At 40.9% G+C, this 72,089-nt stretch overlaps 3 protein-coding genes across 7 annotated transcripts in view; 1 reads left to right on the forward strand and 2 right to left on the reverse strand.

Moving 5' to 3' along the window:
* Positions 1 to 8,286: 8,286 nt before the first annotated feature.
* On the reverse strand, positions 8,287 to 20,754 carry cdc42 (cell division cycle 42). Of its 3 annotated transcripts, none has more exons than XM_069170274.1 (6): positions 20,685 to 20,754; positions 15,662 to 15,802; positions 14,956 to 15,028; positions 14,112 to 14,221; positions 13,529 to 13,726; positions 8,287 to 10,292 (listed from the first exon to the last, which is right to left on the reverse strand). In XM_069170274.1, the coding sequence occupies exons 2-6, from the start codon at positions 15,764 to 15,766 to the stop codon at positions 10,203 to 10,205; spliced, it is 576 nt and encodes a 191-aa protein (XP_069026375.1). In that variant the 5' UTR covers positions 15,767 to 15,802; positions 20,685 to 20,754; the 3' UTR covers positions 8,287 to 10,202. The 3 variants fall into 3 exon arrangements, with proteins under 3 accessions (XP_069026375.1, XP_069026473.1, XP_069026553.1); XM_069170372.1 differs by having other exon boundaries at positions 20,571 to 20,732; XM_069170452.1 differs by lacking the exon at positions 8,287 to 10,292 and adding an exon at positions 10,299 to 12,351.
* Positions 20,755 to 21,502: 748 nt separating this feature from the next.
* Positions 21,503 to 26,193, reverse strand: snrpe (small nuclear ribonucleoprotein polypeptide E). Its single transcript, XM_069170586.1, has 5 exons — positions 26,030 to 26,193; positions 25,163 to 25,189; positions 24,926 to 24,988; positions 23,082 to 23,160; positions 21,503 to 21,729 (listed from the first exon to the last, which is right to left on the reverse strand). The coding sequence occupies exons 1-5, from the start codon at positions 26,081 to 26,083 to the stop codon at positions 21,674 to 21,676; spliced, it is 279 nt and encodes a 92-aa protein (XP_069026687.1). The 5' UTR covers positions 26,084 to 26,193; the 3' UTR covers positions 21,503 to 21,673.
* Positions 26,194 to 68,246: 42,053 nt separating this feature from the next.
* The window catches only part of sox13 (SRY-box transcription factor 13), a 48,530-nt gene continuing 44,687 nt past the window's right edge, over positions 68,247 to 72,089 (forward strand). For all 3 annotated transcript variants that reach the window (XM_069170807.1, XM_069170716.1, XM_069170979.1), the window contains exon 1: positions 68,247 to 68,532. The gene's annotated coding sequence lies outside the window, so the exon portion shown is untranslated. The remainder of the gene's footprint in view (positions 68,533 to 72,089) is intronic.

Consider the following 72,089-nt stretch of genomic DNA (forward strand, 5'->3'; position numbering starts at 1 on the left):
TTTTTAAGTCAAATGTTCTGTTTCATATATACAGTCGAATTGTTTTGCATCTATTCATTCCAGTTTTAAATTGAACTCTTAGTTGAAATAAAACATTTGAATGTATGGTAATTGTCAACACTATGCTAAAATTCCACCAACAGTCAACCTAATTTACTTTAAAAACAAAACAAAAAATATAGCCAATATTAATCTCTGCTCTGATACAACCCTGATACAGCGGAGGCATTGGTACAGCAAGAGACACATACGTCAAAAATAGGTACAAAGTGCTTCACCTTCTGACTAAACATTACAGAATAGGTAAAGTCATTATGACATGGCAATAGAGCCAAAGTCATGACGCCATGTCCAGGCCTCAATTCCACTAGTCTCAACTAACTCAATGGAATCTATCATTCTGCTTTTTTTTTTTTTTTTTTCATTTGCCTTCCTGAAAAAAATAAGGCTGTGCCAAAAATCACTCCCTATTTAATTCATAGTTAACTTCATTTTATGTGGGTAAATGTATCCACTATAATTTCACAATGAAAAATGCAGGAATGAAAACAATTCCCCATGGTAGGCACATTTTACAGATGCCAAAATGACAGTTGTGGAACCGAGCTGACTGTGATGACACAAACTAATGATTCCAAATGACTGTCTTGAATCAGAATTTACTGCTCAGTGTCGAGTGTCCATTATCACTACCTCAGTGATGGTGACTGGACAAGGGGGTGATTTCATACACAGCCTAAATATGATCCTGGGATTTACACTTGATACTAAAATATGCATCTTCGGCAGTTGCGCTTCGAAATTGAAGACTTTGTGATTAGAAGGGCCGTGACATTTAACCCGTGATGGTCTAGGTTTCACGAGGCATGTTTTTTTTTTTTTTTTAAATCTAAACATAACGTAAAGTGACATATGGTTGAGTAAAGATTTGTATAAAGGCTAATTTTTTTGTTCCAAATCAATAGAATCAAATCAATGGGAATTTGAATGAGGTTTTCTTACTTCTGGAGCAGAGCCTGGAATTCTTGGATATGCTTCGAGTCTCTGCAGCCACAGTGTTAGCATGAGTGATAAACAGCATTCTGAAGGCTGAAGGATGATGCAAAACAATGTGGGTCTGTGCACACTTTGGACTTTTGGACAGGATTTGTCCGGGCACTCTGCAAATTAAAAGAAATTCTGTCGATTGAGATATTCAGTAGATCAATATTGTTGACAGTAAACTGACTTGTATTAGCACCAGTTACAGCACTGCAGGCGACTGCCCTCCACACACATGAATCCTGAACTTTTACCACGAAATCCTCAAGAAACCACATCTCGGTCATGAATACAATTTGAGTGATGTGTTGTCTAATTAGCATGTGTTATTCTACTTCTTTAATAAATAGTTTATGAGGATACGCGTATTTCTGATGTCGTCTGTCTTTCTCCATTAGTGTGTGTTGTGAGTATGAGGGGTTAACAGTGCAGGTTGGCTGTATTTTAATGCCACTCGCTCAGAGAACCCAGGAGAAGGCTGGCTTTAGCCCAGGGCCAAGCCCTCCCAGGCCTCTCTCAAACTCCCAGATCTCTTCAGCATACTTCCCATATTAAAAGAAAACAAGTTACACAAATGAGACAGATGGTTCTTGTTTGTGATGACAGTTGCAATTCTTTCTCCTTCCAGCCCTCCTCCCCTCGTCTTCCCTCTCGTCTTTCCTCTGGTGTCTCTACTGGGGTTTTATTTGCCCTGAAACGGCCACATTGTGCAACACGAGTAGAGTGGGCATGAGAGGTTGGCCGGTGGGCATCAAGAATGCACACCGAGGCTTCATATCTTCATATTAATTCACTGTATGTTACCTTAACAATGCCTCTTAGTTTGGTTTCCTTTCTACCCATAAGTGCAAATGAAGTCAGTCAAAAGGAGGGTAAACTGGGCCCTCTGCGAAGTGCAACCATGTCTTTTAGGAATTGCATTCTGATGTTGCTGTTTTACATCATCAGAATATGTAAGAAGGAGAGAGGACGTGAACCGTTAACCTCCATATCCCTAACTTCTGTCCACATGAGTGATACAACATGCTTAGCTACATTTGAACATATAAGGGCTGTTTAAAAAAAGTTGCTTCTGTTGTGCGCAAACGAGCACGGAGAGGGGGAAGCAATAACCTTCAGTGAGTAAGTATTCTAAGTTACATTGCTCGATCAATACGGGCACGAGTTGCACACGTTTCTGTGACCATTAGTGCGTGTGCATTTGCGATGTCACCATATAACAGAAGTTAAAATATTTGCATTTATGTATCTTAAACACGAAAAACCAAGAAAAGGAAATATTTTTGAATAACCAGGGACCCAGGAGCATCTGGTTGCGTCACTCCTGCTCTTTCCACATCTATCCAATCAAATTGAACTCATTTTAGACTGTAATGAATTCCAAACACTTACTCAAGGCTTTCTAGAGTTTATCCCAAGATGGATGGAGAGAGGGACGGGTGAAAGTGACAACGCGCGCGCGCGCACACACACACACACACACACACACACACACACACACACACACACACACACACACACACACACACACACACACACGTTCTGCGTACGGTTATAGCCTTGTGTCTGTCATCAGCTGAACTGCAAAGAACTTTCTCTTCACACCTGAACACTGAACCCATACACCCGGAGCTGTCTGTCTGTGTATGCGGGTGAATTAGGTTAGTGTGTGTTACATGCATCTATTAGCCAATAGCAACCTGCCGTGTCAAAATAATCCTTGCAGTGACCAGTGTTAGCCTGGCTTGATGGTCGCCTGGCTGTCAGACAGGCATTGCGCCCACGGCCACACATCCCCCTCAGGTTGTCGTGGGTTACTCGACACACACACACACACACACACACCCTTTTAGAAAAGGGTAAAAAGACACACGAGGCTCAGATCTGCTTCTTTTAATATAAACATCATTGCAACATAAACGGCACAGTGCAACTGCAACCACATTCTAAGAATTGAGAATCCAACGTATGAACCTGCGTTTTTTTTTTTTTTTTTTTTACATTTTAACAACATAGTCTTCATATTACAATGAGAAAATGTGAATTTGCAACACACGTAGAGACAGGGGAATTTGTATTCTAATCATATCAGCTTAAAAGTGTGTCATAGATATGGCTACTAAAAATGCTGAAGTGCAGAACTGCTAGAGATAATTCATCCTCTCAGACACAATAAAGTAAGTGGTTTTGTGTGTTACTTGAGGTCATGTTGTCCTGTTTTTTTTAACAGGTCAGATTGGATTTATGAAAAGATGCTTTTTCACTTCGGTCTAGAAGTGTTGATATTTTGATAGTAGATTTTATTTGCCCAGTCTTTAATAGATCTGAGATTTACTCCAACTTGGTACAATGACACACCAGAAAGGTAATTCACCTTCTATTTTATTGTAGCAATATTTGCAATTGTGAAACAGATTTTCAGCTTTTTTTTAAACATTTTCAATTCTTTATCACAAATGTGAACACACATTTACAGATGCGTTAAAATACTTGATTGAGATGCAATTTCGTAACCCTGAACACACATTTACAGATAATATTGCTACAACAATTACCTCACTTCATGTACTGTAAACAGCCGAAATCTCTGAGATGTAATCCTTAAACCCTGGTATGTAAAATACAAACTATTTTAGCTGGAAGGAAGTGAGAAAAACTGAATGTTCTTCTCAATAAGTTTGACCTGGTAAAAGGTGTAATTTTTCTGTTCCAGTTTTTTTTTTTTTTTTTAACATTTCATCGGTTCTAGAAAATATATAGATAATATAGAGAGAATATATTAGGTCTGTAGATAACTATCAGTTGTGTCAGTTACATAAATACCTTTAATGGGAACATTATCAAACAACAAAACACATCAGGGCTTGCTCACACACACACACACACACACACACACACACACACACACACACCAATGTGCTCTGCACAGTGCAATATATATTAAAAAAAAAAATAAACCCGCAACAAACAAAATAACCGAAAAGGGGATGGGGGATGGCAAGCAAACAGTGCAGCGGGGATACTCTTAAGTTTATCCTTCCTTTTCTAAAAAAAAAATGTTTTAACTACATGAAATGGTGTCCGGCACTGAAGGAAGATGAGACTATCTTCATCCAGTACAAGTGCACACGCCATGCAGGCAGTGTGTCCCGGGCCTTAGACAGGACACCTTGCACGATTTAGAATGTGTCTGGGTTAAATATAAAGATGGAACCTCTCTTCCCTTTTTTCTCTTACCCCAGCATCTCCTCCTATCTGCTGGAGATCAGTTAGACCAGGTGGACCAGGCCAAATCTGCATCCACCACACCATAGCCAGCATCTCCATGAAAACCACATTGTGATTCATGTGTTGGCAGGAGCTTTTGACACTGGAACAGCAAAAACTGTCAAAAGTTCAGTACCGGCACGGCTAAGCAGGCTGTGTCCTGTAGCTTCAGCCAGCACTGGAGATTTATTTCTGTGCACACACACACACACACACACACACACACACACACACACACACACACACACACACACACACAGCAGACACGCCCTCGCACTGCATATAGCTGAGATGTCTAAAACCTGATTTACTGCCGAGCTCCGATCAGCAGCTAAACATCCACAGCATGCTTTTCATCACAAGTCAGTATCTGTGCAGATCATCATAAAATTGTCTCATAAAAGTGGGTGCAGCATCACAGCTCTCCGTCAGCATTGTGTCTTTTTTTTTGTATGTGTTTGACTTTTCTCAAATGTCCCGGTGTCCATAGTCATTACATCCACACCCATGTCTGCTCATCCCAGACTTGACGATGATTGGACGACCACAAAGGACAAAACATTTAGACTCATTTGTCAAGCGTGATGAAGACCAATGGAGGCCAGGTGGTGTCTCTGGATGCAGAGGGCTTATGAGCATCTGTGTGTGTGTGTGTGTGTGTGTGTGTGTGTGTGTGTGTGTGTGTGTGTGTGTGTGTGTGTGTGCGTGCGTGCGTGCGTGCGTGCGTGTGTCTACACCAATATTTCAGCAGAGAGGAATGCCCTTCGTTCAGCCTGTGTGATAATTAATGGCTGTCAGCATCTCTTTAGCGGAAGAAGGTGCTGACAGACAGCCCTCCAGAAACGCAGGGAATGTGTGAACGCCTCACAGGGGTGGATGAGGGTGGAGGTGCAGCGCAACATCCCTCCCAACTGTCTGTTGAAGATGATCCAGGTCACCAAACCTGGGATATAACCCTCATTCCCTGCGATTTGAGGAATTCCTGGACATCTGCGCAAGGTCTGTGAAAGCGATACTGATCTCTCAGCGCCAACATTATAGCAATACACTGTTATAGTGTGCGTGTGTGTGCGTGTGTGTGTGTGTCACAAAACCTGTCAGAAAGACTTTTAAAGGGGCATTCCATCTTTTTAATTCTGTCTTTCCATAAAGCCGGGTGGCTCCCAATAAATTTACATTGGCAAGAAAAAGTATAAACCCTTTGGAATAATTTAGATTTTTATTTTTTTTTTGCATTTTTTTTTGCATTAACTGGTCCTAAAATGTGATCCAATATTCTTATAAGTCACAATATAGACAATACAAATAACACCCAACATTCAGTGCTGTTGGGAAAAGTAGGTAAATCTCTGGAATGAATGACTGGTTGAACCTCACTTGGCAGCATTAATCTAGAAGAGCAGACGAGATCCGCACTATGTTCAGGAGGAGTCTTCAACCATTCTTCCCCCCGGAGAACTCCTTCAGATCAGCAGAGTGTCTGCTGCAAATGGCGCTCTCAGGTCATTCCACAACATCTCCTGGGTTAAGGTTTGGCCTCTGACTCCAAACGGTAGATCAAGTCATTCTGTTGTGGATGCACTTTGATGTCCGGTTCATGGTCCTGCTGCATTACCCAATTTGTACTGCGCTTCAGCTGGACAGACACCCTGACAGCATCCTGGAAGATAACCTCGATATAATCCAATGCTGGTCTCACCAGTCCACATAACGTTTCCCCGGTAGTAGTGAAGAGTGTTAAAATGCTGTTTGGCAAACTTGAGGAGAGAATCGGTTTCCTCCGAATGGTGTCCCACTGTGGACACTTTGCCTGTTCAATGATCTACATGTTACACTCGTGAATTTCTTTGAGCCATTTTGCTTTCACTCGGGGCTTATTTTTTTCCTTATTGAGGACTCAACATTGCAATAGGTCAAAGTGGCTCTAAACTCATCTCCTTTCTTACTTCATTGATTAGATTCCATTCAGTTTTTGTTGATGTCACGTCCCTGGGGTTAATTTGCTTTTTCCAAATAGCACTGAATGTGTGACGTATCCAATAAGAACAAGAACAATTCAGTAATTTGCGTTGTTCGTGCATATAGATCGTGTTGGCTCACAAATGCAATTTAGAGGAAGATCTGATTATATTTTAAGACAAAGTTATATATTAATGCGGCAAGTCCCAAAAGGTTCACTCGCTTTGTCTTAGCATTGTAATCTGATTTTAACTTTTTTTTTTTTTTAAGATCCACCATTTAGCCTGAAAGCACAGATTTCCCAACATGTATTAGTTTCATCAGTAATCCATTCTGTAAAAAAAAAAAAAAATGCTTAAGTCTTTAGACATGGCATGGGATTTAATTAGAAAAGGTTATCTGATACAAATGCTGCGTCTTTCAGTAGTGGCAGATAAGAGACTAATCTTCAAACTCACACTGATAATTCCGTTTTTTACAGTATATGTTTTATAAAAAAGCTTTCCCTCATCATTTATCACAATTGTATTTTTAATTACGGTCCAAACCACTGTAATTTATGTGTTAACAAGACGGACCTCACACACACACACACACACAAAATAACACTCAAATGTACCCTTCATTTTCAAAATCATTCCTGCCTACCTGTAAAATCCCTGTTTCTAAGAGTTCTCAGACCAGGGCCACAAAATCAGTGCTTCACCCATGACTAAATGGGTCAAGTGCCATGAATACTGGATCCGACATTTACTATTATGCAACTAGTGCATTTTAATTGGACCGTCCATATCCTTAAAAGTCCATAACCCACCTTCCTTTCTGTAAAACAGTGTAGTCTCCACGCCACGACATGATCAGAGGGAATTTTCAGACTCCTTCTGCAAAACCACAGATGGATCAGTAATGTGAGCTGCTCTTGATGATATGTCACATTAGTAGGTTTAAAAATATATATATATATTATTATTATCATTTTTACTATTTATTTCCACTGTTTATCTGTCAAGAGTTGTCTGGACCAAGGCCCATCTCTTCCTCCTTGAGGCGTAACTAATTGAGGATAACCTGCTATTGCAAGGCTAAAATAATCCTGCAAACTCTCATCCAGCTATAGTTGTTTAAACTCATTTTAAAGATTAATTTGTTAATCCTGGATGTAGTTATCTTTAGTAAAAAAAAATATATTTTGAAATGTAAAACAACGAGTGGGATTGAAACCATGATCAGCATTCCTCTGTGACTGCTTTTAGATGAGGGAAGCGTGTTGACATACGTCTGCATTGTTCTGGGAGTTATTTTGTTTGATATTATGCTCCACCCTTTAGTTTGTGCATTACAGTTGCAGTTCTCCATTATACGTGCAAAAGACATTTCTGTCAATAATCTCTCAAATCGCAGTAAAAAAAAAAAATATATATATATATATATATATATATTCTGATGAATTATAAGAATGGAAAGATCAACGTATCAAATTCTTGCCGTGCGCGTCTTCACACTTTCTGTATTGTTTGAACCTCTGAGCTGTTAATACGACTCCGAGTCTGCAAACACAATCAAAACTGCAAAAACTCAGAATCCAATTATCAGCTAATACAGCGGAAATTAGGAATGGCGTCCCTCTTTGTAACATTTGCATCTACGGGCTTTCACTGAAGGGCAACAGCAGCCGAGGTGTTATCCGAGTGAACAGCACCTCCTGCTGGCTGAACACGCCACCACCAGATTGTCCAGCTGTGACGTTTGAAGCATAAACTGAACACGAGATTGCTGCACGGGTTCAACCCCACGTATGTTACCCGAAAGAAAAGTGTGCTTATGGCATTAAGGCCACTTTGACTACCAGGTTCGAAAATGTGCTTTGTTTTACCTTTCAATTTCATGAAAGCTGTGACGGGAAATAAAATGTCTTTTGTTAAGAGGAAAAAAAAAATCTCTGATAAGAGGGAGGTTTTTCTACTATTCTGTAGTCATGACAAAAAAAACAAAAAAAATGAATGGCAAGGTGAAAAGTGGTAAAGGCAATTAAGGTATAAGTTTAATATTTTTGAAAAGAATGCATATACAAAGAACAAAGACTTTAGACAAAGCATCTGGTTTTGCACCAAAACAACAACAGGTTATAATAATTATACTGACTTTGGCTGGACATCAATCAAACTCTAAGCCACCAGTAAAGAAAAACAAGAACCAACCAATCACAAGTGACCTTTACCAGTCTCTCTGCCATCAGAGGTTTTTATTTAACTTAACCAATCAGAGGTTTTCTTGGTATAAACTGGCAGATAAGAGTTCAGATGAGTTCCGACCCCTAAATGTAAAAGGAGTGAAAGTAACCTTCTTTTTTTTTTTAATATATATTTATATATATAAAATAAAAATAAAAATCAGCACAAAAAGAAATAATGAAGGAAAAAAAAAAAAAAAAAAAAAAAGATTTTGGTAAAAACACCTGGAGCCTACATTAACATTGTGTGCCAGCTTACATTATAATTATAATTACATCTGTTAAACCTATCATTTAGAACAGAGACCGAGGCTCAGCTACATGCAGCGCCATACAGTTTGGATGGGTACACCTCAGATGTACAGCCTGGATACGACACACTACAAGAAGGGACCAAATTCTGAACCTGGCACAGAAATCTGGCGTAAATCCCTTTTCACCGATCACTTTTCTAAAAAAAAAAACAGAACTCCAGCCAAAAAAAGCCTTTGTTTAACATGGATGTCTCTGCTGTACCCATCCTAAGTGTACGGTGACAGCAGTGTTAAAATGGTATTCTGCTTGACCCTCCTCCTTTGGTCCCTGGCAACGCATGAAGAACACACCGCTTGTTCTGCTAACACTGTTTAAGTTCCCTGCATCTAAAAAGGCCAAATCCTGTGGTCGACGAGCGGACCCGTTACTACTGGACGCCTTTAGTTCTTCAAGTGATAGACCACACTCTAAATGGACTGCGACTCTGCGCTGTGGAAGTCTGCATTACGAGGACTGCATGCTAAATGGCAATATCTGCCAAGTCAACCTCGTCGATGACGAGAGCTTTGTGGAGCTTGAGCTGCGTTGCCCTGAATTACTGAACCCTGTCAGACCCACAGTGTCCTTAGTGGTTAAGAGTGTGTCTATTTGGAACATGGAATAAATATCTCCGACTCGTCATCCGTTTGAGAGAAGAACAAAAAAAAAAAAAAGAAGAAAAAAAAAAAAAAAAAAAAAGGGGGCGGGGGGTTGTTGGCAAACAAAAACAGAACAACACTACTCTGTTAGCATTTCTAGTGGTAGTGTTGACAGTAGAGGGCTGGGCGAAGAGTGTGCCCGTCAACGGAGGCGACGGGGAACAGCAGCATGAGCAGCCACCAAACGGGCAGCTGGACGGGGCTGGGGGCGGGGCTTGTATTCAGCAAACCGTTACATCGGCTGAAGACAAATAAAAAAAAAAAAAAAATGGCTGGGCAGCTTAAACTTAATGAGGCCTCAACACTGGCTTAATCAAAATCGAGCGGTTCCAACGCTCGACAGGCGGATTTCTGCTTGGGTGCAAGCTTGGCATCTGGCTTCCTGTCTGAGGCTGTGCCACCCTGCCCCGGAGCCCGCGGCAGCCTGTCGGCCATGTTAGGTTCGTCTTCCGTCCCGGGGCGTCGAGACTTAAGAGGTGAAGTTTCATATTATTGCAGAGAATTATCTGAAACTTGGGTCGTCTGCTGTCTCTCTAGTCCCCCCCCCCCACCCTCCCCCAGTGGAGGACAACGCTGTCAATCAGCCTTAGCAGAGCAAGGGGAAAAAGGGGCGTGGGGGCGGGGAGGTGGTGGGGGAGGAGGAGAGGGAGGGAGGGGGGGGCGGCGTGGGTGTATGTATTTAAGATGTCTGTGTGTATATGTATGTGTGTGTGTGTGCGTGCGTGCGTGCTTTGCAAAAGGTAGGAGCCCTCTCATAGCAGCACACATTTGCGTTTCTTCTTGGGCTCTGGGGGCTCCAATGCAGCCAATATCGCCTCATCAAACACATTCTTTAGGCCTTTCTGTGAACACAAACATACAAACACAATGAGGGAGCAGCGCAACAAAAACAAAAAAAACACAGGTCAAATAAAAAAAAGAAATCAAAAAAAAAAAAAGGTCGCGGGGAAAACACAGCAGTGGCTTAAAACGAGGGACAAAACTGAAGGAGTAAAATCAGCACCGAGGGTCATTAAGAGGGTCTCGTAAGCAACGGGGGTGTGACAGCTGCTTAGGAGGGAGGGTGGGGTGGGCGGCGGGCGGGCGGGAAGAAAAACAAAACAATAAATTTGTCATTTCCAGCAGCTTAAAATTAGATCTGCAACGAACAACACAAGGGAATAGCGTGTGGTTGTTTCAGTTAGTTGATGCGACGACGTGTCGACAAGACCAATCACGTGCAGACTTTGAGTGCAGCTGATCTGTGAGAGCTGAAATCAAAAAGGCAAGTCAAACAAGCAAGTGGGGGAAAAACAGAGCATAACACACACACACACACACACACACACACACACACACACACACACACACACACACACACACACACACACACCCCTCCGCAAACAGAAACGGAAGCTGAACACTTCCACGCCCCCCCTTTTTTTTTTTTTTTTTTCCTCTCTCTCTCTCTTTACCTCACCGGTTGAACTCTTTACATTAAAACACAGAAAGGACACTTTTTACAACAACAACAACAACAACAACAAAACAACCGTCACTATAAAACCAGAACTGCCGCTCGGCCCACGAGGTGAAGTTCTTCGTGTTTGGCCCCCCCCACCCCCACCCCCACCCCCGAGCAGCGCTGCTTCCACCATGAGGTGGGTCATGTGAAGTAACCAGAGCCGCTGTGACACAATGCTGCGCTGCACAGTGAACCGGCGAGCCCTTTCTCTGTTGCTCAACTCTGCCCTCTAACCGTACTGAACTCTTCTCTGACGAAGCGCCGGGAAAAGAAGGTAGCCAGAGAGAAGCGAGCGGGATCCATTTCCTTTATTAATTTGTTTCACAAGTCATTTCACACAATTGTCGTTTTCTTTTTAATGTCGTCTGGACTGCCGAGATAGCGCGACAGGTGCAATGGCACGTTAATGTCATATGGAGGGAAAGTTTGGTCAAGTGAGTCGGGCAGCATTTCTCAGCGCAAACGTGAAGTGTGGCTGAGCAACGCCGGATTAAACAGATTATAGACAGTGGAACAACAAAGGAAAACTATTTGGTTATGTTGTCCAAATGGCCAAACACTCCCTACATACGACTTCAGTACTTAAAAGCCCCGTCTTTAACCTCAGTCGGACCCCCGAGTTCTGCTCAATTGGAACGTCAACTGCAGAAGTACACAAAAATGCGTTAGCGTTAGAAATGGAAGCTCGGTTTGGCGTTGAGATCAGTGCTCAGCCTGTAAAGCCACCGCCCTCCCCGCGTTAACTACTGCTGCTACAGGACGAGGAGAAGGACTAACTTAAACAATGGACACTTCCTAAACGACCCTCGACATCCTCTGTAAGACATTGCGCCGCTGTTGTCGGGACAGCTAAACCTAAAGAAGCTAAACTGAGAATGATACGGTGGCGAAGTGCAAAATGTCTGGTCCGAACCAATCCGGAGGCAAGACAGGAAGTATGTTCACGCAACAACCGAAACCGGGTTAGAGAAGGCGACGGTGCCTTCGGTTACAAGTGAAGATAGGCCTCCAGGTAGTTAGTCAGGCCATCGAAAAAGATCAGTTGAAATGCACTGTCAACGCGGAAGAGAGCAGCAGTTATAAATGTCAGATGATAGATCGGTTCGATGGCCGAGAATGAGACTGAGGAGATTTCAAAAGCAGCAAATGTAGAGAGTTAGAAAGAGGGAACGAGAAGACAAGGAGAGGGATGGGCAAAGGAATGAGGGGGGTGGGGGGGAGGGAGAAAAAAGCAGAGAATGATGACTATTAGAGGAGGAGGAGGAAGAGGAGGAAGAGGAGGAGATGAGACCAGTGGCGCGGCGGGTTTAAAATATACAGCATTTCCTCTTTCTTTGCGTCTCGGGCGGCTCTAGGGCGGCTAGGATAGCTTCGTCAAATACGTTCTTCAGCCCTCGCTACGAGTGTGGGGGGGGGGGGGGGGGAAGAGAACAACATCGTAATTAGGACAGAGCAGAGACGGAGACGGGTCGATGGGGAAGGAGGACAAGAGGAACGTGGCAGAACGAGAAGGAAAATGTCCGCCGTCAAATGCGAGAGAGGAGGCGCGAGCGCCGGAGGACGACAGCGTGGAAGGGGATGCGTGGCACAAAGGGGTGAAAGGTCAGAGTGCAGCGAGACCGACTTTTACTGCCGGTGAGGAGGCGGCAGCGTCGCAGCGGGCTGAACAGTGAAGCGGGGATCGAGTGCTCAGAGGCCCGACAGGAAAAAGGAAATGGCAGTAGCGGCTGCGCGACCGCCGTGCCAGGGAGGGAGGGAGGGAGGGAGGGGCGGGGTGGCGGGGGGGGGGGGGGGGGGAGGGGAGGGGGCTGCAGCTCAGCCCCATCAACACTATCGTTCTCTGTCCGAGTGAAGGTGGAGCTCATCTGCTCTGCTCTGAGTCACGTTCGCCGTGCCTGCACCTCCTCGGCTTTCTGACACAATGGGAGTGACACGAGGACTCAGGGCTCAATTGAACAGATCAACGGGACGGACTCCTTTCATGTCGGGACTCGAAGCGTCGAGATTCGACGTTTCGTTTGGACGTTAATCCGAAGCCGTCCGCTTTGGCACCGCCGCGGAGGCGCGCCGCGAAAGAGCGTTCGCTTAAAACTCGGCGGCGCGAGCGAGCGTAGCTCTCGAGCGGACTGCGTTGACCGTCCGAAAACAAAATACGTCGCGGGCTTGCAGGTCAATGCCAGGCCCGCGGCAAAATGGGAACGCGGCTCTGCGCGGCGGAGGCCGCTCGCAGTGACCGGGGGGATGCCGCGCGGAAAAACATCCGATCATTTACGATCGGCAAACGCCACCGAGCTCGCAAGTCAGCGCAATCACCGGGACCAAAGCGGCATGCGGCATGCGGGATCTCCCTCCCCCCCCCCAAAAAAAACCCCCCCCAAAAAAACCAAACAAAAACAAAATCATCCATAACATGCACAGGCCAAGAGTGGGTGTGGACATGTTCCTCTTTCCTCCGCTTTCTTATTTCTTGCCATCGACTTAATACGCGTGCGCCGAAAGCGCGCGGACGTGCGCGTGTGAACCTGCGGCGTATTTACACACGTGCGCATACGCGCGTGTGCATGTATACATTACCTGTGTAAGGGCTGAGCACTCCACATATTTCACAGCCTTCAGGTCTCTCGCCAGCTTCTCGGCCGTCTCCGGAGTGATGGGCTTTTGTTTGTTCTTTGCCAGCTTCTCTATAGTGGAAGGATCATCCCGCAAGTCGATCTGAGTCCCGACGAGGAGGAAGGGTGTCTTTGGACAGTGGTGGGTGATCTCTGGAACCCACTGGAGATTTAAAAAAAACAACAAAAAAAACAAACAAAAAAACAACAATCAAAAAACACAACAATCAACACACTGTGACACCAGAGCAAAGCGATGGATTTTTCTTTTTTTTCTTTTTTTGGAGATGCTTTTCGGAAAAATGTCGGGATTGTTTCAGACGTCAGTAAAACAACAACTGGTTCGGCCTTCGGATTCGGGAGAAGTATCGATGAGCGCTCGAGTGCTTTCAGGGATTTCGCGATGTTAGAAGTTAACATCTTGGAGTCGATGAAAAGGTTTTAAAACTCAAAAATAAAGCATTCTAATTTCACGATTATAAGCAAACAAAAACAACAACAAAAAGGGGGGGGGGGAGGTGAGGGAGGGGAGTAGGGGGCAGACTTACCTTTTCTTTGACGTTTTCAAAGGAGGACGGGGACACGACGGAGAAACAGACGAGGAAGACATCGGTCTGGGGATAACTCAGAGGTCGTAACCTGTCGTAGTCTTCCTGACCTGGAGCGACCACATACAAGTTACCGACACTTCAGACAAAGCGGGACGCCCTCTGTTATCAGAATGAGACAAAGCAACAAAGCCACGGGGCGCCACCACAGGATAAAAAAAAAAAAAAAAAAAAAAACATCCACAACATCCGCGCTTGTCGTCTCCACCAGCAGTTCTTCTCTTCTATCTCCATGCTGTCCTTTTCTCTCTCTGCTCTCCCTCTCACCCCGACCGGTGGAGGCAGGTGGCTCCGCCCACCTCTGAGCCTGGTTCTGTCGGAGGTTTCTTCCTGTTAAGAGGCAGTTTTTCCTTCCCTCTGCTGGAGGGTTTTTTTTTTTTTTTTCTCCCCTTAAAGAGGAGTTGTTACCTCCTAGTTTATGTGGGAATTGTTGAATTGTTGGGTTTCTCTATAATATTGTAAAGTCTTGCTGTAAGGACTTTAATGTATTAAGTGCCATGAAATAGCCTGTGTTGTGATTTGGCGCTATATAAATAAAACTGAATTGAATAGAATAGAATAGAATAGAATAGAATAGAATAGAATAGAATAGAATAGAATAAGACCCTACATACGCATACACCGGTCCGTGGACGGAAGGTGAACAAAGACGTCATTTTGATTGCAACTTGCACCCAACGGCAGGATTCCCGTTTTACCGAACAGATTACACCCATTTTACGAAAAGAAAATGAAAGACATGGACAAAAAAAAAAAAAAAAAAACGAAAGACAGACGTACATACCTGCTGTATCGAACAAGCCCAGGGTGTAGGGCTCACCTCCGATCATTACAGTTACAGCATAGTTATCAAACACCTAGGGCGCACAGACCAAAACCGGGTTAGCCGCATACAATAATGAAAGTGTGTGTATCCAGTTTCTTCCTGAAAATGATTTGAAACATGCTGAATGTCCAGGTGCCAGCGTCGATGACGTGCCGGGCATTCAACAGCCTTCAAAACAACCATCGTTTTCCAGCACACTGGTGGAGGACCTGAACTCTCAATTCCCGTTTGTTACAGTGATCAGTGACGCTGGCCGAAAAAGACGAGGTTAATCTGACCGGAAGAGCGACGACGCAGCCGAGGCTTCGTCAAGAGGAGCTCGGACGTTTAAACCGTTGCAACCGCAGAACCTCTAATTAACCCAATAAGTACTTAGTTGGGTTTATCAAACCGAAAACCAGTCCCGTTACGCACTTAAAATAAAAAAAAAAAAAAAAAACGCCACCCTGAACTGGTCAGACTAAAACAGCATGCGGTCACACAAACTCCCGATGTCCACCTCACGCGTGAGAGCACGTTGTACCGGACGCTCACAGCCAAGTAAACAACCGAAGACAACTGTGAACGCGTGGCGACTGAAACGTTTGCGTCGAGTTAAAAAAAAAAAAAAAAAAAAAAAAAAGTCCGGCGTTGTGATCTGGTGTGGAGGCTTCCTTGCGCTTACCGTAGGTACGTATTCGGAGGGAAACTTGTTTGTGGTGTAAGAGATGAGCAGGCAGGTTTTCCCCACTGCACCGTCCCCAACCACGACACACTTGATGGTCTGCATAGCTGTGTTTTACGGTCTTTGCTGCTCATTCAAGATCTGGAACAGATAAAAAAAACAACAACAACAACAACAACAAAAAACAGAGGGAAACGTTTGTTAGTTGATCACATTTCTGGCGTATTGGCTGAACGCTCGCCGCGCAAGCCGCTGTATTCTTCAGGTTTTCAGCGTAGTGAGTTTAATACGCACACACACGCACACACACACACACACAGAGCACCACACACACACACACACACGCACACACAGCACCACACACACACACGCACACACACAGCACCACACACACACGCGCACACACACGCGCGCGCGCACACACACACACACACACACACAAAACAGAATCGCAGTGAATTTCATTCTGCTTTTTTTTGACCCGTGGCGCTCCATTTTGCTATTTATGTAGAAGCGAAAACAAAATCAATACGGCAGCATCTAAATAAACAAATACGAAACACAAAATGAAGAATTTTTTTTTCACAAAGGCGCTATCAATTACAGAATTGAATGTTTGGGGGATTCTTTACTCCAACAAGGAGTGAGGAGAACTCCAAATCCTTGAAAAGCTAAACACCGGGTGGCATTTTCATTGTCTGGCGATGACAAACTGTTGTTAAAAAACACTTCTCAAGATAACTGCAAAGTAGCAAATCCATGTATTCGTTTTTAATATCATTATCTGCTTGACATGGGGGCGTTTACGGCCCGGCGACTGATAACTACGCTACCCTGAGTAACCGGAGGGAAGAATTTGAACTGTCCAGATGAAGTTTGGGGACGAGGGGATCTTAGCTGGAAACTCATTTGGGGGAAAACAAAAAAACGACACATATTTCATGGCTGTATAACCAAAGACTTGAGAATATTTCGGCGGAGTAAAGTTTGAGGTCGTCCCCCTTCCATTCACCGGCCAAGAAACAGATCAGAATCAAATCGATACTCAATCGTGGAGAAACAACACGTTCAACCGACGTTTTCTATTTGCAAATATCGATGCACCGATCACAACGTGGCCGCTTCAAAGGCTGCCGTGCGAAAGTCCCGTCCAGCGCGACAGCGGTGGTTTCAAGCCGAACGAGCGTCGCAGAATTCAACAAAAAAAAAAAAAATTGTTTTGATTCATTGCAACCTCAAAGGAAACGTACAGATTCCCCTTCCGGTGAAAATCAAGCCGTGAACTCTTGTTAAAATGTCCATCTGCGCGCTGGACGCTGCCGATCCGCCGGGCTGCGCGTGATCGGCCGCGAAGCCTCTAATCGGCCGCGAAGCCTCTAACGTAGTTCTGAGCGACGGTTGGCAGATCTGACGACGTTCATGGGCCTAATTGTCTGAGGTTCGGGGGGGGGGGGGGGGGGGGGGGGGGGGGAGAGGGGTGTCAACGTTTGCCCGGCACCGGCCCGGAGAGCGCCCGGAGGGTGCGCGCGCGCTTTTCAGCCGTGCTCGTTGCGCCGCCAGCCTCGTCCTTCCGGTTCCCAGAATAAAGGAGGGGGGGGGGGGGGGGGGGGGAATTAAAAAAAAATCCTTCAAAGGCCTTTTCCACACTTGGACTTGTTGTAGGAGGAAATGCGCAGCTGCTGCTCGTCACAATAACGACGGCTCTGTTTTATTAAAGTGCCTCGGTGAGCTGCAGCAGCGACCCGGCAAGCGGGGGGGGGGGGGGGGGGGGGGGGTGCTGAAACTGAAACGGCCGCGTTCAACTGAAGCTGAAAAGATTTACTGATTTTTTTTTGTTTTAAAACACAACACTCCTTCTGCTCCTGCGTTCTCCTGTTTCTCCTCCGAATGTTCCGGTATGTCGGCGTTAAGCCGCTGCGGAGCTCTGCACCACGGTGTGGGGGTGTGGGTGGGTGGGTGGGTGGGTGGGGGTGTCATTGAGGGTAGCAGGAGGGACAAAACTGCAGGCACCAAATGCTAGAGAGCGTGAAAACAATTGAGGGGGCAGAACACGGGTGGATTGGCTGGGCTTGTATTTTGTCGCAGACATCGTGTGATATCTAACCGACATATTTTTGGTGAAAACTACAGATTTGATCCCGGTTACAAAACTGCCGCAGGGCGAATCAGATCTCGCGCTACCTCTTGTTGTCATCCTGTCGTGTCGAATTGCTTTTACCTGCATGTTTGCATGCTGCTGTAGCAAAAAAACAACAACAACAACAACAAAAAAGCACCCCCCCCCCCCCCCCCCCCCCCCTGCGGGATCATTAATCTCTCTTTCTATCTAGCTATCCAAAGATTGCATCATCCTGCTGCAGATGAATGTGATTTGTGCCACCGTCTTTCCGCGGGGAGTTGCGATAAGGTACTTTACAACGGGCACCGATCCGCGTATTATGTTCTGGTCTCTGATAAACAGTTGTGAAATGTTGTATTTTTATTTTTCCGTTTCGGGTTTGTTGCCGTCGTTTACAACCTCGCGCCGGGGGCCGACAACGTTAATACAGCCGGGCAGTGTTTTAGTTGCTTGCGGAAAATGCATCCTCGTAATTACTTCGCAGTCGTGCGACGTACGGTGAACACGCGGCGTCCGTCAGCGGAGGGAGAAGGCATGCCTGGTCCTGCTCGAGAGACCGGAAGGGGTCGGACGTTGGCGTAAAGGTGTGCCGTACGATTGGGAGTCTGCGCGGGGTGCTTTATTTTGAGAATCGACCGCTTGCTCTTTGCTTCACTCTGAACTTCCTGCCTGGCTGATTTGTCCTGTACGGTTAATGCTACCTCCAGCCAATTTACTTCAAAAAAAATAAGACTTGGCGTGTGTCTTCAGCGAAGGCACTGAGCTGCCTCCGGGACGCTTCGGACGGGACGCCGCCGTGCGTCTGGCGGACTTACCGAGCGGTGTATCGGCTCCAGGCGTCTTATGTTGGAGCTGGAACGTGAGGCAAGACAGATGTGTTGGAAAATTGCCTCAAGCCGAGGGTCGTGCAGCTCTTTACTTTACGGTCTTGCTTTAATGCAATTAAACTGTTCAAAAATGTGTCCGCTGTTGATGCATTTCAACGCGATATTTGTCTTTCCAAAACTCACATTTCCAAGCGCCAATGTCATTTCGAGACCAAAACTGTGTTCGTATTAACCTAATTGCAAAAATGAAATCTAACCAGCTGATACCTGATTAAACAATGGAAAGTATTCCTCTCCAGGAAACTGGTGCGGGAGTGTAGTGAAAAGAAAATGTCCGACTAGCAGATGATGGTTTTACGTACAGGACTGCGTCCTGTAAGAAAGCCAGCATTGCAGTAAGTTAAACATTTCAGGGTGGATCCCGGCCGCCAATTGTATAAACGGGGGGTTCTCCAAAGCGGAGTTGTTTTTTTTTGAGAAGGACTTCATCAACGTCGCCTGTTCGACGACAACTTGCGTTCACATCCTTCGTTTTAAAACTAAACCCGGTACCGCCGTTCTCTTTGCAACTTAATTGTCTCTTCCTTCACCTTCTAGTCTCAGCGCTTACAAGACGCCATAATGTTGAACGCCAAAGTTAAGCTACGACTCTTCATCTGCAACATCCCAACACCACAGGAAAAAAAAACAAAAACAAACCCAACTAAACCCTTTGCATTGTCTGGGTGAATCATTTGACCACTCGGCTTCACATTATGACGACCCATCCCATCATGATCAACGCCCCGGTGTCTCAACTTAAGTACTATATGTCCAAACACGGCCCATATCTGATTTATTACTCACAAAACAACGTTGAAACTTGACGGAAACCTAAAAGCCTCTTCTAATACGAGCAACTCCAAATCGTACAACATCTGACCTAAACAGTCCAGTAAGCCGGTGGCAATTGGCGACAGAGGGGTGGTTGCAGCTGCAATAATGCCACCGGACGTAATCCATGTATTTGTGTTTGTAGGCCAGCAAGCACTTTGAGGGAAGGCCAGCTTAAAGACCAGTAGTGAAAACAGCTGAGATGTCGTTTGCGTGGCAGTTTTTTTTTTTTTTTTAGTTTTTTTTTTTTTACCCGTAACACGAAGCCGCTAGTATCTTGACTTTAGTCGGGGAGTCGGGCAACATTTCCTCAACGATTTGGTCACAACTTTCTTCCAAACTCATCCGAAACAAATAATCAAGCGATGCCCTGCAAACACAAGCCAGCAACTTCACACATTCAGACCTCAAAGTCACACAAATCAATCTCAGACTGGACCCGGTGTCGTTTCGCTTGCAGCCTTCTTCGCTTTTGACACCTCAAACGACGCGACCCGCTAAGTGTGATTATTAGATGTACCGCGTAAATATCACCAACGAAATACATGTATTTGTTTTGTTTTTTTTCTTCCCAGCAGAGATGTCCACCATAAACAGCATCGGTAGCATTATAGCTTCAGCCGCTATTTTTTTTTTTTCCAGCCACATCCCCCCCCGGCCTCAATCTGGCCTAATTTCCTGCCGGTTTGTTGAAACGATAAACTAACTTACTCCCCCATTTATACCAAGCCGATACTTTTGACTCGTTTTTGTTTTATTTATTTCCCAGGACCAGGCTGTTGTTGTTGTTGTTTTTAAACGACGCTGGTTGTGTCTTTTTTTTTAATTTTCGGCTCGTTAACCAGCCAACGACAGCGAATAACTAGTTAAATCTTCAAGCTAATCGACTGATATTCAATTCTTATTTTACACAAACAAAAACAAAAAAAAAATATCTAATTTAGATACGAGATGTGGATTAATACACCGTCGCGGGAGGTTTATTTCCTCCCCGGTGTGATGTTACAGACGGGCTAACTGGCTGAGCTAACCCGAGCGGATGCTTTGCGCCGGAACGACTCAACTAAATTATCTTTTACGATCCACGTACCCGCACGTTTACAGCCATAGATGATGTCGACAACATTTAACTCAACGCCAACCGCAATTACATCCCAATAATACAAAATTTAAAAATAAAAATAAAAATACACATTTTCCGTACCGTATCCTCTATTTGTGTCTTTACGCCGGGCGTTGGCAGCTCCGCGCTAGGGGCTTCCCAGTCAACACAACAGGGACGCGTTGCGTCGCGTCGTGAAAGCGCGACGTAATTACGTTAATCAATTTTCCGACATGCGAGCTTCTCTTTTTCGGTCCGAGGCCGAAAATAAAACAAGCGGCATCCGTTTTTCATTTATTTAGCGTGCGGGTTCACCAGTGAAGAACTGAAGACTCAAGACATCATTTGGCATCTGAAAATGACCCAAATATTGCATTTACTGTATTTATGCCGTTTGTAAAATACAGTATTTGATGTTCTCAAAGTGTGCCACCCAGCCAAATTTGAATTCAGTATAAATTACTAGCACAGATTTCCCCTGTATCTTTCTCATTCAATAAAAATGAACAGGTCATATCGGTCCAAGAACATGTTATGTATATTTTAAAGTAGTCTGTACAGAAAATGCACTATCCAGACGTGTTTGAATCATAGACTGTGTTGAAATTTGTTTTTACTTGTTTTGTTGCCTTTAACTAAATCTGCTTTCATGCAGTGATAAGCTGTTTAAACTGTACTGAAAGTTGTTTCACCACACCAAATACAACATATCAGGAAAACGTATCACTACAAAACTCAATGAGATTCATTCATTCTGTTTGAAATAAATGTCCTTTATCCCTTTGTACTTTATTCGGAGCAAAGAATTTGACCTACATAAGTGCATCGCCTTAGTGCTGTCTGCCACTAGATGGCAGTGCGGTCCATTGACCCAAATAAACAACTGAAAGTAGGAATAAATTAATACAGGCAGCATCTGTAAAAAAACTTTATTCTTATAATGGAACCATGTGGGAGAAAGAAACAATTACAATATGCATGTCAAGCACAAACATACTAAAGATTTTTTTTTAAAAAGAAAGAAAAAAAAAAAGATTTTTCTTTTTTCTTTTTTCTAGGAAAGGTAAGATTTGTAGGCATCTCCATTGTCCCTAGGTGGTCACACTCTGCAGCAAGGTAATGTTGTCTCCTTTCAACATGATCCTCCCTGGGAGACATGGATAGAGAAAGAAAGGAGAGAGAAACCCAGGTGGAGGTAGATCAGTCGAGGCAGATGATGGATTGAGAGAGATACAAAGTGTCTGTTCATTTCTGGACAAAGCAATGAGCTTCCCCCATGTTTGCCAAAGATAATAGAAATTCGAAATCATAAGTATGTTACTCTAAATCTCCTAAAATGACCAAAACTCTTTAAAAATAAAATAAAATGTATAAATAAAAAGTATTCTGATGAACAAAAAATTATATTTGACTGTACAAAACAATGTTTTGTACAAACATTTTGTGCAATGTTTGTGCATTTCATTTAGTTTTGAAAGACACAATTGTTAAGCTGAAAATTCCCATCCTCAGTGTCAACTATAACTTCAGAGGACTTATTTTGAATAGGCAGGAAAAGCCAAGTGGCTCAGCTCCATGAAGTGTCTCATTAGCACGAGTCACCAGGAGCGAGCTAATCAAAAGTAATGCAGCCGTTTCAGTGTTATCGATCACATATTTGCCTTTCCTGCTGTAAGAAGCCAAAATGTCTAACAAAACTGTAACTGAGGTCAGTAGGCATTTTCTGACTTTATGAAGACAAATATCAAACGTCGCTCAGTTTACGTGGTGGGATGTAGTGCTATTTGTTGACGTAGCGGAGGTTGTTCTGGATTATCCATCTATATAATCGTCCAACTTCAGTCACAACGCGTTCCTGCAAATGTTTCACAAAAAAGCCTTTCTCTTTCTTATAAACCGTTATCGGACTTTTAATTTCAAATAATACAGGAAGTGTTGAGTTGGTATTCACGAGTAATGCAGTTACTGACAGCGCAAATGGTACCAGATCATAAGGTGGCTTTAAGTCGATTTGGTGAATCAGTTGATACATCTTAAATGTAATTATGACAAATTTGACCGTTCCATTTATTTTGATTGGCCCTCTTGAATGACGTATGCATTGTCATTGTCTTGTGTTTTTGGGTCTTCAAAACACACAAGACGTGTAGATGGATTTTAACCAGATCAAGATAACTGGAAACTAGATTTTCTCACTTGGGAGAAAATAAGTGGCGCGGCGTCGTTCAGGTGAGCTCCAGAAGCACCAAATGGTGCTACGTCATATCAGTCATATTGGCTGCGCGAACGCAAACGGCAAAATGCCTTAGAATCTATTTAGTTCTGGGGAAACTTTTTTTTGGGGGGGGGGTTCTTCCTCTCAAGAAAGTCCTCAGGAACGGTTAGGTCCTAAAATGCCTAATGTCCATTCACATATGAAAATGTGTTGATATGCAAACCAGTGCTAACTTACAGAGCTTAAAAAAAAAAAAAAAAAAGGTCAATGAACAGTATTCTTACCCAGTGGCTTCCTGTTCTTGGTCTTCATGTGAACTTCCTCAGCATCGTCTAGAACCAGATTCATGTACTCGTCGAATCCCTGAGAAAGCCAGAGAACAGTGACCCAAAATCAGTTCAATTGGGTCTTGTGCAGTACATTTTGGTATCTAAACCCAAATCTTGAATTTGTTAAGGCTAGCTCTGATTGGATTCACCCACTGCACAAACTTGTCCTAAAACACACATTTGAACTTGATGAATGCAGTCTGGTCACGAGATTTGAACATCAACGTAACCGATATGACCAAATTGCTATGCAAGGCTTCATGTTCTGCTCCACTTCATTCAAAAAAATGCCACCCAAGAGTCAAACAAGAAATTCACAATTAAAAGCTTCAAGTCCTGCTGTCAGCAGTTTATCAAACAATAAATATATCAGTGACAGTAGTTGTTTTGGACACAAGACAATCAAATAAGTAGTGTGAGAGCAGTCCTGCAATTTAACAGAAATATAACAAGAAATTGCTAGATATGAAGCTGGTTGCTTAAAACATCTTGCTAAACCAAAAGCCGTTCCTAATTTAAATGTGAAGCGGTCGAAGGGATGCGACGATCAGAGAGATGAACGGGAGAACGTTGTACTGTAGGTGATGCTACACTGTCTGGTGCAACAAAAGCATGTCACCCTGAACACAAATTAGCAGAAAGGCCCTGACGCAGCCTTTAGAGCCATGACGAAGACAATATGTGAACAGAATATTCATTTTGAGTTTAATTTTGCTGAAGAACACAACATTAAACCTGTAGATGTGTTATTACAAAAAGTAACGAGGTTCTATATCAAGATACCCTTTTGAGGAATATTTTGCCCTCAGGTGTGTAGATCAAAGTTGAAAACAGCAGGGTGCACCAATTTTTTTCTACCATAATTGAATTATTTTAATCATTATCATTCAGAAGTGACCATATTTGGATGAGCTGGGGTGGAGTGAGATGTGGATCCGACTCTATCCAATTGGGAAACCGAGCACATTGCACCCCACCCATCGATAGCAGAAATCTGACTGCACCACGGGCCTAATCAAACAGACGCGCCCCAAATGCACCACTTTTTCAGGCCTAATATCTAATTAACGACGGGATTATTTTCACTGCTAAAAAAAAAAAAGAAAAAAAAAAAAGGAGTGACTGGCAAATGACACCATTATGACTCATGGAAAAAAAATGATTGACTTTGTATTTCATGAGTGAAGTTAAATGAGAGGCTATGGAGCCAGAAACTTTTTGGAGCAAACCCCTAGCAGCCCTCAGTGTAATTGCATTGCAAGGCACTTTCACATTGGCCTAAATTTTTCCAATCCAGAAACTACGTCTACTTCATTTACAGTCTTTGGGGGAGACCAAAGTCCTTGCACAAGTAGTTTTTCTTGTGCTTTAACATCTCCATCCGAACATTTTTTTTTTTTTTTTTTTTTTCAAATGACCCTCTGCTGTGGGTGTAGGATCTGTTAACAGCCTTATGGTGAATTAATACGTATTTAAAAGATGCATTTAAAACATCTCGGTAGACAAAGAGAGGGCGTAACTGTAGGACAGAGGCCTGCAGAGGATCTCACATGAACACCTCCAAAACTTCAAAGACACATTGTGCAGACCTGCGCGCCAAGAAAGCCGATTGGTTGATTCAAACAATGCCAGGACCCGGGTGGTGTCCTGGCCGACTAATTGTACTTGTCCAGTGATTACTCTACACCTTCAATAACAGTTGAAATGGCTAAGAAATCAACGAATTCCATCATGTTATAGTCCAGGTCAATAACAAACACTGAAAAAAAAAAGAAAGAGAAGAGCTAAAGCTAACTTACAATAATGCAGCCCTCTATCCGCATGTTGACTTGTTCATACAACCAGACCTGGATCCGTGAGCGCTGCGGAGGACAGGAGGAATAAATAGGATATTCAGACATCACCAGAAAACAAAATAAGATTATTACCAACTGGGTTTTTACATCACATGAATTTGTCTTGATGGGAGTGGGTGCATGAATATCAAAACACAGAAACAAAACAAAAAAACTATAACAAGAGTAATAAGTACTTACATTTTGTAGGTACCTAAAAATGAGGTTCTGGTACATGGAGTCAAGGAAATGCGGTGTTAAAAAGCAAACATAAGCATACAGAATAGAGTAAGAATATGTTTACAATAAAACAAGTGTACACAGAGGGGTCATGATCCGTGGTCCAATTCAGACTTTTCGACAGTGGAATTAAACTTTTTGGAATAAAATGATTCGATTTTTTTTTGTTTTGTTTTCCTATATTAAATTTTACAGGTATTGTCGCCATTTTGTGCCATATTTATTTTCACTCCGATGCAGATCTAGTAATTTCAACAGCTAATATCTAATACATGTGGGCTCCCCCTACGAAAAACCCTCACAAAAGCAGCCAAATGAAGAATGCTGCAGGAAAAAACGACACAAGAACACACATTTCAATATCAAACAATCAGGATCATTTGCTTTGGATCCATTGTAATTGAAGTTACAACTATTATTCTCCTTATCAATTAATCTGGTAGTTATTTAGTATCACGTCGGAGATGCTGGAAGTAAACAATGTATCAAAAATAGCTCTGACGTAACAGACGTCACAGAGATCGGCGTGTCAAACGTCTTTGTCGCGGCTACGTCTATGCACCGGTCCCTCTGAAAGCATTTCAATGAACCACAACTAGTTGCAAGTGTATTTCTTAGCAAAGTAAAAAAAAAATCTTCTGCCTAAAATTGTTCTTTAAAACAACCCTGCTGAAAGCCATTCGTACTTTTAAAAGAAAACATGCCTGATGAGCAAGCTTTAGCAAAAGAAAACGTTTAGCCTAGCTGCTAATTTAATGTGGGAACCAATTCAACCGCGTCGGTCGGTTCACTGCAATAATTTTTTTTTTTTTTTTTTTTAAAGGATACAATGGGCTGCACCATAACCTTCTGGATCTTCTGCCCTTGTCCTCTGTACGCCATTGCTGCAACCACTGAAATACAAGAAGTAGGTATTCGAAGAAAAACAAATCGCACCTTCTTTATAGTGCACCTCAACGAAGCACTCACGTTGTGAGTTTGCTTTAATGGCGGGCTTCCTTCCGCGTGCTCCTTTACGGCGTTCATAAAGATGTGTCCGTGATGTGACACAGCGCCTCTGTGGGTCGGAGGCCACTACTGCAAACAGCTTGTTGATGCAGCGTTTTTTACAAGCGCGTATAATCAATTTGGCAAGCGAATAGGAAGGAACAATATTAAATAACTTTTGTAGTCATGTGTAAGCACTGTTATAAACTACGCAAGTAAAAACACTATGGATGTACAGCAACAGCCAACCACAAAAATAGAATTGCTTATAAGTGGTGTTTTTTTTGTGTGTGTGTGTATTTTTTTTTTTTTAGAAGACCCGCTGTCACCGGTATGTTGCACTGTCTGGAAATAGCCTCTATTTAGGCCGATTGTATTATTTTTAGCTGTTAATATGTAATAAGAACTCTTTTGGTTTTTTTCCTTTGTTTGTTTGGGTAACCATGGCCTGATTAACCCATCGGGTGGCGCCATGGGAAAAGGAAAGTATTCTCTCTTATGCTGCACTAATGAACAGCCTCATCTGCTCTGTATTTTGTGCACACTTGTTTCTGGTCGGGGATTCTTTTAAAGTTTTGATATCATCTCCATGATCACATATTCTAAGTGAAATGATAAATACAACCCAAGATGCAAATCCTTTCACTTGGACACCTTTATGACCCAACATGCACCTGCCTGGCAGGCTCATGATGCAAGTATGTTAACAACACTGCTTTCTGTTTTCCATACAGATTTCAACTTGAGCCTACATTAATATACTCTTGGGAGCAAATCCCTTTGGCCATGTTCCAAATTTAGTGGAAAGTTTGAAATCAGAGGAGTGAGGCTGTTATAGCGCTACATTAAAGCTAAGGTAAACGATTTTTCTACTCCAGCATTTGTTACATTCTTAGAAATTCTCTCAACCTCCCTACAGCAAAAACGACCAACCTGTCTGTTCCACCTGTGCACTCATTGCATTTGACATGAGTCAAATAGTCTAGGCAGACCCCCAAAACTAGTCAGCTGTGCAATCAGGACAAGACTTCAGGAAAATCACAAGGGGGTTGGTGTTTATTATGCAAGCAGGATTTTTTGTTTCCCTTTTACTTTTCCAATCAGTACTCAGTTAAGTTTATGGCATTAATCAACACACTCCAACACAGTAGGTGGCGGTATGCACCTTTAAAGCTGTTTTTTTGTGATTCGCCAATAAACCAAAAGAAGAAGAATACCTTCGCAGTAACTCCAATGCTAAGAAGTGGAAAGCTATTTAGTTGGTTGCAAAATAATGGCAAAGCAAGTGCAGCCAAAACTTCCAGAGCCAACTATATCTACAACAGCTTGCACTACTAAACAACGCAAGAAAAAGAAGATAGAAGTTTCCATCTGAAATGTAAAAGTTTAAACTTCTTCATTCCACAGGGAAAGTATTATACTTTTTTTCTTTACAATATTTATTTGAAAGCATTATAGCTAGTAGTTCCATTTCAGATTAAGATTTTATATTAAAAAATAATATGACACGCTTATAAACATATATTTTTTTAAGTATTTTTTTCCACAGTATGAATACTTTTACTTTTGATACTTTAAGTTAAATTTTCTCACCATACTTACCTTTTTCCTGTGTTTTAAAAGATATACTGGTACTTTTAAGTAAGGGATGTGAAGACTTTCTGGCAAACAATGAGGATGGATGCAAAGTGACAACAAACAAAATCAACGCAACAATAATTAAACATTTGTAGCCCTAAGAAGTGCAATGTAAAGAAATAAACGCTGGTACGTCCTATTAAATGTTCAATCCCAAAGCAAAAAAAAAGTATAAAACTTACTTTATTATGATACACACATTGCTTTAGCCAGTGTAAGTTTCATCGTTTCAAAAGCAGTTAGATACAATCAATCCAAAGCCTGTCTCAGAAGGTCTGTGCTCACATATATCTTTGTATTTCCCGCGTGCTAAATACTTATATGTTCAAGTTAGCATGTAGGAGTTCAAAATCCAAGTGCAGTACTCTCACACATCAGCCTCTAGATGGTGCCGTGTCATATCTAACATAACAATGAGCAGCTTTCTGGCAGAGTTTGCAGAACTGTTTGGTAAAGTTAACAGCAGTTCCTCTGGTCCATGGGAACGTGAATGGCTTATCAGCACTCACTCCTACTCTAATCTTTATCTTTCACTCATTTATGTCTCCTTTTTACACGAAGCTTTGAGAAAAATAATCTTAAACATCAGAAGTCAAAACACATTGTCTGCTTTTAGTGCAAGAAGAATGCCTTTAAGGCTGCTGCCAGATACATCGCCACAATCAGCCTGCGTCTCACCATAATTGGCAAAGGCATTCTCTGTGATATTTATAGATGTCATTATATAAAGCAGGATTGGCAATTTCAATGTTGTGCACAATATACCTGTAACATGATGAGATGAGTCAGGGAAGTCAGCCTTGAGTGTGCAGTTAACAATAGTATTAATAACATACAACACAGCCACCCACCCCCACCCCCTCCACCCCACCCCATCCCATAAGACAAAGTGTGATGGAAATTAGCAGCCGAGGACAGACAAGAGTCCGCAAGTGGGGGGGAAGAACAGACATAAGGAGCGTCGGTGTCGCCTTTCAGGGCAGCGACCCCTCCCGCATCTTAAAAGGCAGGGCTGCTGCGGCTCGTGGAGGCGTGCGTCGCTCATCAGGCATCGCTGTCAAGTGCCACATGCTTTGTGTCTGTGCTATGAGCTCAGGAATGGGCCGCTGACTCTCAATGCCACACGCCTCACATTCTCAAGGAAGACGGTGGGAAGGGAGACACTGCAGATACGGGCACTCCGGCTGACTGCCACAGAGGCCCCGATGTCAAAATAACAATGATGGAGGCTAGTGTGAAAATGAGTGGGGGGGCTTCAAACTGCTGTCATGGCCTTATTCACAGTCAAGGTCAAATGGGCATCTTCTGGGCATATCTGTCAGGATAGGGAATGTTGCTCATAATAACATTGAAAGTGTTTAAAAATAAAATTAGATGAATACTACATGATATGATGGTACTATATTATATTGGTTTGTTGGAACCAAAGCGCTTCCACATTCCTTAAGTCGCTCCCCCTTTTTTGGAACTAACTCCTTCAGCCACGCTTGTTGCTGTGCATACAACAAGGTGCATACCTTGTTCAAATGTAATAAGTAATGCGACTATTTTATTGACTTCATCAAAGTAATGTAATTTGTAATGTAACTACATTAGATTACTTTTCTAAAAATGTCCCAACAAACTATTTCAAACTATAGTGTAAACCTCCCAACAAACTTCTATTAAATGATGTCAATATAATTTGATTTAAGGTTGAAATGTTTTGATTTTAAAGCACAACCAGAAAAACAAATCACAAGTATGTAGATTACAAATGGCTGCAGAAGACATTCCTACGCAGCAAAAAGAAGTAAAGCAACAGAATAAATGTTCTTATCTATTTGATCTTTTTACTGAAAAGAAATATATTTGGAACCCCCCCCTGTAATCATCAACATTTTGAATCATAACTTTAGCAGGCTACAATTATGCTTATTTTGTAATTTAATTATTTAACTTTATTACATGTAATTAATTACTCCCCAACAGAACAGCAAGTCGCAATATTGCAATTTTTATATTATTTTTTTCATTTTATTATTATAATTAAAATGATACAGTACAATATGGAACATCTATATACCATTTTAACACCACATGGGTTAAAATTATACTTTTCCCACAATATCCAATACTGTAATTCACTACTGAACAATACAACAAGACTTTACTGGAATATTCTATAAATAGGAAAGTCACATGCACACACACATACCCAGACAGGATACCCTGCTACCACTAGCTCTGTGTTTTCTATCTTTTTTTCATTTCCACTCCTGTCTCTCTTAGCTTTGATTTCCTCATCTGACTTGGCCAAAAGGAATTGCCCTATTTAAATTTAAATCAACCTCCTCTCAACATCACTTCCTCTTCCTGTTGGTGGTGATTGTTCTGAGGGGAAAGGAAGGCAGACGGGATCGGAAAGGAGGAAGAGGAGGAGGAAAGGCTGTTGGTGCTGGTTCTTTGTTTCCCTCTCAGTCTCACCTGCTTCACTCCCCCCCCACCCTTACCACCTGACAAGCTTGACCCCTGCAGGCCTGGTAGAGCCAGCCAGACGACCTGCCGGCTGTCTGTTTCCTGCCTCACTGACTGACAGGATATTCATAGCATGCTTGGACCACAGTTAAAACAAGACTGCTAGTCTCAGTCTGAGTTTCTAAAAAATGGCCGGTTTAATTATATATTTATCATGCGTATGATAACTATGGGTTTCAGTAGGATTAACCAAGTTGAATATAAGGAAAAGTATAAAGTATAAATACTTCTATTTATTGGCCATCCGCATTTAAATGAAGATTTCATCTAAAGTATCAGTGAACAGCAAGTGTCGTCACTTTCACTAATTAGTTGAGTTTAAAATGTAGCTCGTCCTAATTTGTTGTCAAGGGGAACTGATACCTAAACGTGTCTGCAATGTGTGCCTCAAGTTGTCTTCTTACCTTTACTGAGGCGTGCTTTGATTCTCCTGCTCCGTTGGTGGCTAACCTGAGTTGGTGGCCACCACTCAGCTCAATTCTGACCTTGCTAATTTGGCACGCCTGCAGCAAACAGTACCATGTTACCTAAAGCTTATGATCGAGGATATACTGCATATACATACATACCTGTATGTGAGAAATAACACAAATCAAAAACTGAGTTGTTTAAGCTCTTGTTCAGCTATTTTGTGCTCGGTTAGATCAGACAACAAAATTGTTCTGTCCCAACTGCATGTTGGATGCCCCCAACCCCATCTTCTTCCAACATCAGATACAGGGTGTCAGTGTTGCTATTTCACACACACTTCGGTACTTCTTTAATTCTCTTTTTTAAATTCTATTCATGACATTTAATATGTACAACACAGTTAATGTGTCCCTGGAAATTTTTTTAAATGTGCACTGTTTTCATGCCTTCCCTCCAACTTCCTATGAAGGCAGGGTTTTCACATTCACTTCACATGTGGCTCTTACAACAAATGCATCTGATTTCTGATGTTGTGCGATAGCACAGTTCTGGCAAACCACAGCCATAGTGTCTGCAGCTTGTAAACTACTTACTGCTGTAAATTACACAATGCAATGCTAAAAAATGTATTCATGGGAACTTTACAGTTGCAAGACTGGATTACCAACTGGGCAAAGCATACAACTGTTTAGAGGCCAGGTTTGATACTTATTATTATGATCTACATTTCACATAGATTGGTTGATAAAAAACATCAGATGCACTACTGAAGTGCAACATCATGAGTCCTAGCTACTCAGTCATGTGGCACTGTGTCAAAATATTAGTTGCTCCTTTCATGGTCTCCTTTGTTGTATTTTTTTTATTTCATGATCCATCCATCCATTATCCATACCCGCTTTATCCTGAACAGGGTCATGGGGGCGCTGTAGCCTATCCCAGCTCACTTTGGAACCTGCACAGGTCGCCAGTCTATCACAGGGCCAACACTTATAGACAGACGGAAACAAAGACCATTCACGCTCTGAGTTACACCTAAGGGCAATTTGTAGAACCACCAATTAACCTGAGGTGCATGTTTTTGGATGGTGGGAGGAAGCCCGGAGAGAACTCACGTGTACCACATTTTTTAAATGGGTGACTGTAATACATGCAAATACATGTAATACATGCAAACAGCAGTTTGGCATTGTTTCCAGTCTTTTGTTAACCCTGTCCCAACTGTTTTGACAAGTGTTGCTGCTACCAAATAATAATAAAAAAAAGAGCATATATTTTTCACAAAACAATAATATTTCTCAGTTTCATTATTTGATATGTTGAGGTGTTTCATTTACATTTTACACAGTGTCCTAACTTCTTTGGAAACAGGGTTGTACATCTAATAACTTTTTTTCCTTCATAATTGATTATTTAAGTCACAGAAGATCAGGAAGCAGTGACAACATTATAGTCCTACTCCCTGACACCAGAGTTAACACTTAATAAAGTCTTGTTTTCCTTTAGAATAGATGATTTGTTACCAATTGATTAATCAATTTATATTAACAGGTAGGATTAGGTAAAATGATAAAGCTAGTTTATTTAGTTGGAGTCAATGGGGGCCCTGACAAGAAATCCCGGGTCCCCATCGGAGGATAATCTTGCCATGTTGAGGCACAAAGTAATAATTCTTACACATCAGAAGCCCCAAAATAAAATTGCATGCTTCAGCTTCTCAGGGTATGTTGCTGTCCTTATTTTTGTTTTCAATCAAGTCTTTAAAAAAGCAACAGTTTTACTATTCTCACTCAACTTGATCAACACATTCCAACTGCTGGACTACTCTGTCATGTTGAAATGCCACAAAATATTTCTCACATCACTGTGAATAAACAGCCAATTAATTGAATTCAGAGCCAGAGGTTTTGTGAGAACTGTGAAGGTGGTCTTTTTTCAACCTGTACATCAACCTTCCACCTGTTCATGCAGCGTTTCATGCTCAGTGTCACCGCGGCTCGGTATTTGTGGTGCTGTTCTTTCCAGTAGATGGTATCACTCAGAGACGTGACGGCAGTCAGTAAAACCTTGACCAAACAAACAGTACTACTGACATGTTTATTTACTTTATTCAAAGTGAACAATCAGTTTGCTACAGTGCAGGGTGGAGTAACTTGTCATTGCTCAAACCTGTGATGAAGGAAACAAGCCAATTATAGACATGTAATCACGTTTTTATTTTCTGTGCACTAACTTGACCAAATACGGACTTTACTAATGTGAGCGGTGATAAAATCATCTCTTACTGTACTATATCTATTTACTACCTGTTTCTCGTCGAGGTGACAAAACCAGGCCGTGGTTTGTGGTGTTGGACCTCAAAGCAAACACGTTTATTTGTAAGTACAAAATACTTGTGTTATAACCTGATAAACAACTTTTTTGTTGTTAGTCCTGATTCCATATACTGTTTTTTAAATTGTACGATCTCTGAACTTCTGAGGCTTTTCTGAAACCTATTGAAAACAAAAAAAAAACTTTATAAATGCATTGTCATCAAGCCAAAAAGCAAAGCATCTTTCTTGCTAATTCCTGCAAAGCTGTCACTTTCACTGTAAACGGTGGCTGTACTTGTTAGGAATAGAAGTGAACAGAGAGTTGAGGTCCATTGTGGCTTGAGGTGGAGAAAAGCTTGACAGCTGCCGAGAATGTAAAAACAAATCTCTCTGTAAATGTAAGAAATAACCATACGCACACCTTATATGCGACTGTTGACAGGCTAACAAACCCTCCAGTGTCAGTATAGCTCCTGAGCTACAACCCACCTAGGCCTGCAATCAATTTGCCTGAAAAAATTCATAAAAAATTGACATCATCCAATCAACCATGGAAGCCTGGAAGACATTATACAACATCTGAAGTTGGATATTCTACCAACACACTTTTTCAAAAATATTTCTAACTCCGTGGCCTCTGATCTTTTACAAATTGTAAACACATCCCTTCTCTCTCGCCCTGAAAATCCTGCTGTTGGTTTATACAGCACTGAATGGTTTACGGCCAAAACACATTTCTGATCTACTGCTACCTTATGAACCATCCAAGAACCCTCAGGTCATCTGGGACTGGTCCCCTTTCTGTTTACAGAGTCATGACTAAACATGGAGAAGCAGCGTTCAGTTTTTATGCCCCACATATATGGAACAAACTCCCAGAAACCTGCAGGTCTGCTGCAACCTCCGCTCCTTTAAATCAAGCTTGAAGACTTTTCTGTTTGTTGCTGCCTTTCATTGAACCATATTTAAGGATCATGATTAATTTCTTGCATTTCTGTACTTTATTTTTGTATTTTCGGTCTTAACACTGCACGGAAATTGTATTCTATTTTTTAGCTTGCTTTATTTATTTTTATTTTAATGTTTTAATCACTGTTTTGTCCTTTTTGCCCGATGATGTTTTGATGCTTAATGGTTTTATGTGAAGCACTTTGAATTGCTTGTTGTTGAAATGTGCTATACAAATAAACTTGCCCTGCCTTGCCTTCAAATTCAAATTCCTCTAAGCAGTATGTCACCCTCCATATCTGGATTAGTTCACTGTAATGTTTAATAGGGCTTTGGAAATGGAATTACTGCTTATCGTGGTTAAAGTTAAGGGGAATCCAGACAACCGTACAGCCATGTCTGGTTGAGTTATCAAAACCTGTATGTTATGGGATTTTGCCTCGTTTTAAGGTGCATGTAAATGCTTGACTTCTGACCTTTGTTACTTGAATGGGTAATGCTAGAATCAGTGACCATAAATAAATGACATCTCCTGGGCATTACCAGACTAGTCACATCAGCCAGACCAGGTCACAAGCACAGAATAAAGAGGGGAAAAAAAAAAAAAACTTTCCAACTTGTTCACACTTTCTCTATTAAACAATTCATTCGATAGCTACTGCCTCAGACCGACTCATGCGGCTCTTATCTTGTTTTAACAGCACCATCGAGATGCACAATACATTTATTTTCCCTCCAATTAACACGGTGAATAATACGCAGGTCCGATAAGAGCTTTTTGTTTCAAACAGTGTTTGTGAAACCGGGGAAATGTGAAGGCATTTTTCATTGTGAGGTTGTTTGGCTCTAACACAGGGGATCTGATGAACATGTCAGCCAAAGCTGCTCCAGAAGTGCCAGGGGTCAGTGAGCAGCGGCACTGACGGAGAGGAAAGCTTCAGCAATATCTCAGATATTGACCATTTCACAAGCCGAAGATATAAATCAGCTTTTATTCCAAGAATTAAATGGGATTTTTAATGCTTAAACATACACAATAATGAGACAATGTAGAGAGTAGCTTTAGTTGTTTTTTTCTTTAGCTGTTTATATATATAGATCAAAATCTAGTGGTGAAAAGGTAGGTGCTTGATATCAAGCAAAAAACACTAAACTTAAACAACCAAGGCAAAAATAATCAGAAACGAATCACATCAAAACAATAAAGAGCTGGCAAGGAGTTTGAATGTACTTGACAACAAAACACACAAGAATATGACAAGAAAATGCAAACAAACTGACAAACAGAAAAGGAGAGCACACAGAATACAAGAAGAGCACAACAAAGGACAGATGAAACTAATCAGGGTTGTGCACACAACAACAAGGGCAGGAGGTTAGGTAGATAAAGAAATAGGGGGCGAGTGACTACAAAATAAAACAGGATACACAGACTTCAGACTGAACTAAAGACTACAAATCTGAAATGAAGATAAATATATTTTTGTATCTTTGTCATGTTTGAATCTCAAATCCAAATGCCTAAAGTATCAAAACCATCTGCTTATTTCTACTGTTTACACTTTAATTTTAGTGCAAGGAACATGTAGTTTGCACTGCAAAGCTGCACTAATCACTGTGTATCCTATGGACTTTTTATAGATTTTAAACTTCGCAACTTTTCTGTTTTCTTTTTCTAGACAGAAAAGGCAGCAATTACAGGTATTAAAACACACACACAAAAACTGGCTACTGCTTTTCAACTACAAATATTTGTTTGATTTTCTTCAAAGATTTTTCAGGCCTCTATACCGGTGACAACTGTGGTTGGAAGCATTATGTTTTTGCATGTCCAACAACTGTCCCTTCCATGCTTGTGAATGTATTATCTGAGGAACAGTTTAATAGGATTTCTTCAAATTTGGCAGAAAAGTACATTTGGTCCAAAAGATGAAAGGATTGTACAACGTAAATACTCATTTTGAATTTGATGCAAGTAACACGTCTCAAAAAAGTTGGGACAGGGGCAATATAAAACTGGAAAAGTTATATAATGTTAAAACAAAAACCACTTGATTTGGTTAATTAGTAACAGGGCAGTAACATTATTGGGTATAAAAAGAGAATTCCAGAAAGACAGTCTCTCAGCAGTGCAGATGGGGAGAGGTTCACCACTCTGTGAAAGACCATGTGGAAAAATAGAGTAACAATTTAAGAATAAAGTTTCTCAACGTAAAATTGCAAATAATTTAGGGACTTGGGTGCATAATATAATTAAAAGATTGAGAGAATATGGAAAAATCTTAGCATGCAAGGGACAAGGCTGAAAATCAATATTGGATGGCTGTAATCTTGGAGGCATGCATTAAATACAGACACAATTTGGTAGTGGAAATCACGGTGTGGGCTCAGGAACACTTCTGAAAACCATTGTCTGTGAACGCAGTTCATCACATCTCTGTGTATGTATGTATGTCTTCACTTCACCGCTGGTTGTCGAGGTGGTGTCCCGCTAACAATGTGGGCTTCATTGACAATTGGAATACTTTCTGGGGAAAACCTGGTCTGATCCGGAGAGACATCCATCCTACTTTGGATGGTGCAGCTCTTCTTTCTAGAAATATAGCCATGTCTCTTAACAGCCCTAAAACCTGACATCCCAGGGTTGAGGCCAGGACGCAGAGTTGCAGTCTTACATGCTCCTCTGCAGCTTCTTTAGAGCTGTCACTCACCCAAAACCTTTTTATATTTAATATTTTTTACTGTTATTTTATTTCTTTCCTGTATCTATAAATGCTGCTGTAGCTAAATAATTTCCCCTTGGGGATTAATAAAGTAACTATCTATCTATCTACCAAATTAATGGATCAAAAAAATCTGACAATTAAAAGCGGACTATTAAATATCAGATCTCTCTTGTCTAAATCTCTGTTAGTAAATTACTTGGTAACTGATCGTCAGATCGATTTATTCTGTCAGAGACCTGGCTGCAACAGGAAGAATATGTTAGTATTAAGGAAGCAACTCTTCCCAGTCATATTAATTATCATATTCCTAGAGATTCAGGCCAAGGAGGAGGAGTGGCAGCAATCTTCCACTCAAGTTTATCAATTAATCCAAAGCTGAAACTTAGTTATAAATCATTTGAGAGTCTGACTCTTAGTCTCTCACACCCAAACTGGAAAACATAGAAACCGATTATATTTGTTGTTGTTTATCACCCACCTGGTCCTTATTCGAAGTTTCTAACTGAATTCTCTGACTTTTTATCAGATTTAGTGCTGAATTCAGATAAAGTGATGATAGTTCATGTTGACGTGGACAACAATAGCCTCAGTTCTACTTTTAGCTCATTATTAGATTCTACAGGCTTTTCTCAGGATGTAAATAAACCCAGTCACCGTGGTAACCACACCCTCGATCTGGTTCTGTCGTATGGCATGGAAACTAAAAATGGAATTGTATTTCCTCAAAACCCTGTTTTGTCAGACCACTTCTTATTAACATTTGAAGTTACAATAATGGATTACACAGCATGTGGGAATAAATCCCACTACAGTAGATGTCTGTCAGATAATGCCGTGGCCAAGTTTAAGGAAGCAGTGTCATGCTTATCCTCTTCTTATGCCGTGTGTTAAAGCATCTACATTGATCAAGTGGATCATCTTGTAGAAAATACTGCAGCATCTCTGCGCACAACTCTAGATAATGTTGCCCCTCTGAAGAAGAGAGTAATGAACCAGAGGAAGTTGTCTCCGTGGTACAACTCACAATTACGCTCTGCTAGGCAGGCGACGAGAAAGCTGGAAAGAAAATGGCTCAGATAATGGACTCGTCTCTGTACTTGTTCTTCTGGACCTCAGTGCTGCTTTTGATACGATTGATCGTACGATCTTATTACAGAGATTAGAAGACGTTACAAGGATTAAAGGAACTGCATTAGACTGGGTCAAATCCTACTTATCAGATAGATTCCAGTTTGTCCATGTCAACAATGAATCTTCCAGACAAACAATAGTAAGTTATGGAGTTCCACAAGGCTCAGTGTTAGGTCCAATACTTTTTACTTTGTACATGCTTCCATTGGGAGATGTCATCAGGAAGCACTGCATAAACTTCCATTGTTATACAGATGACACTCAGCTATATCTTTCTATAAAACCAGATGAAACTAATCAGTTAGTAAAACTTGAAGCTTGTCTAATAGACATAAAGGCCTGGATGACCAAAAACTTCCTTCTTCTAAATTCAGACAAAACGGAAGTTATTGTACTTGGTCCTAAACACCTCAGAAACTCTTTTTGTAATCACTTAGTTACTCTAGATGACGTTGTCTTGGCCTCCAGCAAAACTGTGAGGAACCTTGGAGTCATTTTTTTTTTTTTTTTTTGATTTTATACACTTTATTAATCCCCGAGTGGAACTTGCTTCACTACAGCAGGGGGGAGATGCTGCAGCAGGCTGCCACTAGCGCGGCGCCAGGTAACCTGACCTGAGGTGCATGTTTTTGGATGATGGGAGGAAGCCGGAGAACCCGGAGAGAACCCACGCAAGCACAGGGAGAACATGCAAACTCCGCACAGAAAGGCCCAGGACCGGATTCGAACAGGGAACCTTTTTTGCTGTGAGGTGACAGTGCTAACCACTGCACCACCGTGCCCATCTTTGATGAGGATTTGTCCTTTAGCCACCATATAAAGCAAATCTCCAGAACTGCCTTCTTTCATCTGTGTAATATTAATAAAATCAGGAAAATCCTTCCTCAGCGTGATGCAGAAAAACTCATTCATGCGTTTGTTACTTCTATGCTAGATTATTGTAATTCCTTGTTGTTAGGATGTCCACATTACTCATTAAAAACCTTGCAGCTGATCCAAAATGCTGCAGCAAGAGTACTGATGGGATTGAGCAAGAGAGATCATATTTCTACAGTTTTAGCTTCTCTTCACTGGTTTCCTGTGAAATCAAGAATATATTTTAAAATTCTCTTGATGACTTACAAAGCCCTACATGACCAGGCTCCATCATATCTTAGAGATCTTATAGAACCATATAATCCTATCAGAGCACTTCACTCTCAGTACGCTGGTCTACTTGTGGTTCCTAGAGTTTACAGAAGTAGAATGAGAGGCAGAGCCTTCAGTTTTCAGGCTCCTCTCCTGTGGAACCAACCAGCTCCCAGTTTGTGTTCGAGAGGCAGAAACCCTCTCTAGCTTTAAGATTAGACTCAAAACGTTCCTTTTTGATAAAGCCTATAGTTAGGACTGGCTCAGGTGGACCTGAACCAATCTTTAGTTATGTTGTTATAGGCCGAGGCTGCTGGGGGACCTCGTTACACGCTGAGCTTCTTTTCTTTCCTCCTACTCTTTAACTGACTCATACCTCACCATATTTTTCTCTCCCATAGCTTTTGCTTATTGTCTGTATCCTCTCCATTCAGTTCCCTCGCTCGCGTAGTTTCTCTTCTTTCTTTTGCAGATGTCCCATCATGGAGCTGCATGTCTGCCCTGCACTTGTCATCTCCACCAACAGTTCTTCTCTTCTATCTCCATGCTGTCCTTTTCTCTCTCTGCTCTCCTCTCACCCCGACCGGTCGAGGCAGATGGCCGCCCACCTCTGAGCCTGGTTCTGTCGGCGGTTTCTTCCTGTTAAGAGGAAGTTTTTCCTTCCCTCTGTTGGAGGTTTTTCCTCCCTTAGAGGAGTTTTTCCCCTCCTAGCTTATGTGGGAATTGTTGAATTTTTGGGTTTCTCTGTATAATATTGTAAAGTCTTGCTGTAAGGACTTTAATGTGTTAAGTGCCATGAAATAACCTATCTTGTGATTTGGCACTATAAAAATAAAGTTGAATTGAATTGAATTGAATAGATAGATAGATAGATAGATAGATAGATAGATAGATAGATAGATAGATAGATAGATAGATAGATAGATAGATAGATAGATAGATAGATAGATAGATAGATACTTTATTAATCCCTCAGAGGGACATTTTTATGTTACAGCAGCATGTACAGGGCAAAAATATTGAATATAATTAAAACAAATGCACATTCTATACAATAAAATGAAATAAAATAATATTAAATAAACTAAACTAAACTAAACAACAGTGCAATGAATTAGAACAAAACAACAGACAAAACAGCAGTGCAAGGGTGTCATTGCTGTATGATGGATTTGGCGAGGTGTGAGTTATTGTACAGTCTGATAGCAGTGGCCAGGAATGATCTCCCTGTATCTGTCCTTGTGACAGCAGAGCTGGAGGAGTCTATTGTAAAAAGTGCTCCGCTGTCCCTGCAGCAGGTGGTGGAGAGGGTGGTCAGGATTATCCAATATGGATAATAGTTTCCTCAGCGTCCTCCTCTCCACCACCTTTTCCAGACATTCCAGTTTGCAGCCAATGATGGAGCCGGCCCTCTTAACCAGTTTGTTAAGTCTGTTGGTGTCTCTGGCTCCAATGCTGCTCCCCCAGCAGACTACGGCGAAGTACAATGCACTGGCCACAACAGACTGGTAGAACATCTCCAACATCTTGCTGCACACATTGAAGGATGGAAGTTTTCTCAAGAAAAAGAGTCGACTCATCCCCTTCTTGTAGACAGCGTTGATGTTGGTCTTCCAGTTTAGTCTGTTGTCGATGGAGACACCCAGGTCCTTGTAATCCTCCACCATGTCCACCTCCAAGACCAGCCTCTCCAGCACCTTCATCATATGAAATGTGAGGGCAACCAGTCGGTAGTCATTTAGACCAGATGGAATCGTCTTCTTAGGTACAGGAACCAGGCACGACGTCTTCCACAGCACCGGGACTTCCTTCTGCTTCAGGCTCAGGTTGAAGAGGTGTTGCAGGACATCAGCCAGCTGGATGGCGCAGGTCTTCAGGACCCTGAGGCCGATACCGTCAGGTCCTGCAGCCTTACGCTGGTGGAGTCTCGCCACCTGTCTTCTAACCTGGCCAGTCGTCACAGAGAGGGGGAGGGGAGTGGTCATGACGTCAATGGTGGAAGAGCCCTCTGATGTTGAGGGCTTTGTGTCCATGCAGCTCACCAGGGGGGACAATAAGCATATATAATAAAATGTCTCCGTTTCAACATTTGAGATGTTGTCTTTAATCTATTTGCAATTAAATATGGGTTTACAGGATTTGTAAATCATTGCATCCTGTTTTTATTTACATTTTACACAGCTTCCCAACTTTTTTGGTCACAGGCTCATAACTACAACAGCCTTCCTCGCATAAGTAGCGTGAGGTGAAAATTTGCTTTGTGTTTGGTTTGAGCAGAATATAAAAGAGGGGTCGGTTGTGTTTTTGTAACAGCTATAACCTGGTCCCGCTGCAGGGACCTCAAAGGTGGGAGGGCTGTGCTTGGGCTACACACAAAAAATGGAAGCTACTGAGAACTCATCTTACCCAAGTACATCTGACTGTGTCCATATGTTTGACCTATGCTATATAAAATGTGTTTTCATTTTATATACGTTTTTATATTTATTAGATTTAACTAATAACGCATTTCTGCTCACCAATGATCATAATTTTAAAATTAATGATACTATAGATCATTTAATGTTAATGTCTGCAGTATATCAACACCCTATATCTCCTGTTTTGCTACTCAGTGACAATATTACTCCAAATAATACTACTGTAACCTCTGATTAACAAATAGTAACTCAGTAACAATAAATTATTCCCAATGCAATCTTAAACACAAAGTTGTTCGACACTTCTACTAACATATACTGTAGCTACTGATATATTGCATCCACTGAATAATAACACACTAATTGTTGGATGGCAGTCTCACTCCTTTTAAAAACAACAAAATCATTCAGCAAACTATGTCACCTCTAACTACTAATGTTGAATCATTAAAAAAACAAAACAATGTGAGCTCAGAGAAATCAGGATCAGTGTAAAATGCTGCCATGGCTACAATTAATATTCATTTTAGTGTTACAGTTATATTAACATTGTTGGTCAAAATTCCGTCATTGTAAGGATCTGCCATCTTCTAGTCAATCCATGGGTAGAAAAGCTCAGCCACAACTTTGACACAGAAAAAATTTTCAACAGAGAGGATCGTTATCAGCGCTCAGAGCAATTCTTTCAGTCAATGTGATATTTGTGGTCTGACTTGTTAGTGCACAGCAATGACTAAATAAGTTGCCATGCTTACATTCCACTTGCAAAAGCAACACAGGAGCAAGGACTTATCTCTCTTCTCTGCTGCTGTCTGTCAACCTCACGTCTCACTCAGAGTAGAAAAATGTCTGCAGGAAATGAGTGTGCTTTTAAACACATTGGCCATATTAAGAACAAGCATCTTAATAGATTCACACGAATGACAACCTTGGAGCTCACACACACCTTCACTTCAAACTGCCAATGCATGTTCCCCAGAAAAACTCCAATACAGCTTATAAATCTTAACAAAGACTCTCTCAGCAGCTCTGTGAGACATATTCTGAGCACGCCCACACAATCTGCATTGGACTGTGTGACAATTTTGGTGTCTTGGCCAAAGTGCGCTACTACAACTTCCGCTTGTTGTTGATTCTTTTTGTTGTGAGAATTTGATCCATTCAGTCCAATAACATTTGGGAGGTCTAGAAGATCTGTATGATTATTTTTTTTTTTTACATCCCATTCATGTGTATGGAGAGGCAACAGGAAGGCTTTGTTCAGAATACAGGCAAATTGGATTTGTTTTTCAGATCAGATCTTTATGACAGACTGTCTGCACTTTTATTTGCAAGTAAGTGGATCATATTTGGCGTGTCCCGTCATTACCAACCTATCTGCATGGGTTACTGTGGTAACATCGTTCACATAACTATGCTAGTGAGACGGCTACACCTCAGAAGCAAAGTGCCGGCAGACAGCTTGCTTTGGCATTCTGTCCACGGACTGTTGTTATCGTTTGTCCTCCATAGCGCCAAAATCTACACTCTCTAAAAGCACTCTGCTAGTGGTAGCACAGATTCTGCTCATTCTGTCAATCTGAAAATGATATTGTCATTGTATTTTGCGTAGCAAGTGATGCAAGAAGTCCGACCTGAGCCAGCAGACCTTCCCTGACTACGACGCATCCGTAGAAATCCTATTGGAATTGCGTTTCAAACCTCCTTCAAATGTGGTTTGGATCTGAGTGGCAAAAATCTAAATTCATTTAACTTTTTGCTGTCCACATTTCTAAAAATCAATCCAGATCTTGTTGATGATGATGAAGATGGAATGAAAATTCCATCTTTGAAAGTTCTTCTTAATTTTTCTTCCTATTAATTCTGAATTACCCATCAATGAAGTGAATAAACAATTTCCAATAATGAACTGTTTCTTTCAAGCTTATGAGCTAAAACATTCAAAGGTAAACTCTAAATATTGGATAGTGAGTCAGTATACTTACATGCAAGACAAAATAACATACTTCATAAAACATCCAAAAATAATCTCAAATCTTGATAAGGTGACAAGAGATAACACTCAGTCAAGAACACAAGATTATAACTTGAAAAATGTAATTCCATTACTGGCATTGGAGACCACTATTCTGAGATTAACCAAATCCGGTTGATGTAAGTTTTTTATTTATCTATTTTTACATTGTTGTTTTTTTCTTCTTAATTACAAGGTATTGGACCACTTAATCCAGACATCCTTTTGTACCTCTGGGAGGTTTTGTGATTACTTACAGCAAATCTACTTTTTTGAAAAACCATGTAAACACAAGAAAAGTGAAAAGCAGGAGATTTTTCAGCAGCAGGTTTGTCAGGCCTCTGATGCATTACTGTGCTTCACCTTAGGTCAACTGGCATTGCCGGTCCATGATTCACGTTTGCCCCCTCTCTGCCAGATATGTGTGTCATTAGGTGATTGGTTGATCCATAGTTTCTGAACACTGGCATGCTGCTGCTACAGTGTCAATAAAAGGGTGTTCCTACAGATTGTAATTCACTCAGGACAATGCCTGTTGTCCTCGTAACCACTTGTGTCCGAGGTTGACAAAACACGAAGCACGAGGGCCGTGTTTCATATTACCAGAATCAAGAGCTGCATATTGATAAAACCAGTCTACCCCCTATGTGATGCCTGCAAGGGCTTTATTTCATCTCAGAGAGCTATTTTATCTTGCTTCCTGTTTTTATCTCCTCATGAAACTGACACCTGCTCTCACACACACACACATACACAAAGACACACATTGGCAGCAGATCCCAATGAAGTGCCTAAATATGGTGAACAAAAGGTCTGCAGGGAAGTGAAAGGAGAAGTGGAACAAAAAACAAATAAGTAATGAAATTATAACAATACAGAGAGAAGGGGAGATAGAGAGACAGCGAGAGAAAGAGAGAGAGAGAGAGTAGGGTTGCCACAATGGCAAGGAACAATCGTGCCGCGTCAATGGAAAAAGAGAGGTGGGGGGGAGAGGGCTATCTGGACAATAGAGCCGGTGACAGGAGCACAATGGCTGCAGTGTTTTCAATTAGACATTATCTCATAGACAGAGTGGCAGGTCTCATTGTGCACGGGGGCTATTTCAGGGCTGCCTTTGTGTGGGGTAGTGCCATACTCCCCCCACCTCTCCTCAATCCTCAACTCTCTGAATCACCCCCCCCACACACACACCCACCCACCCATCACCACCACCACCGCACAACCTCGCCCCCGCAGAGGCCCTGTTATCTTGTGCGTGGCTGTGTGTGTTTGTGCACAACACACCCATATGTGTGTGTGTCCGTGGACAGAGAGCAGGCCTTTTATTTGGCTTGTTATTTGCTTTCCATCAGTAGAGGGCAAAGATTTGCCGGCTAAATGACGAGAAGGAAAACAAAACTGAGGCAGGAAGGTGGGTCGGTTGGCGGGAGTATCTGACCCCGTCCTGGCTGACCTGTGATGCTCAGGCTCATCATTGAGTCGTGTTCACCAGTGCCAATCCGACGCCCCATCCATTCTCTAGAGGTCTTTGTAGAATATTGTGCACATCACTATCGGCTCAATCAGGTCATTGTGGTCTCCGTATCTCTATAGGGTAATGTTTGCGAAGAGTAGCTCTTCGAGCATGCTTCCGCAATGTTATTTTTGCTGAATTGAGCGGATGAGGGGTCGGAAAAGAGGGTGTTGCGGTGTGCTCGCTTCTCAGAAATAATGCGAACTTTAGTTATCGGATGGGAGTATCTGTACACGTTGACACGCTGACAAAAAAACGGTTGTTTCGACAAGCCTCATTCAGCCGCCCCTTTGCAGTTTGCTATGTGTTGTTTGTGTGTGGTGTGTGTGTGTGTGTGTGTGTGTTGTTTGTCACTTTGCCTGGGTTTTGCAGGCTGGTGAAGACACTAAATGCACACATAGGCAGATCTGCACTATCGCTGTGATATTGTGTTAGCTAAGCAGATCTTATGAGGTTTTTTTTTCACTGTTGGTGTTTGCCTCAGAGTGATGTCAGTCAGGGGCCCCTGCATCTGGTGTGCAAGGTACATTCCGTATTTAGGCTGGATGTCACAGGTCACATTGCAGCAGCTAAAGATGGTTGCTATTAAACTATACTGTTCGCTTGGAGGTAAAAGGCTGAGTCTCTATATCAAACGCAAAGTGTTTATATATTCACAGCCTTTAAGTGCTTTTTTTTTTATATTATTGAATTGTGCTCAACAACCTTGTACAACCTTAAGCTCATCTTGAAGTTCATTGTATTGTAAGAACACTTGATAAAAACACATGTAAGTGGGCATTATTTGCTGGTATTCAACTCTCAAAACACTTCAAAACTTAACAGTCAGCGACAACAAGTCAATGCCACTATTAGCCCTCAATAGCTTAATTGTAATTCCAGCATTTTGATGAAGAGCTTAAAAATACTGGCTTCTGGAAACACGTGTATGCATATTGTGTTGCTTGGTAACAAGTCCAGGTCACCCATTTTTAATGATCCTGGAGACATTTGAAGGATTTTTGTTTAGCAGTGTGCTGGTGCTTACTCATACAAAAGGAAGTTACTTAGGAAAGTAATTACCTTTGCATCACTTCATGGGAAAACAGATGGTGGAAATTGTACTGACTTGTTCATGTAAATCTTCAATTTAAAATCAGGTGCGAAATCTGACAGGAAACAAAAACTTACTGAACATAGAAATTTTACATTTTGGAATGGAAAAGTGATAATATGTAATGTATTTTTATTGAAAACCACATAAGCAGGTACATTACAACAGATTTGTTCAATATCCTGGAATTCCAGCAAAAGGACCTAAAACTAAAGACATTAATAAATGCTTTGAAAACCAGTACTTACAGTATAATACTCCAGGAATTTATGAATTTGTACATTTTAATCTACACAATGACATTGTAGATTGTTTTTATTTTAATAACACAAATCGAACTGTGGAAAAAGTAAAGATATATGTTGTATTTTGCATTTAATTTTGATATGCAGTAATTCTGTGTGCACTTTTCTTTTCTTTCAAAAGGCTTCAAAAAGGTTTTGTTTATATCAAATAGCAACTGTATCAAGATTGCTGACTGATGAACAGAAAAACTGCAGGACTCCTAATGAATGAATACAAATAAAAATATAACCTGTAAAACACCAACATAAATGTGATTATTGTAGATTTTGTGAGAGAAGTACCATATATTGTCCTGTATCATCTCTGCATACCAGTGTAGTAATGAACAGGAATATATATAGAATTTGATATAGGAAAATACGGCCACCAATGATAAGGTCAAACCAAAATACACCAATGATCAGGTATAATAAGCCAAATTTAGTTTAGAGCAGGTGTCTTTTACACGTTCTTCAGCTATTGACCTGAAAAATGTTATTTTACTCATTATGGTCGAGTCTATCTGTGTGACCACTGGTGCTGGAAACAAAGACCTAAACTCTCCCCCCTTAGCAATGGCTGTAGGCCAACTTCTCTCTTTGGTCCAAGGTTTCTCGTGCCTATTTCTGTGCTCTGAACTAGTTCTGTTACCCAACAAACTCAAGTGTGTCTTTCTTAGGGTCATTTTTGTGGCAAAGACAAGTCTCTCAGTTGGTTTCAGACATCTAGACCCCTGAAGAATGTGCATGTTTTTACAGCATCTCGGTGACTATCTAATGTGGTCTGATTTACCCACTGCTAATCAGTGACAAATGTGATCACGTGAACTTAATGTTGTTTGGAATGGAAAAAATGACTGAAAATTTCTCTGGCCTGTTAGTGCATACACATATGTGTGTGTGTGTGTGTGTGTGTGTGTGTGTGTGTGTGTGTGTGTGTGTGTGTGTGTGTGTGTGTGTGTGTGTGTGTGTGAGGAGTGTTGCAGCAGGTAGACTGTGCAGTCAGCAGCCCTCAGATAGACCAGATATCTATCTAATGGCTGGGAGGAGATAGCACTGAGTGACCTGATTCCAATCTCTACCATCAGGGTTTGACAACCCCCAAAAAGAGGGGCAAACTGGGACACAGGAAGAGAGTGTGGGTAATTGACTTCAGTTAAGGGTTATGATATGTTACATGTAGATTAAGTTGTGCTGCTCATGCACAACAAGCCTCCAGCAACTGCCACTGTGGGCACAGGGGGTTGTGTTGGTGTGCATGTAAAAAACTCATGTTTGACCTCATAACATATTTTCTGTTATTCGTCAATACCACTGTAACAATTCTGGTGCCCTGTGAAACATTGTAACATTAGAGATATACATACATATGTACAACTATATTATTTGATTCTATTTTTTTATTCGGCTGTAGAATATACTTCAAATGGATAAAGTTGGCAGTTTCCCCATCAACGTACACCCGAAAAACTTAAAAAAGGCTTAAAACATTTTAGCTAATTTATAAATAATCTAAAACTAAATTATTCTCTACAGTTTCTGCACACCTGGGGTTGGACAGTTTATCCCATTCTTGCTGACAGACACTTTGAAGCTCCATCAGATTGGATGGGAAGTTTCTGTGAACTTCCAACTTCACTTCTCTCCACAGACAGGATGAGCTTTGCTGGTCTACTCAAGGGCAGTCTGAGATTTGTCCTGAAGCTACCAGTGTTGTTTTAGCTGTATGCTTTGGTGCACTGTTGTTCTAAAAGATGAACTGTTGCTCCAGTTTCAGGTCACTGCACTAAGCAGCAGGTTTTCAAGGACCTCTCTGTATTTGGTATTGTTGCAGATGACTTCTTATTCTCTGTCAGATTGACTGTTAGGTTTTGGTCACAAAACCTCAGCAACATTTTGGGGATCCCAAGGCATTATGAAAGCAAGTAGAAGTTTCTGTTACAACTTATATAAATATATAATCCCTCTAGCGCATTCTGGGTGTACCCTGGGCTCTCCTATCAGTTGGACATGTTTAGAAAACCTCCAGTGGAAGGCACCGAGGACGCATCCTGATCAGATGCCCAAAGTCACCTCAGCTGAATCCTTTGAACGCAAAGTAGTAGTGGCTCTACTCCAAGTTCTCTGCACATGCCAGAGCTTCTTACCATATCTCTAAGGCTGAGCCCAGCCATTCTTTCGGTCACTACCCAGATCTTGTGACCATAGGTGAGATTGGAAAAGTAGAGTGACTGGTAAATTGAAAGCTTAGCCTTTTGATTAGGCTCCCTCTTACCAAAACGTTCCAGTACAGTGACTGCTTTCCAACCGATCCATCTGTTAATCTCCTGCTTCATCCTGGCCTCTCTCATGAACAACACCCACGGGATATTTAAACTCCTTCCCTTGGGGCTGGCTCCCCGTCTCTGCACGGAGGGAGTAATGCACCATTTTCCGACAGAGCACAATGGCCTCAGACTTGAAGATGCTAACCCTCATCCCAGCTGCTTTACACTCATGCTCAATGTCACAGTCTGATGAAGCCAACATGACCAAATCATCTACAGTTGTATGGAGACATACTGCCATATTCTGGCAGTACCCCCCCCTCCCCCCCCTCCCCCCAGATCCCCTAAGGTTAAAGATATGTAGACTGGATGGGCAAATTCCAGTCTTTCCCATACACATACTTTACTTGGGTGGTCCACCCAGGTATATTGCAGCCGACCAAGTATATTTGGGGACTCTTTTCCGAATTTTTTATTTATTCTTTCATTTGTCTGAGAGGACAATGCTATCAATGTGAGATCTGTGTTGGAACCCCTGAGCAAGCAGAGAGACACAGCTATTTGTGGCCCACTGCAGTAGCATGCAACAGACGGTCATACACAGAGACCCGCCTGCTCTGACTGATAGCAATGGAAAAAATAAAAAGTACAAAAGGGTGATTACTCTTCATCAACGCTGACAATGTTTGTTGCCACAAGTGCAACGAGTATTTTGCATCTAAGGGCTGAAACACAAGCAATCTGTCAAAACACCCAGAAAGTCCATCACATACAGGCAAATAGATGGAAAGTTATCGGCAGCCAAGTTCATCTGTCGGTGCTCCAGTACGAAAGCAGCCTGCAGTCCACACACAAAGTCAACTAAGTAACCATTAACCAGCCGAGAGTTACGAGTGCGTCCGGTAATTCAATCTCAAATGCTCAGACCATCATCTAAACTGTCGTTCAGGAACTCACAGTTTCAGTTTTATATCACTCAGAGGAGGGGCTTAGTGAATATGCATTTTCAGAATCTGGAATTCGACATTCGGTTGAAGCCTCCTTTCTAGCATCCTGGGAATAGCTTTTCCTAGGAGGCTGCATAGTGTGATACCCCCACAGTTAGAGCACACTCTACGGTCTCCCTTTTTGAAAATGGGAACCACCACTCTGGTCTGCCAGTCCACAGGCACTGATCCTGACCTCCATGCTAGTGTGAAGTGACGTGTCAGTCAAGACAGCCCAGCAATGTCCAGAGCCTTCAGTGTTTTAATCGATCTCATCTACTGCCAGCGCCTTGCCACTAAAGAGCCTCTAGACTACCTCAGAGACCTCTGCCGGAGATATGAGTGAGACACCACGCCCAAGTCTTCAGATTCTGCCTCCTCACCAGGGGACATGTTGGTCGGGTTCAGGAGTTCCTCAAAATGCTCCTTCCACCGCCCAACAATATCCCTAATGCAACTCAGTAGTTCTCCTTCCACCGCTAAGAACAGCCTGGGGTGAGACCTGCTTTCCCTTCCTGAGGCATTGGATGGTTTGCCAGAACTTCTTTGAGGCCAACTGGTACAATACTCAATGATTAGAATTCTGATTTCAGTATTTGTTAGTTCTAATGAATACAACATTGAGTACAATAAAAAAATTTTTTTAAAAAAGGACAACTATAGTTAAGATAAACAGAAACAATGATAGGGAAATATATTGAATCTGTAGGTTTTCATCTTCGAGAATACATTTACTTGAGTGTGAAATAAAAACCAGTCACAAGTGTGCCTTGTGTAACCTCTCGCATATCTAACACATGCACTCTCACTCAACAGCAATGGAACACATTACATTTTATGCATGAAACCTCAACCAACATACTTAACAGTGTATAGGTGAACTTAATGTAAATGTGAGTGGACTTTTTTGCTATTGCAGGTATTTTGAACAGTGCAAAAAAGTTCTGCAGCCCTGGAGCTGCTGTGGCTCAGATGGTAGAGCAGGCTGCCCACTAATTGAAAGATTGGCAGTTTGAACCCCGGCTCCTCCTGTCCACATGCCAAAGTGTCCTTGGGCAAGACACAGAACCCCAAGTTTCTCCCGATGGTGCACCATTTGTGTGTGAATGTATTCCTGATGGTGAGCACCTTGCATGGCAGCTCAGTGCCATTAGTGTGAATTGGTGAATGGGAAACAGTGTAAAGTGCTTGGAGACCACTAAAGTGATATTTACCATTGTAGCATTTGAGGAGTTAAAAAGCAAACTAATGGTAAATTGAAATGAAGTAAATTCAAACATCTACTCAAATCAAATTGGTGAATTGAAATTAAGTAAAGTATGTACTCTAAAATAAAGAAAATGTGCTACAGTTTGTTGCTGTCCTTGTGACCAAAAAAGTTTAAAGACAATTGGACAGTGAAGTGTGTGAAATGAGCTCACGTTTTCATACTGATCCCCGAGTATTTTTTATTTCTTATGACACTCCTTGCAGCTCACCTGTCACATCCACCTCCTTCATCCTTCCTTGTTAAAAAAAAAAATCCTAAATTAGTTCAGAGGTATAATTTAAACTCGGACAGTACAGTTCAGATTTCATTTCTTCACAGGTTCTATAATTTTATCATATTATCACTGCTGGAAACAGCTGCCTGCTTCTGCTGAAAACAAGGTTGATGAGAGTCGTAACCATAGACTGTATATAAAAGTGGAAGTAGCTCCCATTCAACTTCTTTCAGTAAATATTAAGTCAATAATATTTTTACCACAAGTCATTACTGTGTCATTCGCTAAATTCACTTCCCCTTAATTATTTTTCTGGCAGTCCTTCTGAAAATAATCTCATCATTAATTAGATATTAGGCCTTAAAAAGATGTATTTTTGGGGACGTGTTTGTATGATTGACAGACCGATGGTGCAGTCAGATATCCGCTCTCAGTGGTCGAGGTGTTGCGGCTTCAGATTCCCAATCAAACTCAGATCCACCGCTTGGTTCTCTCCAGTGTGTCCAAATACGGTAATTTCTGGCTTCAAAATGGCCAAAATTAAAACTTGAGGTTTTGTAACGGCAGTTCCCAAACCAATGGGTGATATCACGGGTGGTTCCCACTTGGTACTGACACTTAGCTGAAATAATGAGCTTAAAGCTGTTAGCCCCACCAACAGTTCATTTTTTGTATCTCTATGCTGTCCTTTTCTCTCTCTTCTCTCCCTCTCACCCCGACTGGTCGAGGCAGATAGCCGCCCACCTCTGAGCCTGGTTCTGTCGGAGGTTTCTTCCTGTTAAGAGGGAGTATTTCCTTCCCTCTTTTGGAGGTTTTTCTCCCTTAAAGAGGAGTTTTCCCTCCTAGCTTATGTGGGAATTGTTGAATTGTTCGGTTTCTCTGTATAATATTGTAAAGTTCTGCTGTAAGGACCTTAAATGTGTTAAGTGCCATGAAATAACCTGTGTTGTGATTTGGCGCTATAAATACAATTTAATTGAATAGAATTGAAAGACCCTAAACTGGATTAGTTCAGATGCGAGTTCTTCATAATAAGTGATACTTTAGAAATTATATTTAACAATTAGTTTCTTTATTAATGTAAAAGCACTGTCAGTAATGCTCTTGCGAGTGTGATCATACCGTGAGACTGATTCTGAACATTTGAAAATGACATGAATCCCTTAACTGAGAATCACTTACATTTGAGCATCTGAATTAAAATGCAACTTAACTGTAAGTTCTGTGTGCGGAACTACCTTCATTGTTTAGGCCATAAAAAAATCCTGTAACCCATGTTTTAACTTTTATTATGTAACAGATTTCTTCAAAACTTGGTCATTACAAGCTGCTCTTACAGTTTGCTATATGTTGAATACCCCTAGTTCCCTGCACTTATTTACATTCTCCTTTTCTCTGCTGCATCCTATTATTCGCTTTTGGGATGGCCTAATATCCTCTTGGGGATCATTTAAGTTTTATCCTCTAAACAACCTGCCACACTACTACGGAAACTTTGGCGCTCCAAATGTATAGATATAGGTTGAGGGTGTATAGTACAGAGTGTGGTAATACACGGATACCCTAGAAACCACAGCTAACAGTGTCTTAAGGTGATGTGTTTTGGCCCAGCCTGGCAGGACAAACAGAACAGGCTGGCACTGCTCAGCAAGGCTTGGCCAGCTGAATCAGCAGAGACAAAGGTCTATGACCTGAAAGGCAAAAGGGAGAATAAGCTCCAACACTGTAAAGCTGGCACCCAAATAAAAACTGTGAACAAAATGACAAGATTGTGGGGCTATAGAATCGCTACTGGTTTTGTGCAGTGTAATATTTAAGGATCATCATCTGTATTTGGTCATAAAAGAGTGCTCTGCTCCTTTAAGAACTGTACAGCTATAACACTGTCAGATTTCTTATGACCCATTTTAAAATGGATCAAGATTGATGCAGCAGAACGACAGTGTTTTTAATTTTACACCTCACGCTTCCTCGTCAAAACATGATACCTGCATTATCCACGATACAATTTGACCGATGCCAGTTCAGTCTGAGATCCCAGCATGTTCTTCTAATAGGACTGTGTTCCCCACTGTTGTTTTTTTTGCGAGGATACACCCTGCATTAAAGAGCTAGGATTGGCCAGTGCGCATGCTCAAGTGAGACAATGAAAGTGTTAATTTGGACAGCTCTGCCACAGCAAAATATTGCAGGTCACCCACCATGTGAGGACTCTGCCACTGCATTTTAATGGGTGTGTCCACAGCAAAACAATAATTCAACATACCTGTTGGATTATTTTGTGCTGCAAACTAGTTTAACTGTAAGAGTCCAACAAACAAAAACGCTTCCAAGCTGTTAGTGTTTTTTTTGTAAAACATGGGGTGACAAAGGAAAGTTCACATTGGGCTCCACAGCACCTGGGTGACAGTAACAAGAATCACTGCTGCCTTTAATTATTCATTTAATCAATATTTGGATTAAATGTTAAGCTATGGCTGGTTAGCATGACACTTAAAAGTGGCACAGCAAAATTTATTCACACCACCTTGTGAATAGCCAGTGTTAGAAACCAGGTTAAACATTATCTACTTGCAGGCAAATAGATGCCGTTACATAAATAGATTTGAAGAGGAAAGCTCTGTTGATGTTGCTTGTTTTGGTGAGGAGCATGGTTGTATAAAAGTGGTTGGTTGTAACAGATACAACTATTAGTTTTACTGAAATGAACTTAAAAAAAAAAAAAAAGCCAGAAGCACTTGGCACACCTGCAGTGGAGCTAGTAAAAAGGAGGAATATGATGTCATGTGGCTTTATTTGTGACTAATGAAATGCTCTTTTTTAATATAGCAAATATACACAGTGGTCATGCAATTTGTCATAGACAGGGACAGTCATCATAGACAGATGTATTTAACTTATATATTTTGACAGTGAATGTGTTTGGACTTGTCACATGTGGTTTTCTACTGGGTTGCATTATATTAAGAGGTGTTGAATGCCTCTCTGATGTCTTTAGATAAGGAGGACAAATTACAACCACAATAATAACTGTATAAGCTGTAATTTTTTCCATGGCTGCAGTTGTACTGAATCCTATCAGAGGTGTACTTAATAAAATTGCTCTTCAGTGCACATGGATGACAACTTAAAGTTGAATTTGTTTGCACTGGTCACTATGTTGCTTCAAACAAAAAAGATCTCTTTGCAAATGCAGTAGATCATTAATGGACGTGGCCACCGCCACAGTTCCAACTGCATGATGATGCAAAGACTTACAGCTGTGTGTTGGTTTACAATCAGTCACACCACAGCCCTGTGTGGAATTAAAACAGATAGTCCTGTTATTGTCTTGCTAGAGGGATTTACATCGGCTCGCTAATTTGTCTACGAGAAGTTCAGGAACTACTGAATAGGAATCACTCATGCAGCAGAGACATGACTTTGCTCCCCACGCTGTCCCGATACAAGCAGATTGGCGGCACAAATGCAAATCCTGGTAATAATTGATGTGAAAATTGCACTTCACAGCTTGATTGTTACTGGAACTGCACTTCTGCCTCCACACTGGCACAGTTAACTTCACTCTGTTACCTAAACACCAAACACACACAAGTGAATAATAAACCTGGTTATGAAAATGTCACTTTCCTTCCTCTATACCCTCCATAAGCCAAAATCATACTGAGCCTGCAGTGTTTCGATCTTGAAATGTGGACGTATCAACTGTCAAAATATATATATTTTTTTAGTATAAGGTGCTTTCATATTTTATCTACAATGAATACCTAACAGGTTTTTCCTCATCTTTGACAAAAAGACAAATCCTGATTATGATAAGATAATTTAAAAAAAAAAAATCCTCCAGCATATGCAAACCAGTGAGATGACCACAATTTTATGCAAACTGATTGTTTTGCAAATATTCATAAACTTTGTGAAGTATTCAACTTCATTATGATTGCATTTCTTTTCTCCAGCACTAGTTTCTTTTTAATAAAAGCAGCTGAAACTACTTCATTTTTTTTATGATCACAGCAAACATCAGAGTAATATTAATGTACAAACAGAATATATGAAATTATTAATACCATTAAAATACAGAGGGAATCAAATTGAACAGTAATAAACAGAGAATTAGGTCTAAGTCTGTGAAGCAGTTTTTAGACAAAGGTCAAGAAATTTAAATTTGTATCTTTTGGGGGGGGGGGGGGAATCTCACTACCTGAGGCCAAGTGCGATTGGAACGATCAAACATCTGGACCTCTATATTGAGAAACCCTGTGCTATACAGACTGGGCAAGAATACAACACATTTTAGCAATCAGAACGAAAAGTTTTTGCAAAAGCATAATTTGAATCAACACATTTGAGGGTGGTTAAAAATGGATTACTAAAATTTGGATCTCGTGTGATTTTTGGCGGCTCAGACTAGCACATATCGGAATTCCCATTGGATCGGCACATAAATTGGATTTTGACTGACAGGTTGAACATACCCCAAGAGGCATCAACAGTTTGATTTAAAGCAGGGACACACAACAGTTGTCGAACCAATTGTGAGTATGATTCAGGGTTGGTGGCTGACAGGATGGATCTGTTCCAATCAGGGTCAGTCAGCAAATAAAATAATTTTGTGTGTGACATTTAAATATTCAAATCTTTAATTTACAGATCCTGTCGATGCTAGTCATTCTAATTAAGATTTTTTTTTTTTAAACATGTTTGGCATTTGCGAATGACATCCGCAGCCGCTTATGTGTTGGCTGAGAGGGACGTTTTGTACATTTAAGCTTAGTTAGCTTTGTGTTTGACTCGCCTTCAGTTCCCGCTGTAGGCTCTACAGTCCTATCTCCGTTCAGGATATCAGTCAAACTCTGGGCTTTTTTCCTCCTTTTGTGGCTTTTTGAACAAGCTGCTCGTTATCCCGTTTGTTTTGGTGCAAGTACGCTCGAGAGATAATGTTCTTACAGGATTTGCAGAATTGTTTATGCGTGGATTGTAGAGTGTTTGTATGATGCGGCATGTGAGTTTCGTGGTTTATGCCAAGCTTTTCCAAAGCTCGTCTTTTTTTTTTTTTGACAGTTTTACTAAAAAAAAAACTGTAGCTCATAAAGGCATCCACTTGATTTGACAGATTTAAAAACACGATATCCATTTAGTCTGTGCAAAATGTGGAAATACAATACATTTCGGTGAGGAACTCAAACTTAGTTTAGCAAAACAGTTGACATTTTGCCATAAAAGAGTCATCCTGAAGAGGTTTAACACAAGAGAAAAGTATGGTGGCCCTGAGGGTCAAATGCACCAACATTTCACAGAACACACAAACATTTCAGAAGAAATTGCTGGTGGTGCGTCACTCCTCATCCACCGCAACATACAATGGGCCCAAAGCTAATACTGGTGCTGGCCACAGGAAACCGAGCTAATTTTAGCTTAGCCACACCCTGACACGTGTCAGCAACGTCTACGCCGGGAGAATATGGCTCATGCTACGATGACGACAACCAGTTTCTCAGAAAATGTGAACACTGTTTATGGTGAATAATAAATACGATGCCATCTATGTGCCCGGTTAATGTTTCTGTTATTGATTAGTCAGACTGGCTAAGAAAGCAGCGAAGTGAAGAGAGAGTGAAGACAAGTTGACAGAGATGGCACCGTGTCCAAAAGTGGAATGTGAAATAACAGCATCCGAGGTGAAAGCCAGAAAAGGCACACAATTATTGATGAGGATTAAAGGGCTTCGATTTCATGGTTAGCCTATTTCATACATTTGGTCAATGCATTCGTAAATTAAAGGTTTTCAATATTGTCGTTTATTAAAGCCCTTTTCAATGAATCATGTTTTAATATGCAAAAAGGTGTGTTTACATGTGCAAAACAGACAGGTAGTCGTTATTTGTCCATACGCGTGGTCTGAGGTCATCCTAAATGTGTTCACAGAGTACAAACAAATTCATGAAAGAAAATATTGATGAATCCCACATTTCTGCGTCAAATGTTTCATACGCGCGGTTTAAGCATAGATTTGTACGTGCGCAGTGTTTGTGAATGAGGCCCACTGTATGTACCGGCGGAGAAGCAGTGACACTCCACCGGTGTACATAGCACTGCTGAAGAGATTTGTATACCGCTGCATCTGAAGTGGCATATCATCAGCCACACTCTCAGCGACCCTCCCAGCGCAGAAGAGGCTCGGACCAGAAACAGTATTACAGGAGGGTCAATGTCAGGATTTTGCAAGCGGATTGATTTGGGTTCTGCCCAGTCACAAACAACAAGTGCTGTCCTACCCTTTCCTGTTTGTGAAATGTTTTCCTGGACTGTTTTTTTTTTTTTTTTTTTTTTTTTGCCTTTAGTAAAATGTTTTTGTCTTTAGTGAGATGCTTTTGTTTTCAGTAAGATGTTTTTGCATTTAGTGAAATGTTTTTGTGTTCTGTGAAATGTTTTCGCATTTTGTGAAATGTTTTCGCATTTAACCCTCACACCCACCGTAGGGAAAAGTCTCTCGGACTTAAACGAAGCCGAACACAGGATTAGTGCCATAGAAACAGCAGTTGGAAGTTAAACGTGCATGATTCCATAACATCATCAACTAATAATAATCCAAATATTGTGATTTTGCTGGCAGGATGAGTCCTTGACCAAAATACGGTTTCTCTCCATTGTTCACGTGCTTTGCTTGGAACAATAGTGTGTGCTTTTTGAAAGAGGTGATGCAACCAACTGTTTCAGTTTGCAAAATAGTAAATTCCCACTCGAAATGTCATGGTGTTCTTAAACCATTAACAAAATCACATAATGACGTTGTAAAAGAAAACAGTACAGCAAAACAATTCTCGCTGAGGATCGCTAATGGAAAAAAACAAAAAAGAGCCTCTTTTCATAGTTGCGCTTTACACCACTAATCAAGCAAAGGTGACACAACATGTAAATAAAACGAGATATTAAAGATGCCCTCATCACATATTTGAAGATATATAAAACATTGTGTTTGTGTTTTTTTTCCATAAAAAAAAAAAAAAAAAGTTGAATGACCTAGTTGGAGTTTATTAAAGTGACATCTATGCCTACTCCCTCTTGATTCTATGGATATGAACATATTTTAAATTTTAATTTTATTTCTAAACACGAGATGTCTCCTACAACAGTGAAAATCTAATCTCAATGTATGCTTTAAGTTTTTATATCGCCCTGCTATAAATTTGCTATTGGACCAGGATTAGCTTCCAGAATAGTTGTGATGTCACACATTGCACTCACAGGTACATTCCCTTAACTGAGAGGAGGGGGACATGTTTTTGCTGCTTCATTGATGTGGAGAGTTGATGCGGGGGGGCAAAAACCTGCTAACAAGCTTGATTCTGAACATCATAAGCAGCTGATATGTTATATGAAGATAAAAGAGGTTCACTTCTCTGTATCTTTCTTGCAGTCGACGACGTGACGGTTTTGCATCAACAGCTGTTGCCCTGATTTCATTCGATATTTACATTTGACTCCTCCTAAATTGTTGGAAAGCAAAGGCTCTAGTTTTGAGGAAAAAGATATCTTCATCTATATTTGAGAACGTAAATTGCAAGATTTGCCTGGTGAGCTAACTCAATCACTGAACCACTTACAGAATTTGTAATTGACAGAATATTAAAAACATAAACTTGGTATGAATTCTCTTTTATTGATCTACAGTCAGGTATAACTAAAAGGGAACAGAAGCATTATGTATTAAGATAAAAGTCATTACTAACGATGTAAACATCATGCAATCTGTATTAAGAGAGCAAGATGTGGTGCTGCAACTCAGTCTTGCTGACAATTTTTCCCATGGTAATACATTTTCTCCCTAACCCAAAATTATATTAAAAAAAAAAAAGACATCTGCAAACTGCAACAAGACCATTATTACTCGTTCTATTATGATGAGGTTTCCTATTTTTAAATTCTCCCCAGCACCTAGAGAAGTGAGTTGTACTTTTGTGACCTTATGTCAATGCAAAGTCTATGCAGGCAAGGCAAGCAGGAGGAACATTAATGTGCATATGCTGTGGGTCGTGCACACAGAAGAAAACCCAGAAGCTCGAAAATATTTCGAAATAATGCAACAGGAAGCCATTTTTCATTGAAATGACTCGACGCAATCTTTCAGTCCAGTTGTATCTATCCAGTTCTTCCTAACCTGCATCTTCCACCGGGCACAGGTCTGTCAAGTCGCTTGTGCGCCACTGTTTTGTTCCATCCTCTGATCGGCTTCGTACCAGCAGCATTTCAGAAGCACAGTGCTTTGCCTGCCGTTTTTTTAAACTTTCTGATTTAGTCTTTTTTTTTCTTAATATTTGTGCTTCTAGCATGGGTAAATGTTCATAACGTTTTTATAGTTGTTGTCCATTTTGTGTTTATTGTTCTTATATTCTATTTGTGCCATAGCCCACCAATTAATACAGCTTGCTGTGTTTTAATTGTTTAAAAAAAAAAAAATCATTATTCCTCCTAATTATTTTGTATCTAATTCACATACAGCATCTGAAGTGGGAGGAGAATGCTTTTTTTTTGTTGTTGTCCTACTTTGAAAATTGCGGGGGTATATGGTGAGGTAGTGATGTGATGTACAATTGGGAGTCTGCTCACAGTGTTTTTTTTAAAATGCTTTATGCTTTCCTGTGTCAGGCTTCCTGCCTTGCTCATCTGCTCTGTGCAGATTGAAATGATCTCCAAAGCACTTCCGTCAAAATAGACGTGGCGCAGACAGTGGCCAGTCTTTGCTACCACTAGTAGAATAAAGCCTGTCTTGCAGCATTACTTGTCATTAAAACTGTATCCTCATTAACAGTCACTGTTGAAACAAATTAACTGAACTGCAAACTCCCCCCAACTTGCATGTAGTTAAATAGATTTCTTACTGTTTAATAAATTCTTTTGTTAAACATTTTTGGAACACTCTTCCAAAAGGCTAACAAATTATATGAGTATATTTGTGATTGTAAGTTTCAGGAGATAACTATTTAGGCCTGTATATAGTATCTGGTCCTGGATCAGGGTTACACATTCCTCAGTTTGACACTTTAACAAAGTTCCCCTCCACTGTTTTCCATCTTACATTCACATCTCTGCATCTCACAGTTACATGTCCTACTTTGTTTACTTCCATTTATTGTCAAACGCTGTGTGCTTGCATGTTTTGTTTTTGTTTGTGTGTTCCCAAAGGGACAGTGAAGAGAGTAAAGTTATGAGAAAGAGAAATATTGAATGATTGAAGTTTTGAGAAAGAGAAATATTGAATGAATGAAGTTTTGAGAAAGAGAAATGTTGAATGATTGAAGTTTTGAGAAAGAGAAATGTTGAATGATTGAAGTTTTGATTCCTGCCTTGTTGCATTTATAGCAAAACTGACATGGAGAGCTATGAACAATAATTATGTCTGTATCAGAATGGACCCAAGCGGCAACCCACCTATTGGTTTGTGAACTGCTGTTTTCAGACCTTGAGTCTGGCTTTTTGCTGTTGCCATTTTTTGGAACCATAAGTGACCATATTTGGATGAGCTGAGGGGGGGGGGGGGGGGGGGGGGATAAAGGGTGGATCTGATTGAGAACCAGAGCATACATGTCAGTAGGTCCAACTTTATGCCAATTAAATCAGGAAAGCCCCCAAAGCCTATCTGTCTTTAGGCCTAATATCTTATTAATAAATAATAATTATGGAATTATTTTCAAACAGACCACCAGTATACCAATCAGAGAGAGTGACTATTAACTGATACTGTATTTTAAAAAAAAAAAAAAAAAAGGTATTGACTTTGTTTTTCATGATAGAAGTTGATGCTTTTTGAAAGGGAATCTATTAGTGTCAGAGGCTTTTTGGACCCAGTCCCTAGTGGCCCTCAGTGGCATTGCACTTTAAGGCACTTTTGCATTGACTTCACTTTTTTTAGACCCAGATGCATGTCCATTTTTATACAGAGTGTGTGTTCCACATGTCTAATTTCTGTGTTTACTTAAATAAATCTTGTGTCAGGATGCTCTCATGCATTTTGGTAAGTTTAATGCTTTTACTTGACTTGGATAACTTTCTTCGTAGTGATATATTGCTAGAGTAACTAATGTTAGCCTGTGAGGCCGTTTCCATTTGGCTATTTCAATCCAGACATATCTGGCCTGGCCGTGATCGGATCACAAGTGCCCAGCTGTAGGCCGAGAGTTTCCATCTTGGATCAACATGCATCCTTGGTGACCACTTGAGATCGGCTCTCACTTCCTCCGTTCTTTATGCAAATGAACAAGTAGGCTATGCCACGTACATATACAAGTAAATGACAACAAGAACAGGAACCTGAACATCAGTACCCCAATGATTCGGGTCAGGTTAATTAATTGTTCCAACGATCTCTGTTAAAGTGGATCAAAGGGGGCGGCGGCTCTCTCAGCTGTACGTCTGATGTATGTCAGAAATTACAGGAGATAAACTACAAGACAGACCAAAACATGAAAAGAGGAGTTACAGGTAGGCTGTTTAATGTCGTCTGTTACAAATATAGGGCTATGACGTATTTCATGTTTGTAAATGTCTGAACACTGGAGTTTGTAAGTCTAAATCACAGCCTGAAATGAGGAACTGTCTAGTTCGTTAGATTAATTAATTATTGAACCACAGTGCGTCTCTGCTGTGGCTCCCACTGTGGCGCCGACGTTTTGGAAATTGCACAATATTAAAGAAAAGAAAAGAAAAACCCTAGAGGAGGCTGTGGTGAAACAAGCGTCATGTGTGCTTTAATTCACTAATCAGTTGTTTCATAACGTAAGTTTGCAGTACGTTTCTCCTGTTGTCAGTTGGCTACAGTTCAGCTGTGCTTGGCAGAATCACACAGGAGATTAAATAAAAATGAAAGAAGAGCAGGCAGGGATCAGATCAGGTGAAAGACTCAATGGAGAAAACAAAATAAATCCCAAACCACCTTTAACTAACCTTCTGTAACGTGACGGTAACACATCGGAGCACCAGGTCAGATACGAGCACAGGAACGTGCAGTTGCATTTATTTTTATTGATATTCAGAGGACGTCAGCTGAGTAGGCGGTCTGAGGACAAATTGCGTTTCCACTGCTAAACAAATGTGGCCACATGCGTGCCAGGCCACCTCCGAATGAGGCCTGAACAGGTCGGATCTCAAGGCGTCCTGGGTGCGTTTCTACCTGTACTTTTGCTGGCCACTTGTGATCCGATCACGGCCTGGTCAGATATGTCTGACTTGATGTAGCCAAATGGAAACAGGGTATATGTGTGGACTGGTTGGTAGTGTGAAGAGTTTACATGTGTGAAAGGCAACACCCCGGGTGAAAGGATCTCGCTCCAAACGCAAAAGACGGCGCTAACCAGAAGCTGCAACTGTTGGCTCACAACTCTGTTCGCACTTTACTGTTGTTCAACTATATACAGCCTATGGTCAGACCTCATTTCTATCAGTTAAGGTAGACCGAATATGAAAAGCTTGCTCTGGACTTCAGTCAGTGGAGGCAGTTACCTCTCAGAGCAGGTGTTACCAAACCACAGCTCAAAGGTACTGAAAAGGTTGCTGTCAAATATAATAACATTCTTGCCAAAGGATTAGAGATGACAACACTGTCAAGGATTGGATAAAATTAGCATCCTGACTGATGCTGACAGGTCAGTTTGTGATCGGATCGCCAGACTATCAGTCAAGTAGTCAAGCAAACGGACCGCAGCTCGCTTCACGGAGGGCCCGCACACGTTCACAAGAATAGTAGTGTGCCCAAAAAAAATACATGACACAGGAAATGAACTCCAGAAAAAAAAAAGTACATTAGTTTTAAAGTGGAAGAAAAGAGAAAAAAAAAAAAAAAAGAAAAATAGGGGAAAGGGTAAAAGAGAAAAGAGGAGATAAAAGGAGAAGTGTAGAAAAGGGTTTTGTAATCTCGGTATAGTGGTGTTGTGCCGTCTCCATGGCGACAGGCACAAAGGCCCGTGGTTGGCCATTGATGGCTAATTGTATTCTTCACAGCTCTTTTGTTAATTGTTGTCTGCCCAGCTCCCACTTCCTGCTGGGCCACGGCACAAAGCCACGAACAGGAGGGATTAGAAATGGCACATCGGCTTCCCCAATGCACAGCCAAGCTCTCTCTACCTCGTTCTCTCCCTCTCTTTCATTCTCTCTCCTCCTTTCTTTCTTTCTGTATCTCTCTCTGTCCCCATAGAGCCGCGCCTCCTTTTATCTTCTCCTCACTGTGTGCACTCCCATGACCTCAATGATTTATTTTTCTTTCTCTTTCTTTCTTTCTTTGCCTCCCTTATTGCTACAGTCATCCACACAGATACAGTAAGTCAAAGTTGTTGTACAGTATGTCCAGACTTACGCAGACAGCGTATATATAAAGATCCATTTTTTTACTCGCTCAAGGTTTGGTTGTTCATCATTACCAAACAACATTTTCCCCCATTGAAAACTGAGAGTTTTGAAACTGCAGATAAACTGATGGAAACTGTTCAGAAAAACAGGGTTCGCATTGATGTACTGCATTTTTTTCTGTCACTTGCAAGATGTTTACATACGAAAGTCGATCAAACCCGGCTCATGTCAAACATCTATATGCTGGTTGCAGTGATGGGTTATGTATTATTTAATCGCCATGAGAGGAGCAGTGAAGAATGCTTGATCTTCTTTAAAAACTGTACCATCTTTGGAAACTGCATGTTTACAATTGTGGACCTTACAGTCCACAATTAGGTGAAGAAATCATGTTCATTTACAATTGATTTGTTATGTATTGCGGGAAATATTGATTGTTACCTAGATTACGTTAAATAGCAATCTGTTCTTGCAATGAAGGACATTCTTGAATTGGCCCCAAGTTACTCAGTGGTTCGGACCAATCAGCATCCTGTGAGGAACAATTGGTTCAGGTGTGACGTCAATGAGAAGCGATTGTTCGTTCGAAAACAACAACAACAAAACCAACGAAAAAGGTAAACATAGAAGAGGGGTCTCCAACCCAGATCACAATCTATCATAAGAGCACAAGCCGGTTCTGAGTAGATAGTGGAAGGATCAAACAATATGTATATCATTTTGATAACCCAAGGTCTTTTGGTAAATCTGTTTACATTTTTATCCAATCAAATTCACAGCCAGCCAATCAGCTGTCAATATTTCCTAGCCGCTGTCAAGTTTTGTTAAGCCAGAGACGCAGTAACATCAGGGATGTTAACAGGCTAGCATGCACGCAACAGATCTAACAATTGCCGCGGACAGCAAGCCTGGCCACTAAAAGGCAAAAAGTATAATATTTGAATCAAGAATGGAAAACTGTGTGTCTAATTACAGCCACTAAAAGATCTAATGCCGAGTTTTACTTCACCAAAGTTCACAGCAAGCGGTCTATAAACAGAGAAGGTGAATGACCTGAAAACATTGCTTAAAAGACTACGGTGTGGCTGAAATGATCCACAGCGATGAGTCGGTTGACCCCAGTGATACATCCCAGCTGTAACTTCAGAGCAAGACCGACAGATGAACATTTAAATGACTCCTTAAGAGTGAACTTAAGTGGATACACTTAAGCATACACCTTTCTTGTTGATTTCATGCAGTGCATTTCATTGAAAAGACTGAATGAATAACACTTGCATGTGAACTACAGATAGAGGAAACGTGGAGGGAAGTGATGTGATGCAATGATATGTGGACACAGAAAATAAAGACACATAAAGTAAGAAAACAAATTTCTGACAGATGTGAGATGTGAGTTCATCAACTGAACACTTAAAGAAATGCATACAGAAAAAAACATGCACATGCTGTTGAATTTAAGCTATTGTGATACAAAATGTGTGAAGAGTATCAATTTGTTATTGTTCACAGAAGAAGCTCATTCAGCTGGTTTGGGAGGAGCTTAGCTATGTGAAATATGGTTACTAAACACGAGAAGCTCTCGGGCAAGTTCATTTTGTCAAATTATATCTCCGAGGGCAAAAGGTTGGAGACCCCTGCCATTGAAGCTGCTATATTATCAGTTATATCACAAAATCTTCCATACAAAGATGGCAAGAATTGTCAACCGACACGCCAACTATCAGAATGCATGTATTCTATCTGATTGGTTAAAATTAGCCATTGATAGACTGTCAGGCAGATGGTTCATCCAGTCACCTGCTAAAGTAGTTTTTGAAAGTACACTTTCCCAAACAGTTTCCAAAGACAACTTATTAGACGGAACTGTGTAACAAACCATCTGAGCATTAGGTTAGGAAAAGTCATGGTTAAAGTTAAATGTTAACAAAATCATGTTATCTATACATCTTCAGTGCAGTTTTTTTTTCAGTACAGCCAAAACCACAGTCTTTGGTGAACAGAAGCCAGTTACAAGTGCTTAAATATCAACATAAAAAAATTGCCATGCTTCAGTTAGTTTGTGCAGTTATAAGATTTTAAAAGCAGATATTATATATAAAAGAAAAGGATTGTTTGCAATGAAAACCTCCTACTTAAGTTGATAAAAACATAACCCAGAAGGCGTTACCTACCCTAAATCCCCTTTTGCAAATAAGTAGTGTATAAATGTAGGTTTTAAGAGTCAAGGTTGTACTCAACATGGGTGACAAATTCAAGGACACGTCTCCTTATTCGGTGAAACTTTGTCCTGTAAATATTTATAGCAGGTCAGTTAAGTCATCACCTTCCTCGACCAAACCACAAGCTACAACATACCTCTCATGTAATGCATAGATATTTCTTCAGTACCAACTGTACAACTGCAATTGCAACCTTAACAAATTTATTAAAAAAAAAAAAAAAAATTAGTTCATTATACACTTTTTAATTAACCAACATTTCAAATCAATCTGCCCAGCGGGTGCATCACATTTGATGGGGATTTTATTTTTGAATTAATTTAAAATTTTTGTGTGGACAGAAAATTTTAACTGAAACCACATGGTCTAACTAATCCACACTGGTATGAACATGTTCAGAGTTTTAGAAATGTCTCTTAAAATTTGAAATACTTCATTTCAAATCTTACTCTGTTTGTTCCAAAAGACCCACTTTTTTCTACCGGTGGCGGTGACCCCTCCAACATCGAGAGAGAGAGAAAAAATATACTACTGTAACATGTAAAACATAAATTAATAACATAATAATGGTTTGCTCGTAAAATATATGCGGTAGTCTCTCAGCACCTGTAAGCATTCAATAAAAAAAAATTACAAATTATATTTAGTTAATTTCTGTGTAAATACATATTCTTCCTGGTACAGGGTGCTGGCCAAATAAGAGTGAACGGCAACTTCAAATGGAACTGCGGAAAATTCTGTTATTTCTCGGGATGGGATGAGTACTCGGCTGAAACGAGTATCCGGTGCCGATAAGGTACTTTTGAGGAGTACGAGTATCATCCGAGTAAATGCATCAATATCCGTGTTGATGAAGGTTTCTAACAGACACTAGCTGTGTGCACACATTGGGGCCAGCTACACACAGAGCCCCACATCCTTGTTTACGCAGACTGCTGCAGCTTGAGATAGACACACACTCTGTCAGCGTCCACAAGAATTAACAATTCGCAACTGTTCTGGTTAATTTTCAACCCTGAAAAGAATGAAACCTTTTCTCAGAAACACCATGACTCAGGAGAGGCTGAAGGCACTGGCCATGCTATCAATGGAAAAGAAGTTGATGACTGAGATGACTGACTTAAACTGGAGAGTCATTCAGAAATGTCATTCAGAGAAAAGCTTTGGGTAACTTTGAGGATTTCAGTGTAATTTGGTTGAAAATATCTAAAGATTAAACAATTAAACAAGCAATGCACTAAGAAATCTATAGTCACCTATTTTGACAATAAATTGATAGTTTATGTCAATCATTTAGCAAACAAAACATTTTCTTTCTTTTGCCAATGTGAGGACATTCCTGTTTTATATCATTGCACCTGAATATTTTTGGGGTTAGGTTGTCGTCAGATTAAATAAGGAACTGTATGGAAATTGTTAAATTGGCATTAGGGGTGGGGTGCTGAAATTTATGGTTTATTTTTTTTTTTATTTATTTTTTTTATTTACCAGTGGACCATTTGGAGCCCCAACTCTTCCAACATATTTATAAGTAAATAACTTATTTTTTTTTAAACACCACAGACTTTTCAAATTAAACGCGGTTAACCCTTTTATACAGCACATTTACCTTTACAATTTTGATTTCTATTATGTTACAAAGGTTTATAGATTAGTAAAATCAAGACAAGTTTCAGTCACTGATGTGATTACGTATTGTGTTTCTCAAAACAGGCATACTGTGTAAGTTCCATTAGCTACAGTGTCCAGCAAATGTATGTTAACCGTAGAATGAAATCAACAAACTTCCTTTTAGCTTTTATTTAATTCTGTTCATATGCAAATAGCTTAAAATAGCACAGTACTATCTTAACAGCAGATTAAAACTCACACTGTACTGTTAATATACGTTTGGATATATATCAATATATATGACACTTTTGGATATCTATATAAACTGTATATGCTTTTTGCATACAAATAGCGTGAAGCAAAAGCTTAAGACAGTCTCTACTTTTTTTCACTCGTGTTTTGATCTTCCCACTCTTCAGCAAAAATAGAAATGTCACCATCCCCTCCCTTCCATTTTTTTTTATACAGCCCGACGTTTAAAAACACAACTTAAGTTGTTTTTTCTCCAATCTTAACTTTTTTTCTGACATTCTAAAGACTAAATAACACAGAAAATAATGGCTAGATTAGTAGGCGATAAAAAAAATGATAATTCACTGCATTATCTTTTGCTACCCTACTTCTAAAGTCTTAAGACATCATTAATGATGTTAGTGGACTTTATTGTACTCAACCTTATGCTGTCAACGGATACCGGATTGGATATGGATCTAAAAGGAGGAAAAGATGCTCTCAATTGATAACCCAACCAATAGTCATCGACTGTCTGGTCAATATGTGTGTAAATATGACGAGGGAGGCAGTGACCGATTATCGACTCGCCATCTCCCTTGGTACACTCTTTGTTTGGGTTCATTCTTCTTCTTCTTCTTCTCTGTCCCCACCGCCACCACCTGGAAATCAGTCCCTCTCCCTTTAAGTGGGAGGTGAGCTACAGGGCGCTGCGGACAGTGAGCGTTGGGAACCCAGACCAGCAGATAGAAAGTCACCGCGAGTGAGTGAGTGAGTGAGTGAGTGCGTGCGCTAGCTGTCTCCAAAACATTTACGCACCGCAACAGTATTTCGCTTCTCTGTGTTCTCTAGCCGTCCTCTTAAAAACCACATAACAGCCGCAGCGACCGGCTCTCTGCACTCTGAAGGACCGGGAGCAGAAGTCCGCCCACATACCGAGCAGCCTCTGCCCCAAACCACCGAGCTTTGCATGCGGTGAGCAACTAAAGCGGGAGAGGAAGAGGAGGAGGACGGAAGTTTATTTTTCCCTCTCTCGTGGAGAGCGCAGGGCGCACCGGGACTGGTGAGTGCGGGCTTGGTGATCACAGTTCATATAAGTCCTAAGCTTTATCGTTAAGGTGTTTCGGGACCTCTGCACAGATTAGAACTCACCGGGAGTCTTTAAATCAAGCCACATCTGCTTTGACAACTTCCAAAACTCTCTTGAATCTTAAGTGATATTATTGATTGTGATCAGTCAAATTCCGCCTCATCACTGAACTTCCAACTTCGAAAAACTTCCATTCGTTCTATCTACTTTTTTCACTCTCTCCTGTGACTTCTTTATTTTTTTTTTTCCTTTCGAAATGAGAGCGCTGCCCTCCTCTGCTCCTGCTACTCAATTATGTAATGGTAATGAAAATGATGATTATGATGAAGATGATGGTGTCAGTTCTGTTGGCAGACCTTAATGAGCAGATATCAGCAGCTTCACCGAGAATAGGTACAGGCGTCAACATTTCAGCGAAGGCATAAACACCCTTTTTTTTTCTCTTCCCTGCTTCAACAGATTGTCTAAAGTTTGACAGTGAATAATTAGAAACTTCATCAAGTTTCAGAATGATAGAATCTGTCCATGTAGTCAAATATTTGTATTTTAAGAAAGTGCTAAAAATGTTTTGTAAAAATATGTAGTTTTAAGTTATTAAGTCACAAGGCAAAAAGAAGATACAAAAAAAAAAAAAAGTGACTCTCGCTGTACAGTACCAGGACAAGGGTCCTTTAGGAATTATCAGCTGATGAAAAGTGTCCGAAATATGTCAGGTGTGAAACAGTTCACAGACCTGCTACCAGTTCAGAGGTGATATCTCAGTCTGGGGGCAGAGTACAAAGTATATAAAAGCTTGTGGTCATCGTGTCACAGTGTGGGTCACACTAAACACCGAAATTGAGGATTTGTGTGGAAAAAGTGTGTGTGTGTGTGTGTGTGTGTGTGTGTGTGTGTGTGTGTGTGTGTGTGTGTGTGTGTGTGTTAAAGGAGTGACTGCGCCTGTCTTTACAGTGACTGGCTGCATACAAAGCTGTCCATCAGCGGGGAGTCCCTGACCTTTTTTTCTGTGTCTCCTTTCTTTCCTTTTTTGCTGTTCATTCCCATCTTCACACCCCCAGCTGCTGTCACCTCTCTTTGTCTTTTCTTTTTGGGCTTGTTACAGAGACAGCACTGCTGAATCTCCATATCCTATAACTTTCATGCAAACACTCCCATTATGATCTTCGATCTCTCTACAGTTTGACAACAGGACCGGGCAGTGCAGACGTTAAGAGTGTGTCTGCCAACACGGCCACATACGGTGCACTATATATCTCTCCTAACTCTGAGACACACACTCGCACGGACGATAATCTCAAGGAGTGGTTTAGCATTTCACCCTTCACCTCCACCACCACCCTATCGTTGGGAACTTTGTCTTCCCAGGTGAATGGGTTCACGCGGGGGGGAAAGGTAACCCGTGCACCTACTCCTTCTCTGTCAGTTGGCCTAATGTCTCATGTCACAACCGTAGGAGATACTAGTTTCTTATTGGCCGGGAGGTGTCCGTTAGAATCATCTCCCTAGTACATCTTAAAGTAGTTTTAGATCAGAACGATTCAAGACAAACTCCAAAGGTAAGGTAGAGTGCAGTGTTTTCGGTACCGGAACTCTGTTGGAGTACATTTTAGAGATTATAACATGGCTTCTCAGGAGAAAGGGAAAGTGTTTTTTACTGACTAGTAAACATAATGCGTCTTTAAAGATTGCTAGGCCTTTATTTTTTCAGGAAAAACATGTACGTTGTGCTGTGAGTCACATGTAATAGGTGGTAAAGTGCTATAGACGTGCAGACCATTTACCATTGTGATTAAAGCTGATAAACATTTATATATTTAATTTTAGGTTATTGCAGATACTGTGTATTAGTATGGGTGTTTGTTGGCCAACAGGTAACAAGACATTGCAGTACAGAAATGAGAGTAGGCTTGAGGTCCTTTATAAACTGCTGTCACCACTTCATCATATGTTCACCAGAGGGCACTGGTGTGCACTGAAGTGCACTGTAAAATGTAAAATGTAGCAATTAGAATGTCTTTTGGTCTCAAAAATAAGAAAATAACAAGGAATCTGTATTGTATCAACATTGTTGGTTTCCGTTATTAAGCTCCAATTACTATTTAACACCAAAAATCCCCAATCAGTCCAGATATAAGGGTAATAGGTGATGGGCTTAAACTGGAGCTATAAATAAGTGATATAATACAAATCCTCAACAGCCATGTTATAATCCCCATAGTGCACCTCAGAGCATTCCAATATAGAAAATAAGGGGGTACACATTCTGTTTTTTTCGTTTCTTAGTTGTTGTTGTTGTTGTTTTTTATATCAACGCATCTGGTTGTTCATGATATGTTGCATTTGTTGAATTAGTTGCCACTGCATTTTAAATAGCCTGCTTGTGAGTGTGTGCGTGTGCGTGTGTACAGTTTCCTATACTTTGGACATCACCATAAGGACAGCAGAGCAGACCAAGGTTTTTTCCCTTCTCTCCTGCTGACCTTCTATATCCTCTGGACATTGTTTTCTGAATCCTATTGAGTCCACAGAGAAACACCACAATAGAGAATAATGGTGTGTTTTCGTGTGTGTGTGTGTGTGTGTGTGTGTGTGTGTGTGTGTGTGTGTGTGTATCGCTCAGCCTGTCCTTTAGCGCAGTGAGGCCAAGCCAATCACACAGAACAATACTGGGTTCGGGAAAGCCTTGTGATCTTTAAAGAAAACTCGCTGTATTGTCTCCTCTGAAAGAATCACAAGATCTTTGAAAGTTTAAACACTCAGCTGGGTGATAAACACTTTGATAGTCGACTGTTTTATCCACGTCTCTGATGGTTGCGTTAGGATCATGGACCCTCACAGCCATGTCTGTGAAACTTCACTCTGGTCAGCATCAGCGCTTGACATCATTTATCTATCTTGTGCATTTTATTCTTTTTACTGCTTATTTGCCAGTTATTAAACAATATACAGTGACTGAATCATATTGTGATAATATGATGATATTATGTTATCTTGCTACAAAGTTTTGTTGTTCAAATTAATTAATCTGACTGAGGGATAATTAAAAAAAACAGATGAAGAGTTACTTTAAGTAGGCATGGTTTATAATTTATTATTTTTAGAGCTGAAATTGAATAAATAGTTGCTAATTGCTTCACTGAGTCATGTTTAACCACATATTGCAAACAGTGGCTTGTTCTGTTTGCATTGATGTTAAGATTTGCTGCTTTTATCCAGTTTTGAACTGTTTCTTATTTGAAGACAATGGCCTGGATTCTTGGAAACTAGAGTTTACATTTCTTTCTCACAATTTTAGGTAAAACAAAAAAAAGATAAATTCATTATTACCTTGTGAAAATAAGTGACAGTTGTGGCTATTTTTCTTTTAAAAGTCATTTTATTTCATTAGTCATTTCCCTTTAGTTAACCATATAAGAAGCACAGTCTGACCAGGTTGATTATTGATTTTTTTTTTTTTAGACCGATACTGATATTGATATTTGTTAAACATCAAAGTTTGATAGAACCATCTAAACAATGTCCCATTGATT

This window comes from Embiotoca jacksoni, unplaced genomic scaffold (assembly GCF_022577435.1).
Source record: "Embiotoca jacksoni isolate LCO1_2020_lvr unplaced genomic scaffold, fEmbJac1.0.p SCAF_1, whole genome shotgun sequence".
In the NCBI taxonomy this organism is placed as follows: Eukaryota; Metazoa; Chordata; class Actinopteri; family Embiotocidae; genus Embiotoca; species Embiotoca jacksoni.

Excerpts from the sequence above, each read along its gene's own strand:
- cdc42 (XM_069170274.1), bottom strand. The coding sequence starts at position 15,766 with ATGCAGACCATCAAGTGTGTCGTGGTTGGGGACGGTGCAGTGGGGAAA. Across the intron at positions 13,727-14,111 it reads TTGAAAACGTCAAAGAAAAG|TGGGTTCCAGAGATCACCCA; the intron begins GTAAGTCTGCCC and ends TTAAATCTCCAG. Across the intron at positions 10,293-13,528 it reads AGTGCTCAGCCCTTACACAG|AAAGGCCTAAAGAATGTGTT; the intron begins GTAATGTATACA and ends TTGTGTTCACAG.
- snrpe (XM_069170586.1), bottom strand. The coding sequence starts at position 26,083 with ATGGCGTACAGAGGACAAGGGCAGAAGATCCAGAAGGTTATGGTGCAG. Across the intron at positions 24,989-25,162 it reads TTTTTAGGTACCTACAAAAT|CGCTCACGGATCCAGGTCTG; the intron begins GTAAGTACTTAT and ends TGTCCTCCGCAG. Across the intron at positions 23,161-24,925 it reads GGATAGAGGGCTGCATTATT|GGATTCGACGAGTACATGAA; the intron begins GTAAGTTAGCTT and ends TGGCTTTCTCAG.